The sequence below is a fragment of the Cetorhinus maximus genome, chromosome 32 (genome assembly GCF_964194155.1).
Source record: "Cetorhinus maximus chromosome 32, sCetMax3.hap1.1, whole genome shotgun sequence".
Lineage (NCBI taxonomy): Eukaryota > Metazoa > Chordata > Chondrichthyes > Lamniformes > Cetorhinidae > Cetorhinus > Cetorhinus maximus.
In genome coordinates this window covers 4832966-4900875 of record NC_135910.1, presented here as the reverse complement: position 1 = coordinate 4900875, position 67910 = coordinate 4832966, and the positions used below count along the sequence as shown (strand labels likewise).

General features: G+C 48.0%; 1 protein-coding gene across 1 annotated transcript; it reads left to right on the top strand.

Moving 5' to 3' along the window:
• The first annotated feature begins 30898 nt into the window (after window positions 1–30898).
• Window positions 30899–51906, top strand: LOC144671287 (homeodomain-interacting protein kinase 4-like). The gene is made up of 2 exons (XM_078533097.1): window positions 30899–31415; window positions 50606–51906. Exons 1-2 carry the CDS (start codon window positions 30899–30901, stop codon window positions 51904–51906), a joined length of 1818 nt encoding a protein of 605 aa, XP_078389223.1.
• Window positions 51907–67910: the final 16004 nt, after the last annotated feature.

Genomic DNA, 67910 nt, shown 5'->3' with positions numbered 1-67910 from the left:
TAGTGTTTTTTGTTCTTTCTGAAGTCTGCCTGCAAATTCTTTCCCCCCCCCCACCTCTTTCCCACTACTTGACGCACTAAACAATCAGCAGCTTTTAAAAAATTCATTCACAGGATGTGGGTGTCGCTGGCTGGGCCCAGCATTTATTGCCCATCCCTAGTTGCCCTTGGGAAGGTGGTGGTGAGCTGCCTTCTTGAACCGCTGCAGTCCATGTGGTGTAGGTACACCCACAGTGCTGTTAGGGAGGGAGTTCCAGGATTTTGACCCAGCGACAGTGAAGGAACGGCCGATATATTTCCAAGTCAGGATGGTGAGTGGCTAGGAGGGGGACTTCCAGGTGGTGGTGTTCCCATGTATCTGCTGCCCTTGTCCTTCTAGGTGGTAGTGGCCGTGGGTTTGGAAGGTGCTGTCGAAGGAGCCTTGGTGAATTCCCATAGTGCATCTTGTAGACAGTACACACACTGCTGCTACTGTGCGTCGGTGGTGGAGGGAGTGAATGTTTGTGGATGGGGTGCCAATCAAGCGGGGCTGCTTTGTCCTGGATGGTGTTGAGCTTCTTGAGTGTTGTTGGAGCTGCACTCACCCAGGCAAGCGGAGAGTATTCCATCACACTCCTGACTTGTGTCTTGTAGATGGTGGACAGGCTTTGGGGAGTCAGGAGGTGAGTTACTCATCACAGGATTCCCAGCCTCTGACCTGCTCTTGTAGCCAGAGTATTTATATGGCTAGTCCAGTTCAGTTTCTGGCTAATGGTAACCCCCAGGATGTTGATAGATGGTAATGCCATTGAACATCAAGGGGCGTTGGTTAGATTCTGAAACAAAAACAAAAAATGCTGGAAAAACTCAGCAGCTCTGACAGCATCTGTGGAGAGAAAGAATTAATGTTTTGAGTCCGTGTGACTCTTCTTCAGAGCTAAAGAGAAATAAAAATGTGGTGAAATTTATACTGTTTAAGGGGGGTGGGGTAGGTGAAGCTGGATAGAAGGTCAGTGATAGGTGGAGACAAAGGAGAGATTGCCAAAGATTTCATAAACAGAAGGTCAAAGGGGTGTTGATGGTGGTGGTACTGGCTAAAGGAGGTGCTGATGATGACATTGAGGATAGAAAGCAGAATGTGGTAATAGCAGGACAAGGGTAAGCACTCTGGAAAGAACAACATGAACAAGTGAGAGATGGCCCTAGTGGGGGCAGGGGACGCTGGTGAGGAAAAAGATCAAAAATAGGCTATAAGGTCGAGGGTAAAACAATGAATAAAAATGAAAAGAAATAAAAACAAAATAATAATAAAAATAAGTGGAAAAAAATAAAAATGAATATTGAAAAAAGGGGATTAAAAAAGGGGGTGGGGATGGAGGAGAGAGTTCATGGTCTAAAGTTGTTGAACTCAATATTCAGTCCGGAAGGCTGTAAAGTGCCTAGTCGGAAGATGAGGTGCTGTTCCTCCAGTTTGCGTTGAGCTTCACTGGAACAATGCAGCAGGCCAAGGACGGACATGTGGGCATGAGAGCAGGGTGGAGTGTTGAAATGGCAAGCGACAGGGAGGTCTGGGTAATGCTTGCGGACAGACCGAAGGTGTTCCGCAAAGCGGTCACCCAGTCTGCGTTTGGTCTCTCCAATGTAGAGGAGACCGCATTGGGAGCAGCGAATGCAGTAGACTAAATTGAGGGAAGTGCAAGTGAAATGCTGCTTCACCTGAAAGGAGTGTTTGGGCCCTTGGACGGTGAGGAGGGAGGAGGTAAAGGGGCAGGTGCCGTGGGAGGGGGTTGAGGTGTTGGGGGTGATGGAGGAGTGGAGCAGGATGTCCTGGAGGGAATGGTCCCTACAGAATGCTGACATGGGGTGAGGGGAAGTTGTGTTTGGTGGTGGCATCATGCTGGAGTTGGGGGAAATGGTGGAGGATGATCCTTTGAATGCGGAGGCTGGTGGGTTAAAAAGTGAGGACAAGGGGGACCCTATCATGGTTATGGGAGGGAAAGGAAGATGTGAGTGCAGAGATTTCCGTGAATATGACTATGTCAGGCTGTTGCTTGACTAGTCTGTGAGGCAGCTCTTCCAATTTTGGCACTAGCCCCCCAGATGTTAGTTTGCCTTTGTCGTTTCTGGTGCCTAGGTCGATGCCGGGTGGTCCATCTGGTTCCATTCCTTTTAGCAGATTGACACAGCTGAGTGGCTTGCTGGGCCATTTCAGAGGGCAGCATTACTTTGGATTTGGAGTCACATGTTGGCCAGTCCAGGGAAGGACAGCAGATTTCCCTCCCCAATTAGTGAACCAGATGTGTTTTTATGACAATCGACAATGGTTTTCTTGAATTCAAAGTTCACCATCTGCCGTGGTGGGATTTGAGCCTGGGACCCAGAGCATCACACTGGGTCTCTAGTCCACTAGACAATTTGACTAAGCCATCGCCCTCCCCCCCCCACCGACTTCTGCTCTTCTGCTCCTGTTTAGAAACCCTATCTCCAAGAACTATGAGATTTTTTAAAAGATTGGAAGGACATTGAATCATTTGGGCACTCTCCTGAGTTATTTTTTAAAAGGTTACAAGTTCACTTTGGTCTGTGAGCAAGCTGTTTTTTCCAAGAAATCACATGACTTCAGCTAAATGACCGGCAAGACACCTGGGGAGATAAGGGTTATTTTGCTACCTTGAGTTAAAATTTAAAAAAGCTGCTGTTGCCAGGCTATGGGCTCCTGCTGTTTGGCTGGAAAACACCTGGCCTGGGAGAATTTCTGTCTGAAAATGTTTTTTGGCTCGGGAGTAAACTGTGAAAGAAGATTGCCTGTCTGTCTCTCTCCCTCTCCCTCTCCCTGTATTGCCTGCAGCCCAGAATGTGTGTTTACCTTCAGCCAGAAAATTCTCAAATCAGAATAACTTGTCTGTATTTGAAAGCCTGTGAAGCTGTGACAACCGAGAGTTAACAAAGACAGTATTCACCGAAGATCCTTTGGAAAGGACTTCCAAACATCTGCTATGACTGGTGCTCCATCTTTGGATGCAGGAACACCAAATTGATGGTGTCAATACCTCTTTGAACTTTATCCTTTTTCATGAAGTGTTCCCTTACACCAATCTCTACAGAGACCTTATTTGTCTTGTCCTTTGTTTTTTTTTGTGTGTCTACCTGTGTGTGTGTGTGTGTATTTATGTGTGTGCATGTGTGCTTGTGTGTGTGCTTGTGTGTGTGCGCATGTGTGCGTGTGCGCGCATGTATGCGTGTGTGCGCATGTATGTATGTATGTGTGCGTATGTGTGTGTGCACATGTGTGTGCGCATGTGTGTGTGCGCATGTGTGTGCGCATGTGTGCGTGTGTGTGTGCGTGTGTGTGTGCGCATGTGTGTGCGCATGTGTGTGTGCGTGTGTGTGTGCGCATGTGTGTGCGCATGTGTGCGTGTGTTTGTGCGTGTGTGTGCGTGCATATGTGTGTTGGGCTTTTAAAAGGGGTAAATCGTTACACTTCTGAATTACAAATTGTATGTTAACCAGTTTTATAACTTGTTTTAAAAAAAGTTTTGTTTCATAATAAATCAATTATCCTGAATTTATTGGAAAAAAGCCTGGTTAAAGCCTCTTTTATCCTGGGTCTAGCAGTAGTGAAGGTAACCAATTGGCCATTTTGGTGAGCCAATTAAACATTTACACTCACGGTGCGACCTATGGAGTAGTGGGGCTGGAGAAACTGCACATTCCTCCCATCCCAGCCGTAACACTCCTTAACTCACTCCAAATAGATCTGTCTTTGAACACTCAAACTCATCCTCCATTTGCAAACTGTAACAGTACTGATCAGTACTGCCACCCACCTTGTCCTCCATCCTATTTTGCCTTTACTCTTCCTGAATACATTGTAACAAGGAATACTAACTTCCATTTGTGCCCACGTTTGAGTCAGGTGTCTGTTATCTTTTCCTTTCACTCACGGGATGTGGGTATTGCCACAGAAGCCAGTATTTGTTGCCCATCCCTAATTGCCCTTGAGAAGGTGGTGGGTGAGCTGCCTTCTTGAACCGCTGCAGTCCATGTGGTGTAGGTACACCCACAGTGCTGTTCAGGAGGGAGTTCCAGGAATTTGACCCAGCGACAGTGAAGGAACGGCCGATATATTTCCAAGTCAGGCTGGTGAGTGGCTTGGAGGGGAACTTCCAGGTGGTGGTGTTTCCATGAGTCTGCTGCCCTTGTCTCTCTAGATGGTAGAGGTTACAGGTTTGGAAGGTGCTGCTGGAGGAGCTTTGGTGAGTTTTTGCAGTGCATCTTGTAGATGGTACACACACTGCTGCTACTGTGCATGGGTGTAGGAGGGAGTGAATGTTGAAGGTGGTGGATGGGGTGTCGATCAAGTGGACTGCTTTGTCCTTTGTCCTGTTTTACCCTGGATGGTGTCAAGCTTCTTGAATGTCATTGGAGCTGCACTCACCCAAGCAAGTGGAGAGTATTCCATCCCAGGTTATCTGGTCATTATCACATCGCTGTTTGCAGGAGCATGCTGTGTGCAAATTGGTTGCCTCATTTCAGTGACCACATTTCAAAAGTGCATCATTAGTTGTGAAGCACTTTGGGACATCTTGAGGTCATGAAAGGCGCTATATAAGTTCAAGCTCTTTATCACATTCCTGGCTTGTGCCTAGCAGATGGTGGAAAGACTTCAGGGTGTCAGAAGGTGATTTACTCACTGTTTGATAACCATATGTGGCAATTTGTGGCTGCAGCTCTCCAACTTTATTTGCTACACTCTGTATCTTTATGCACATGCAGCCCAAACCTGCATGAATCTGATTTACATTGTTCCATGCCCAAACTCTCCTCTTCCTCTTTATTCTAATGCTTCTTGTCTCTCCCTGTCCGCCGTGCACATTGTGTCCCCCTCTCTGATGCTTCATTCTGGTTCTACTCCCTCTGCCAAATTCGTTTAAACTCTTTACCCACAGCTGTAGTAAGTTTCCCAATGTGCACCTTGTCCTCAGTTCTGTTCAGGTGCGGCCCATCCCCCTTGAACAGGGCGCTCCCGTCTCCGAGCTGGTCTCAAAGTCCCAGGAATCTGAAGCCCTCCCTCCACCACCATTTCTCCAGCCACGTTTTAACCAAATTTACCTTGTCATTCTTTTACTTACAAGCAGGTGGCACTGGGGGTGAGCCAGAGATTCCCACCATTGAGGACATGCTTTTTAGTCTCCTCCCCAGCTCCTGAAACTCTATCTGTAGGACCTCCACCGTGTCCAGAACATCAGGGGAATTACCCATCCAAGGACTCCCAGAAAAGGTGTTAGATATAGAGCAAAGCTCCCTCTACACTGTCCCCATCAAACACTCCCAAGACAGGTACAGCACGGGGTTAGATACAGAGTAAATCTCCCTCTACACTGTCCCCATCAAACACTCCCCAGGACAGGTACAGCATGGGGTTAGATACAGAGTAAACTCCCTCTACACTGCCCCCATCACACACTCCCAGGACAGGTATAGCACGGGGTTAGATACAGAGTAAAGCTCCCTCTACAATGTTCCCATCAACACTCCCAGGACAGGGACAGCACGGGGTTAGATACAGAGTAAACTCCCTCTACGCTGTCCCCATCAAACACTCCTAGGGCAGGTACAGCATGGGGTTAGATACAGAGCAAAGCTCCCTCTACACTGTCCCCATCAAACACTCCCAGGACAGGTACAGCACAGGGTTAGATACAGAGTAAAGCTCCCTCTACACTGTCCCCATCAAAATCTCCCAGGTCAGGTACAGCAAGGGGTTAGACACAGAGTAAAGCTCCCTCTACACCATCCCCATCAAACAATCCCAGGACAGGTACAGCATGGGGTTAGATACAGAGTAAATCTCCCTCTACACTGTCCCCATCAAACACTCCCAGGACAGGTACAGCACGGGATTAGATACAGAGTAAAGCTCCCTCTACACTGTCCCCATCAAACACTCCCAGGACAGGTACAGCACGGGGTTAGATACAGAGTAAAGCTCCCTCTACACTGTCCCCATCAAACACTCCCAGGACAGGTACAGCACGGGGTTAGATACAGAGTAAAGCTCCTGATTTAGTCTGAAAGTATCCTAATTGTGTTCCCTGATTTGAGATTGGGTGATTTTTGCCATCTTTACGTCACACACAATGTCCTGGTGACCAGTGGATGTTAGTGATGGAACAGGGCAGTGCCAGGGTGGGGCAGTGGTTCACCTGCTCCTGACATTCGGGGGTGCGGGTTGTTGCCGGAGTTGCTCGGTAGCAGCAGGTAAGAAGTAGGTCAGGGAAAAGACTCAGTAACATAAGGCGGGTGAAGGTCAACCCTTCCTGGACTCCATCTCCTCATTTGTTTTTCTGCTGCCTCGGGACGGTTGTGACACTTGTGTTTCTGTGTGAAGATTTTTGACTTCATCACCATCGTGGCTTCAATGGATTTACCATTGGGAATATCCCCCATCAAAGTGGTTTGCCCTCTTACAAAACTCAGAAACAGGAGACTTTCTAGGCGAGTAGAAATAGTTCAGGAAACGTCAATGTTGGCTTGTCCCAATATTTTTCTTCTGGAAGTTTCCTGGCTGTTTCCCTGACCTGGATATTGTGCCATTGGCAGCTGCACACGGGGCTGTGGCCAAGAGAGCTAGCTAGCAAACAGCACGTTTGTGTCCCTGAATCCTCTGTTTGTCCCCAGCAGCAAAGGCCGTGGAGAAAACGTAAGGTGAGATTTCTGAGTGCCAGTATTTAAATATAGTCATTAACCTGTTTATTTAAGGCAGGGTTGAAGGAAAAGGAGGAATTTGGGACCAACATCAATCAAACAGGAGTGGACTTGTTGAAATAAATGGCGTCTTCCTGTGGCTACAATTTCCTGTGTTTACCAATTCATTGTCTTTGTTTTGCAATTGGACATGCATGTATTGAAAAGACTGTTTTCACACACACTGCACTCGCCAACTCCCAGTCAATGCAGGCTTAAGAATATAGAAGCAGAAGCAGGCCATTCTGCCCCTTCATCCTGTTCCGTCACTCGTTTAGATCATCTGTATCTTAACTCCATTTACTCTCCTCAATTAGATCAACCCTTAAGCATCTATACCCAATGGAACACAATCTGCAACTTGTCCTCATCATTTAAACCCTTTTAGCCCCTGGATTATTCAAGTGAATCTGTGCTCCACCAGCCCCCCCAACCCCAAGTCCCAACATCTTGAGGGAACTGACTCATTATCTGAAAAGCACAGAGATACATACGGGAGTGGCACGAGGTGAATTGCTCCTCTGGGGGGGCCAGCACAGACATGATGGGCTGAACGGCCTCCTTCTGTGCTGTAACCATTCTGTTACTGAGGTGCAGTGCCCAGAGGGGAACACAGTTCTCCAGATTGACTCCAACCCATGGCATAACCGTCGTATAACTTTCAGCCCTTTTAATTCTAGCCCCCTAGAGATATAGACCGATACTCCACTGACCTTCATTATGTTTTCCATCTTCCCACAGGCTTTTAGTGATTTTGGTGCATGGACCCTGTCAGGCAGTTTAATCTCACTTGGTATCAATTGAATAAAGAGTTTTGCCAATGAATTTGATATAGTTCCATTAACCGACTAAACCATAAATGGCACTACTAGTTACAAGCAATACACTAAAACATTAATATTACATATATGGGTATAAACCTCAATCTCTGTACCCAGAATGCGAGTGTGATCAAACTTCCTCCGACCAATGGCACCAGCATCACGGATCAATCTGAAAGATGATTGGAGGGCTCACTTCTCCTTAATTTGGCTTTTACTCTATTTCTTGCACAGTTAACCCACCCCATTTGCAGCCAACTACGTTCTAGATGCTTGTCAGATAGACTGGATCCGGAGGTTTAATGATCTCACCCACAGGGATGTTTTAACAATCTCACAAGATGTTTAACTTACTGAGCAGACCCCGAACAGGAACCTCAGAATGTCCACAGTGTCTGCTCTGCCCTTAAATCGACCGTAATCAGCATCTGCAGGGAGACCCTTGGTTTCTCCACCAGGAAGCATCTAGACTGGTTCAACGGGAACGGCCAGGAGATCCAGGAGCTGCTAAATTGCAAGCGCAAGATGTTCCTGAACTGGAAGCACCACCAAAATTTGAGGGAAAGAAAGCAGGTCTACGGACAAGTGAAAGCCCAGGTCCAACAAAAAAAAACCTGGGACCGAAAGGAGAGATGGTGGATGGAAAGAGCACAGGAAATACAGCAACTTACCAACAGCCATGACATGTGTGGATTCTTCAGGGCAGTCAAGACTACTTACAGCCCAAGCACTCAAGGGCCTACCCCACTGGGAGCCAGCCCCCTGAAATCTGCTTTCAGGACCTCATCCCCTTCGCTACCTAAATCGTTGGCACCAACGTGGACCCTGACCTCTGGCTGTTCACCCCTAGAAGAATATCCTGAAGCCACTCCATGACATCCTTGACCCTGGCACCAGGAAGGCAACATACGTTCCTGGAGTCACATCTACGACACAGAAATGCCTGTCTGCTCCCCTAACTAACGAATCCCCTATTACTACTGCTCTTCCCCTTCCCTGCTGTATAGCAGAGACACCTATGTTGCCACACACCTGGCTCTGTCTGCACTCCTCCGAGGGACTAACACCCTCACCAGTATCAGAAACAGAAACCTGATTGGTGAGTGGAACCCCAGGGGACTCCTATGCTACCTGCCTAGTTCTCTTGGACTGCCTGGCAGCCACCCATTCCCTTTCTGCCTCCAAGCTCCTAGGCTGTGGTGTGACCACCTCTCTGAACGTGCTATCCACATAGCTCTCAGCCTTGCAAATGCACCACAGTGACTCCAGCCGCCAGTCAAGCTCTGAAACCCAGAGCTCAAGGTTCTGCAGCTGGTGACACTTCCTGCACATGTGGTCATCTAGGACACCGGTGGCATCCATGACTTCCTACATATTACAGGACACGCATTCCACACAACCAAGCTGTCCTGCCATGGCTTCAATTTAATTCCTTTATGTTAACTTTATTTTACTTTGGTTTCCTTAAGCTACTTTATTTACCTGGCCTTGACTTAACTTTACTTCCCTATTGCTCGTGTTTCTTCTTTTAAGAAGAATGTGTTTTTTCTAATTTTCAGCTACTTGAAGATCCTCCCTTTTAGCAGTTTCTCACCAACTAATAAACTTGTGTTCCTCCTGTGATGTCACTCTGGGATGTTTTCAAAACTCAGTCCTCTCATGCAGCTTTTCAGCTCCTGGTCTCCTGCAGGCTATGAAAGGTAGAGAAAGAAAAAGAAAAGAGAACCTCCCTCCCTCCCCGAACTCCCCAAACTCCTCAAACTCCCTTCTCATCAAACTCACAGCAATTACACTCTGTAACAGTGCACAGTGTGACAGGACACTTAATCTCTCTTATTTATACTACTGAGATTCACATGAATGGCATTTACAGAACCAGATTAGGCCAGTTCCTTAATTTGCAGGTCTTAGCTGCTCTCCGACAGAGGGCTGGATTTGCTTGATAAGCTGTGCCCAAGCCACTAAGAAACTTAAAACTTAAAAAGAAAACGGTAAAGTTAAGGAAAATGCTGAATTGCAGACAGGAAGTACTAGATTTTATAAAAGGTTAACCCATAAAAGTTAAAAATTCACTCCATTCTCACCAATTCCACTCTGTAACAGTGCATAGAAACATGGCCAGAGGGTTTTAGTTATATCATGAATGTAAACAGCACTAGCAGGTCTCATAGGACTGTCCGAGATCCAAGATAGATGGTACACCAGCCACACTTATCACAACCATATTGATGAGGAGGTTACTTCCAACAGCTAAAACATTTGGACAGGCTACTGGGCTATTCCATACCTCGTCCGCAGACTCAACCTGGAGCTCTCCTGCTAGTTTTGCCGTCACCTCTCAATCCCCAGCCCCCTCAGCCAACTGAGAGCTTCTTTGACTCACTGGGGTTACACTCTCCCACCCTTTCAATGTCAGCAACTAACTCCCATCACAAGTGACCTCCCTACGCCAGCCCCAATCTGAACCCAGACCTGTGGATCGTTGTTGTGAATGGTTTCACTCAGCTGAGGTGAGTGTTGTTACTATTCCACTGAGATTAACTTCATTTCTTAAATGGTGAGATATTACTCACATGATTGAAGCAAAATTGACCCTTGACAGTTGGATGACCAGGGGAGTAAGGCGAGGACTTCAGATCTTATCTGTGTACCCTGTTATTATTTTTTTTAAGAGAGCTGTCACCTTTGGCACCCTCAGTTCTTCCGCATGATGGGTTGGTTTTCATTTCAGGGTTAGGAACCCCAACGTCAGGACAACTACGGGGTTCCAATCCTGCACTGTGAGGGAAACCAGTCACCTGATGCGACTTTTGTGCCAATAGCCAATTAATGGCTAGAGGGCATGCTCACCAACCAATTAATGGGCTCCTGACACTGGAGGCCAATAGGAGGCTTTCCAGCACTGAGTGAGCTGCAGCCTGACACTGCAGGTAAGAGGGAGACACGATGCCTCAAGTTGGCTGCCACCTCTCAGCACTTTGCCAATTTAAAAAAATCAGTGCAGTATTGTGGAGGGGGAAACCCTCTGCAGGGAGGGCTGCAGCCACAGTCAGTTGTGGTGATCATTCACCATGGGGTCAGTGGCAGGGGGGCGCGGGGGTGGGGTGGCTGGTGGTGGGAGTTACAGTGTTTAATTCTGTCTAGAATGTTAATCAAATCCAAGCTGGTTGGTGAATCCAAAACCAAGGCATAGAGGTTTTCGTTATTGAGAGAGTTTATTAACTTATTCAGTCTCACAGCTCTCCTCCCACTCACCCAGTGCCCCAGCTATCCCCTATTTATACGTACTCAAAGACAATTAATATCCATCACCTCTTTCTCTTAACCTTAACGATATAATTGACATTAACAAACCTTAATAATTAACATGACATAAACGTGGAGCACTGGTCCCCACCTCAAGCTCCTGTGTAGACTCTCCTTTCACCGGCCGTGTAGGGTGGGACCCGTAGGCCAATTAGAAAATTCCAATCAGCATGGGAGAGGCCCCTTAATTACCAGGATTGGTTACCCACCATTTGCAATGTGTATGGTGCTGGCAAACTGGCACACAGGCAGGAAATTCCAGACCCATCCTCATCGGCCTTTGAAATCCTACCTGATGTTTCTGTCTATAGAAGTTTGGCCAGTTAGAGTAGGCACATTAGTTATCTTCCTCCCAACATCCTTGAACATAAATCAGCAGGCCCCAGTGATTTGTTTATCCTAAACTTAACAAACTTTAGTCGTATTTCTCTTTGAATAATAACTTCCACTAATATTAGGGGTAGACGATGGTGCAGTGGTAATGCCATTGGACTGGTAATCCAGAGACGCCAGGCTAATGTGCCTGAGGGCATGGGTTCAAATCCCACCACAGCAGTGTGTGGAGTTTAAATTGAATTAATAAAATCTGGAATTTAAAGCTGGCCTTTATAATGATGACCATGAAACTATCATTGATTGTCGTAAAAGACTCATATGGTTCCCTTTAGGGAAGGAAATCTGCCATCCATTTCTGGCCTAGTCTACATGTGTCCCCAGACTCACAGACACTTAACTGCCCTCTGAAATGGCCTAGCAAGGCACACCGTTCATGGGCAATTAGCGGCGGGCAACAAATCACAGAATCACAGCGCAGAAGAGGCCCTTTGGCCCATCGAGTCATGAACAATGCACACCCCCAATGAAAGAATTTTTAAAAAATCTCAGCATCCATCTACGGATTGAAAACTCAGACAGAGCAAGTATTTGGCTTCCCTGTCATTCCATTGCTCCCTGTCAGCTCATAGTGACTGTCAAACAAATGGCTCAAGATGAAGTATCGGCAGACAATGAACCAAGGACTTGCCGTTGAGTTGAGCACACATACTATACCATTACTATAATAAAAACAGAAAGAGCTGGAAAAACACAGCAGGTCTCTGTGGAGAGAGAAACAGAGTTAACGTTTCGAGTTCAGTATGGCTCTTCTTCAGATCTGAAGAGAGGTAGGAATGTGATGGGTTTTATGCTGTTGAAAAGTGGGGAGGGGCAGATGGAGCAAAACAGAGGGCCAGGGATAGTTTAGAGGGCAGGGAGATTAAATGACAAAGATGTCATGGAACCAAAGGCAGATAGAGTGGAAATGGCAGGCGCAAAGGTACAAAGCATTGGTCTGGAGTAGGTGTTAATTGCAGAATAAAGATAAGGGCTGTCTGAAAACAGAACATGAGAACAAGATACAGACTGGCACTAGGGGGAAAAGTACAAAATGGAGGATAGAGTTCATGGCCTGAAGTTGTTGAACTCATTGAAGAGTCCAGAAGGCTGTAAAGTGCCTAATTAGGAACCGAGGTGCTGCTTCTTAAGCCTGCGTTGGGCTTCACTGGAATATTGCAGCAGGTCAAGGACAGAAATGTGAGCATGAGAGCAGGATGGTGAATTGAAATGGACAGTGACAGGAATGTCGGGGTGATGCTTGTGCACTGAATGGAGGTGTTCCGCAAAGCGGTCACCCAGTCTGCGTTTAGCCTCCCCAATGTAAAGGAGACACATTGTGAGCAGCGATTACAGTCGACTAAATTTAAAGAAGTCAATCGCTGCTTCACCTGGAAGGAGTGTTTGGGGCCTTGGACAGTGAGGAGGGAGCAGGTAATGGGGCAGGTGTTACACCTCCTGTCATTGCATGGCAAGGTGCTGTGAGAAGGGGATGAGGTGTTGGGGGTGATAAAGGTGTAGACTATGGTGGCATGGAGGGAACAGTCCCTTCAGAATGTTGCCAGGGGTTGGGAGGGCAAGGTGTGTTTGGTCTGGCATCATGCTGGAGGTGGCAGAAATGGTGGAGGATGGTCCTCTGAATGCAGAGGCTGATAGGTGGAAAGCGAGGACAAGGGAGCCCCTATCGTGGTTCTGGGAGGGAGGGGAAAGGGTGAGGGCAGAGGAGCGGGAGATGGGTCGGACATGGTTGAGGGCCCTGTCAACCACAGTGGAGGGGAATCCTCAATTGAGGAAAAAGGAAGACATGTCAGAAGCACTGTTGTGGAAGGTGGCATTATCGGAACAGAATGGACCAAGGTGGAGAAACTGGGAGAATGGAATGGAGTCCTTACAGGAAGCAGGGTGTAAAGAACTGTAGTCGAGGTAGCTGTGGGAGTCAGTGGACTTGTAATGAATATTACAAGACAGTTTATCACTAGAAATGGAGAAAGAGAGGTCAAAGAAGGGAAGTGGCAGAGATGGACCATTGAAGGAGAAGAAGGGTGGAAATTGGAAGCAAGATTGATGAATTTTTCCAGTTCTGGATGAGAGGAGGAAGCAGCACCAATGCAGTCATCCATGTGCTGGAAAAAGAGTTGTGGGAGGGAGCCTAAGTAGGACTGGAACAAGGAATGTTCCACATACCCTATTAAAAGACAGGCATAACTGGGGCCCATGTGGGTACCCATAGCCACACCTTTTATTTGGAGGAAGTGAGACAAGTTAAAGGAGAAATTGTTCAGTGAGAGAACAAGTTCAGCCAGGTGGAGGAGAATGGTGGTGGGTGGGGATTGTTCAGGCCTCTGTTCAAGGAAGAAGTGGAGAGTCCTCAGATCAGCCTGGTGGGGACTGGGGGTGTAGAGGGATTGGACGTCCATGGTGAAGAGGAGGCGATTAGGGCCAGGGAACTGGAAATTGTTGAGATGACGTAAGGTGTCAGAAGATTCACGAATGTAGGTAGGAAGAGACTGGACAAGGGGAGAAAATATAGAATCAAGTTAGAAAGAAATAAGTTCAGTGGGGCAGGATACTATATAGTTACTCCTACTCCCTCAACATTTCAACATGCCTTTTTGTAGCTTTCTGCAAGAGTAGCTTGGCTTTGGTTTTACTTTTGATCGAGTCTTCCCATTCACCAATGGAGTCTTTGAAGCCTTCCTGTATGGAGATTCTAGCACTGTGGTAATGTTACTGGGCTAATAATGCAGTGACCTGGTCCAATGCTCTGGAGGCTTATGTTCAAATGCTCAGCAGCAGTTGGGGCAATTAAAACTCAATTAATAAATCTAGGAATAAAATGCAAGCCTCATTAATAATGATCATTAAAATCCCATCAATTTCATTAAAAACCAAGCCTGAGGATTGGGAGCAGTTTAGAATTTAGCAAAGGAGAACCAAGAGATTGATTAAGAGGGAAAACTAGAGTATGAGAGTAAACTTGCTAGGAACATAAAAGTGGACTGTAAAAGCTTCTTTAAGTATGTAAAAAGAAAAAGATTGGTGAAGACAAATGTAGGTCCCTTACAGCCCAAAATGGGAAAATCTATATTAGTGAACAAGGAAATGGCAGAGCAATTAACCAACTACTTTAGTTCTGTCTTCACAGAGGAAGACACAAATAACTTCCCAGAAATACTAGGGAACCAAGGTTCTAGTGAGAAGGGGAATTGAAGAAAATTAGTATTACTGAAAAAATAGTGCTGGAGAAATTAATGGGACTGAAATCCGACAAATCCCTAGGGCCTGATAATCTACATCCCAGGGTACTGAAGAAGGTGGCCCTGGAAATAGTGGATGTGTTGGTTGTCATCTTCCAAAAATCTGTACACTCTGGAACAATCCTGCAGATTGGAGGGTGGAAAATGTAACCTCACTATTTAAAAAAGGAGGGAGGGAGAAAACAGTGAATTACAGACCAGTTAGCCTAACATCAATAGTAGGGAAAATGCTAAAGTCTATTAGAAAGGTTGTGATAACAGGACACTTAGAAAATATCAACAGGATTAGACAATGTCAACATGGATTTATGAAAGGAAAATCATGTTTGACAAACCTACTGGAGTTTTTTGAGGATGTAACTAGCAGAATAGATAAGGGAGAACCAGTGGATGTGGTGTATTTAGATTTTCAGAAAGCTTTTGATAAAGTTCCACATAAGAGGTTAGTGTGTAAAATTAAAGCACATGGGATTGGGGGAATATATTGGCATGGATTGAGAATTGGTTAGCAGACAGGAAACAGAGAGTAGGAATAAATGGGTCTTTTTCAGAGTGGCAGGCGGTGATTAGTGGGATACCGCAGGGATCAGTGCTTGGGTCCCAGCTATTCACAATATACATCAATGATTTGGATGAGAGAACCAAATATAATATATGCCAGTTTGCTGACAATATAAAATTTGATGGGAATGTGAGTGGTGAGGAGAGTGTTAAGAGGCTTCAAGGCGATTTAGACAGGTTGAGTGAGTGGGCAAATACATGGCAGATGCAATATAACGTGGATAAGTGTGAAGTTATCCACTTTGGTAGGAAAAACAGAATGGCAGAGTGTTATTTGAATGGTGATAGGTTGGGAAATGTTGATGTACAAAGGGACCTGGGTGTCCTTGTACACCAATCACTGAAAGCAAGCAAGCAGGTGCAGCAAACAGTTAAGAAGGTAAATGGTATGTTCACCATCATTGCGAGAGGATTTGATTACAGGAGCAAGGATGTCTTACTGCAGCTGTACAGGGCCTTGGTGAGACCACATCTGGAGTATTGTGTGCAGTTTTGGTCTCCTTATCTAAGAAAGGATATACTTGCCATAGAGGAAGTGCAGAGAAGGTTCACCAGACTGATTCCTGGGTTGGCAGGATTGTCATATGAGGAGAGATTGGGTCGACTAGGCCCTGTATTCACTGGAGTTTAGAAGAATGAGAGGGGATCTTATTGAAGCGTATAAAATTCTGACAGGGTTGGACAGACTGGATGCAGGGATGATGTTTCCTCTGACTGGTGTTCTAGAACAAGGGGTCACAGTCTCAGGATATGGGACAAACCATTTAGGACTGAGATGAGGAGAAACTTCTTCACTCCGAGGGTGGTGAACCTGTGGAATTCTCTACCACAGAGGCTGTGGAGAGAAAGTCACTGAATATATTTAAGAAGGAAATAGATAAATTTCTGGGCTCTAAAGGAATCAAGGGGTGAGAGAGCGGGAGTGTGGCGTTGAGGTAGAGGATCAGCCATGATCATATTGAATGGCGGAGCAGGCTCGAAGGGCCGAATGGCCTACTCCTGCTCCTATATTCTATGGTTCTATGTTTAAAGGAAGTCTGCCATCCTTATTTGATCTGGTCTATGTGTTATTCCTAGCCCATGGCAATGTGGCTGAATAACTGTTGAAAATACTCAGCAGGTCTGGCAGCATCTGTGGAGAGAGAAGCAGAGTTAATGCCTTGAGTCAATTGTGACTCTTCTTCACAACTAAAAGAAAGTAGAGATGTGATGAGTTTTATGCCGTTAAAAGGGGGTAGGGTGAGGATGAAACAAAGGGGATGACTGGGATAGGGTAGAGGGTGGGAGAGACAAAGATGTCATGGAACAAAAGGCAAAGGGAGTGGGAATGGTTCATAAAGAAACAAAGCATTGGCCCAGAGGGCGTGTGAATGGCAGAATGCTGCACAGCTCTGTCCGAACGCAAAAACACAAAAACAAGAGTCAGACAGACAGATGGAAAAAAAAACCAGAATCAAGAAGGATCAGAGGCCACAACCTGAAGTTGTTGAACTCAATGTTGAGTCCAGAAGGCTGTAAAGTGCCTAATCGGAAGATGAGGTGCTGTTCCTCCTGCTTGCGTTCAGCTTCACTGGAACATTGCAGCAGGCCAACAACAGAAGCGTGAAAAAGATAGTGAGTTAAAATTGCAAGCAGCTGGAAGGTCAGAAACGTGCTTGCACACTGAGCAGAATAGTTTCACTGAGTGGTCACCTAGTCTGTGTCTGGTCTCCCCAGTGCAGAGGAAACCGCATTGTGAGCAGCGAATACAGTAGACTAAACTGAAAGATGGGCAAGTAAATTGCTGCTTCACCTGGAAGAATGCATTGTTGGTACACCTACATCACACGGACTGCAGCACTTCAGGCAGGTAGGTCACCACCCACTTCTCAAGGGTAATTAGGGATGGATAATAAATGTTGGCCTTGCCAGTGACATACCACATCTATCCTTCTCCTTCTCCTTTTATTTTCTCACCAACATGCTGGCTCTCTGCAGCATTACCTGAAAGCACAACTCCACTTGTACGCATGTATATACAAGGGGTGAGGGTGGTGTAGTGGAAATGTCACTGGACTAGTAATCCTGAGGCCCAGGCTCTGGGGACATGGGTTTAAATCCCACCATAGTGGAACCTTGCTTCAATTAATAAATCTGGAATTAGAAAGCCAGTCTCAATAATGGTGGCCATGAAACTATTCTTGATTGTTGTAAAAACCCATCTGGTTCACTTATGCACTTTAGGGAAGGAAATCGGCCATCTTTAACTGCTCTGGCCTACATGTGACTCCAGACCCACTGCAATGTGGTTGACTCTTAACTACCCTCTGAAATGGCCTAACAAGCCACTCAGTTCAAGGACAACCAGGGATGGGCAACAAATGCTGGCCTTGCCAGTGACACCCACATCCCATGAAAGAATAAGGGAAAAACCCTGATGACACCGAGTCCTCCCTCATCGCCACCTCTCTCGACCCCTCTGCTATCTAGGATTTGTCCCTCTGCTTGTCCACGTCCAGTCCAGCTCACGATGCGGTCTCCTCTACATTGGGGAGGCCAAACACAGACTGGGTGGACCACTTTGCAGAACGCCTATGTTCAGTCCGCACCCTGAGCTTCCTGTCACTTACTGGGGAACCAGCAGATGTAGTATATCTGGATTTCCAAAAGGCATTCGATAAGGTGCCACACACAAGGTTAATACACAAGATAAGGACTCATGGAGCTGGTGTAATATTTTAGCACGGGTAGAGGATTGATTAACAGATAGAAAGGAGAGAATGGGCATAAACCAGGCTCTTTCAAGCTGAAGTAGTGAATCGTAGAGAGAAGCAAGGATCAGTGCTGGGGCCTCAGCTATTTACAACCTATATTAATGACTTAGATGAAGAAACCAAGTGAAATGTATCCAAATTTGCTGATGATAACAAACTAGGCAGGGAGGTAAGCTGTGGGGAGGATACAGAGAGGCTGCAAAGAGATACAGGCAGGTTAGCTGAGTGGGCAACAAGATGGAAGATGAACTATAATGTAGGGAAGTGTGTGAAGTCTTTCACTTTGGTTGTAAGAATAAAAAAGCAGGCTATTTTTTAAAAGATGTGAAACTTGTAAGTGTTGATGCTCAAAGAGATTTGGGTGTCCTTGTACAAGGAACACAGAAAGTTAGCATGCATTTGCAACAAGCAGTTAGGAAGTCAAATGGCATCTTGGCCTTTATTGCAAGGGGCTTGGAGTACAAGAATAAGGAAATCTTGCTGCAGTTGGTTGTACAGGGTTGTGGTGAGACCACATCTGGAATACCGTGCACAGTTTTGGTCTCCACATTTAAGAAATGATATACTTGCTTTGGTGACAGTACATTGAAGGTTCACCAAATTGATCCCTGGGATGAAGGGGTTGTCCTATGATGAGAGGCTGAGTAAATTGGGTCCATATTCTCTGGAGCTCAGGAAAATGAGGGGCAGTCTCATTGAAACCTCCAAAATTCTGAAGGGGCTTGATAGGGTGGACACGGGGAGATTGTTTCCCCCTGGCTGGGGAATCTAGAACATGGGGACACATGTCCCAGGATAAGGGGCTGATGATTTGGGACTGAGATGAGGAGAAATTACTTCACTCAAATGGTTGTGAATCTTTGGTATTCTCTACCTCAGAGGGTTGTGGGTGCTCCATCGTTGAATACATTTAAGGCTGGGATAGACAGGTTTTTGTTCTCTCAGGGAATTAAGGATATGGGGAGGGGGGCAGGAAAATGGAGTTGAAGCCCAAGATCAGTCTGATCGTATCGAATTGTGGAGCAGGCTCGATGGGTCATAGGGTCTACCCCCTGTTCCTATTTCTTATGTTCTTGCTTGACATTTCAACTCTCCACCTTGCTCCGACTCTGACCTCTCTGTCCTTGTCCATATTGGTGTTCCAACAAAGCTCAATGCAAGCTCGAGGAACAGCCCCTCACCTTTCGAATCAGCACTCTATACAGCCGTCAGGACTCACACTCAGTTCAACAATTTTAGATCATGTCCATTTTGACTTGTGTGTTTTTCTTCCTGATCCTTGTTTTTAATCTCATTTCATTTTTTCTTCTTTTGCTTTGCTATTGGACGGCTGCTATCCGGCCATTCACACCCCCTCTAGACCCAACTTTTCTTTCTTTACTTTACCCATGACGACCTCCTTTCACCTTTGAACCATGAAACCTTGCGCCATTTAATTTCTCCTGCCCTCCATCCCATCCCTTTAGTTCTTCCTCCCCTCCCCCCCACCCCTTTCCCTCGCTCAAAACATATTCATTTTCCTCAGTTCTGATGAAAGGTCATGGGCCTAAAATTTTGCCCTTGGCGGGTGGGGGGGGTGCGGGCGGGGGGCAGTTAAGGCCTGCCCAGCGGGGGTGGGGGGAGGAGAGAAGAGCGAGCGGGGCGAGTGTGAACTTTGCGCATGAGTGAGCGCCTCAAGATGGAGCGTTGTTAAAAAAAGAAACTGAAAATGTAATGAAACGTGTCCCCTCATAGTGGCTCCGACACATGAGCAGGGACATGTTATTAATTCAGTTGTTAGATTTTTATGTTACTTTTATTTGCTTTTGGAAACCTCATCCCACCAGTAGTTGAGGTTTCCAAAAAAAAAATGCAACCATTAGGCTAGATAGGGCAGTGAAAAATTTAAGTTAATTAATTACTTACTGGCCTTAACAGGCCTTTTAATTGTCGGTGGGCGCGCTGACCGAGCTATTGCATGACTGCGCGGTGACATCGGCACGCTTGTCCGACATCAACGGGCATCATTTCACGCCGCAGCGGGTTGGGCACGCGCCCGCCCGCCAAGCAAAGATTTCTGCCCATTAACTCTCCACGGCTGCTGCCTGACATCCTGAGCATTTCCACCACTTTCTGACTTTCTTTCAGATTTCCGGCATTTCCTTTTGTATAGAGCGCTGGATGAGCGGAAACACCCTCTGGCTAAATACTGGCACGACGGAAGTGATTGACCAGGGTGCTTGCCACATACTCCATTCCATAGTCATCGACTTCATCCCTCCCCCCGAATGGATGAGCCACTGTTAGTAGCCACTGTGTTCTATTTGACCCTGAACTGAGCTCCCAATTCCTTCTCCTCTACATCAACAGGACACCAAAGTTCCACTTCCATAAACTGCAGTGCATTCCAAAGATGGGCTGTATTTGTACCACTGTTGAGTGGCTTAGCTGGTGATTCCTAAAGAGACGGCTGGAGGCCATGCTAAAATAGCTCAAAACCTTATATTCTTCTTTTTTATTCTTTCATGGGATGTGGGTATCATTTATTGCCCATCCCTAACTGACCTTCAGAAGGTGGTGGTGAGCTGCCTCCTTGAACCGCTGCAGTCCATGTGCTGTAGGTACACCCACTGTGCTGTTAGGGAGGGAGTTCCAGGATCCATCCCAGTGACAGTGAAGGAAAGTTAGGAGGGGACTTGGAGGGGAACTTGCAAGTGGTGGTATTCCCAAATATGGATATTGTCCAGGTCTTGCTGCATTTGGACATTGACTGCTTCAGTATCTGAGGACTCACGAATGGTGCTGAACATTGTGCAGTCACCAGCGAACATCCCCACTTCTGACCTTATGATGGAAGGAAGGTCATTGATGAAGCAGCTGAAGATGGTTGGGCCTAGGACACTGTCCTGAGGAACTCCTGCAGTGATGTCCTGGAGCTGAGATGACTGACCTCTGACAACCCCAACCATCTTCCTTTGTGCTAGGCATGATTCCAACCAGCGGAGAGTTTTCCATCTGATTCCCATTGATTCCAGATTTGCTAGGACCCCTTGATGCCACACTCGGTCAAATGCAGCCTTGATGTCCAGGGCAGTCACTCTCAAATCACCTCGGGAGTTCAGCTCTTTTGTCCATGTTTTAACCAAGGCTGTAATGAGGTCAGGAGCTGAGTGGCCCAGGCAGAACCACTTTTCAGTGTCAGTTTGTGTGGAGATCATTTGATGAAGTTGCCAAGTTGTCTGAACTGTGTCGACAGAAGGAAAAGAAAATTCAGAAGCCAGTCTCTCAGTGAGACACAATGAATTCTTTTGAGTTTCGGGATCTTTAAGCCAAGAGCTCAGGCCAGATTTAAAATGAAGTCATTGTTGAAGAGCTCCCACCCTGCCTATTCTTGGAGTGTTTATCACTGCTGAGATCAAACAGGAAAGACCCTGACAATACCAGCACATCTATAATTAGCTTCAGTCGCTGATGTTTAATCACAATACGATTTGGTTGAGAAAACATCTTGACCAGAGATTATGGAGCACACACTGATAGGGATCAGGACCTCACTCCCCATGCAGAGTGGAAACCTTCCCCTCGAACATCTGTGCCTCATTATCTCTTATCTCTCATCCCTTACCTCGGAGTGCTGACTGTAGCTGTGATACAGGGTCCAGGAACACTGGACCGATTCAGTCCCTCATTCAGTTGGCCATTCTCCATGTGTGAGTCTGGACAGAGAATCCCTTCAGACAATTCCACCGCAGCAACATCACGCCCAAGCCCCAGCCTGCTTTCACTCAATGCTGACGTTCACGCACTGTGAGTAAAGGGTCGGTGGATAGCGACCGGCTCTCTTCTGACCGATTTTTGTCTTTCCCTTAGTAGCTCCGGGGCACTGAGGCTGGTTATCTGTCCCCCGACACACACCGTGCACCCCCACCTGAGACCAACCATTTCAGCGCAGCATGGGAACTGATCCTCACACTTTCTGCTCTGCATGGTTTGGCTGCTCTCTAATGGAACTCTGCCGCACCTATCCTCTCTGCTCTGTTACCCAATCTGGAATTTCACTACCCTGAGGAACTCCCGCAGTGATGTCCCGAGACTGAGGTGATTGACCTCCAGAAACCACAACCATCTTCCTTTGTGCTAGGTATGACTCCAACCAGCGGAGAGTTTTCCCCCTGTTTCCCATTGACTCCAATTTTGCCAAGGCTCCTTGGTGCCACACTCAGTCAAATGCGGCCTTGATGTCAAGGGCAGTCACTCTCACCTCACCCCTGGTGTCCAGCTCTTTTCTCCATCTTTAACCAAGGCTGTAATGAGATCAGGACCTGGGTGGCCCTGGCAGAACCACATCACCTCAACCCTCGATTGGATCTGTTGGGGTCCTACAACACGATAAGAAACCCAACACTGTATGTTCAAAAAATTGATCCTTACAGTTAGTTCTCTTTTTAAAAATGGACTTTTCTGCTGACAAAGAAGAGATGGGCTCTAGAAGCCACCTGACCACAGGGTTGGCCCTTTGTCTGGGAGCTATCCCCAGGAGTTTCAAGAACAAAAGAATTCTTTTCTCAACTTCTGGAATTTCATACTCCATTGCACAACGCCCCCCCCGTAATTAACGAAAGCAGAGGAAGTGCAGGCGGACTGGTTACCCCATCCTGATCTATCACAAAAGATGGAGACCATAACTCATTATTCTGGGAGAGATGCTATTAACCACCTCGTCTCTCTCCGGAGGAGAAACAATGGAATTCTGGCCAGAAGCACAGAAACTGATTGTTAAGTTGCAATTTACCATTAATTGGCCATGCCAAATGACCCAATGCCTCTGCCATTTGGAACAATTTTAACATTGCAGCTTTGGGCCTCACAGTTAGACTGCTGTTTTAACATTGAACTGGTGAGCCAAGACACAGGAACCTCTAAGGTCAACAACACCTTGCTCATCTAACCTGGCTCTGCTGGAAGATTTCATACCATTGCCAACAGAACTAATTCAATCTCTGCACACCTATTTCATTTTGAGGGATCACTAGCAACTGAAAAGTCATTACTATAACTCTCCAGCTGAACTTGAACGAATACGTGAAAGATTTCCTCATTGGACTCTGAAACTCATGTGAACTAATATTCATTTTCGATGGTCTTTATACTGTAAAAGTCCTTCCTTCCATCCCACCCCTTATATTGTTTGTGTGTGTGCGGAGTGGGAAGTGGTAAACACTGCCTCTTCCGGGTTTGGAATGTGTAAAATAAACTAACCTTCTGAGTTAATCCTAACTTGAGTTTGCTGTGGATTATTAGTAAAATTGGACTATTCTTTTAACAGCTAATTCACAGACAGGTGGTAAGAGGAAATTTGAGTGCAGTTTGAATCTCTCTCTTCTGTCCATAACGGAATTGGGAGCGCATTTCCGGGAAAGACCCACTTGGCCAAAAATTGATCAAACAAGGGTGCAGTAACTGTAGCTCTGATAAACGTAGGACTGTAGCTTTAAGGATAATCCTGTGTTGTCAGGTCACATGATCTGTGTAAACCAATGGGTTAGCTGTGCAGGGAACCTCGAGGAGAGAGTTCTTCTTTAGTTAGAGTTAGGTGCACACGTGTAGTTGCTGCTGCTTGAAAATAAAGTTCAATGTTTCCACCCAGAAAAGTTGCCTGGAAAATCAACCCTATAACAAAGGGAACCTGACAAAACATTTGACCAGAGTGCAAATCATAAGACATGGGTCAAACCTGATATAAAAAGAACCAATTGGAAGCCAAGAGGGAAAACCTCTCTCTACCCAGTAGCAGCCCCCATCTCCCTACCCCAGGACCACTCTCCGAGGCCCTTAAGGACGCTAGATTCATTCCCACATTTGAAGAGAGTGATGTGGAGTTCCTCTTTCGCCACTTTTGAGAAAGTAGCAGGACAGCTAAAATGGCCACCAGAATTCTGGACGTTTTTAAATTCAAGTGTAGCTGTCGTGGGGAGCCCAAGAGGCTGACTCCATGCTGACTGCTGATGTGTCCACTAATTAAGAACAGACCAGGAACACTCCACCACCTATCCTAGGAAAAACAAATTCAAAACTCCTCCTGCTTACAGACAGGTGGTAAGAGGAGATCAGTGCAGTTTGACTCTCTCTCCTCTCCGCCACTAATGTGACCTCAAGTCAACCAGGTTCCAACACTTGGGAATTCCCTAAACCTCTCAGCCTCTTCTTATCCCTCTGCTCCTTTAAGGGTCTCCTTAAAAATCACTTGTTTGACCAAGCTTTAAGTCCTCCTCCTCCTAAACGCTTATTGTTTGGCCTGTTTCTTCCTTGCATTTCCACAAAGTGTTCTGGGAGATCGCTCTACATAACCGGAGTTATACAGGTGCAAGCAGCCATTGGTTTATAACTTGTGATGCAACCTGAAACTGAGAATTTCCCTGATAGAAAACCCCAGCCAAACAGGTGAAGCTGTGCAAATCATTCAATTTCATATACTGTATTCACTGCCCCCAGTGCAGTGTCCTCTACATTGTGGAGACCAAACACAGACTGGGTGACTGCTTTGTGGAACACCTCCCTTCAGTCCACCCCGACCTCCCAATGGCCTGCCATTTTAATTCTCCACCTCGGTTTCATACTGACATTTCTGTCCTTGGCCTGCTGCAATGTACCAGTGAAACTCAAAGCAAGCTTGAGGAACAGCAACTCATCTTCTGATTAGGCACTTTGCAGCGTTCTGAATAATGTTGGTATCAACAACTTCATACAACCACACTGTCCTCCATTTGGTTGTGGTTGTCAGAGGTCAATCATCTCAGTCCCAGGACATCACTGCAGGAGTTCCTCAGGGTGGTGTCACTGACCCAACCACCTTCAGCTGCTTCATCAATGACCTTCCTTCCATCATAAGGTCAGAAGTGGGGATGTTCGCTGATGATTGCACAATGTTCAGCACCATTCACGACTCCTCAGATACTGAAGCAGTCCATGTCCAAATGCAGCAAGACCTGGACAATATCCAGGCTTGGGGTGCCAAGTGGCAAGTAGCATGTGTGCCACACAAGTGCCAGGCAATGACCATCTCTATGAGAATCTAACCATCATCACCCTTGACATTCAATGGCATTACCATCACTGAATCCCCCACTGTCAACATATTGGGGAGATATTGAACTGCTATCCTTGTCCTTCTAGATGGTTGTAGTCGTGGGTTTGGAAGATGCTGTTGAAGATGCCTTGGTGAATTCCTGCAGTGCATTGTGTAGATGGTGCACATGCCGTACTATTTACTGGGGAGGCAGGTGAGGTATGATTAGAAATGATATTGCTGCGTTTTAAATAAAAAAAGAGAAACATTTAATAAACTAACCAAACTCAAAGAAGATCAAATTCTTGGTCTAAATGGATTACATCTGCGTATTTTAAAGAAACTTAGGCAAGCGATAGCAGAGGCACTATTCTGGAAATTAAATAATCCATTAGAAAAACGTGCAATACAGGAAGACTGGAAGATAGCAAACATTATACCAAGATTAAAGAAGGGAGATAGAAAATGTTCAGGGAACGAGAGAGCAGTCAGTTTAACATAGGTTGTGGGACAGAGAATGGAATCCCCATGAAAGGAGAAAATAGAAAAACACCTAGAAACCAAAAATAGAATAATGAATAATCAATGTGGACTTCGAAAGGAAAAGTCTTGTTTGAATAACCTCGTTGAATTATTTGATGAGTTAACAGGGAGAGAGACAGCAGACGAAGGTAATTCCATAGATGTAATATAGCTAGATTTCCAACGGCCTTCAACAAGCTGATGTACGATAGATTAATGAAGAAGGTCAGAGCATGTGGAGTCAGGAGACATCAGCAGAATGGATAACTAGCTGGCTGATAGGCAGAAGGCAGGGGATTGAGGGGAGGTGGGTGGGTCACGGTGAGGTGGAAAGTGACACCCTATAAGAATCAGTGCTGGGCATTGTTTGATTAAGGACTGAGAACACATATGAAGGGAGTCGGCTATCTGGACATGTCATGGTGTTCTGTACTGCCGTCCAGGGGTGGCGGGGACCCCCAGTGGAGTGCTTTCTACTTGGGGGTCCTCCCCTTTACCATTGTGGATTTGGTGTGGAGGGTGTTGCACACAGCTGTCCTGTGCAATAGAAAGTTAAGAGTGGAAGAAAGTTAGAGGTCATATGGTATGCATTTATTAAAGCTTTTTTTTTATAGTTAAGCATCTGTAAGAGATTGTTGCTTGGAAGGTGTTTAATTGTGGGTCTGACCAAGTAGGGAGTGTTTTGGGAAAATGTTTTGTAAGACTAACTTTAATTGTGAAAATGTAATCAAGTTTCCTTTTATTCTTGTTAATAAAACTTTTATTTTTAATTTTTAAAATCCCAAAAGTGTTACTGGACTTCTTGCTGCTGAGATCAGTACATCTTCTTCTCATTTCCCGAACACTAAAAAAAGTTATGGCCCATAAGCCAAGTTTCCCTCTGGAATTTGGTTTGCGCAGCAATTAACACCGACTGGGGTCAGAACAACATGGACAAATGCAGGTTAACTAAGGGGAGCCAGCATGGATTTCTTAAGGGGAAATTATGTTTAACTAACTTGCTGGAGTTTTTTGAAGAGGTAACAGAGAGGGTTGATGAGGGCAATGCAGTTGATGTGATGTACATGGATTTCCAAAAAGTGTTTAATACAATGCCGCACAACAGACTTGTGAGCAAAGATACAGCTCGTGGAATAAAAAGGACATTAGCAACATGGATATGGAGTTGGCTGAGTGACAGGAAACAGAGAGCAGTGGTTCATGGTTGTTTTTCAGGCTGGAGGAAGGTTTGTAGTAGACTTCTCCAGGGGTCAGTGTTGGGACCCTTGCTTTTCCAGATATATATTAATAACCTAGACCAGGGCACAATTTCAAAGTTTGCGGATGATACAAAACTTGGAAACATTGTGAACTGTGAGGCGGACGGTGCAGAACCTCAAAAAGACATAGACAAGTTGGCGAAATGGGCAGACAGGTGGTGGATGAAGTTCAATGCAAATGAATGTGAAATGATTCATTTTGGTAGGAAGAACATAGAGAGGCAATATAAAATAAAGGGTACAAATCTAAAGTGGGTGCTGGAGCAGAGGAATCTGGGTGTATATGTATATAAGTCATTGAAGGCGACAAGGAAGATTGAGAGTGTGGTTCAACCCAGCTGTCTACTTCCCTTCTGTGGTTATGTTCATGCCCAGATGTCCCTGGAGAGGGAGCACATGATGTCCTTCCACGGCCAGTGTGCACTTCAGGGGGTGGAGTGCATTATCTCCCCCCAAAATATTATCTCCTCCCAAAATGTTATTTTAATGTAATTTGTTAAGTTTCCATTAAAGGTTTGTTTCTATCAGAGTGCCCCTTTAAGAAGCTGTCAACTTGTTAATGAATTAATTTGTTTAATTGGTATACTCAAAAGAGTATGAAGACAGTCAGTTGGAACACTGCGTTAGTGGTTAGGAGGCAGAGATCTGTAATGCTACATCCTGTGAATAAACCTATTAATGAGGAAAAGACCTGTGTCCTGTTTCATACTTCACCATCTGACTTAGATCCATTTAATAGTTAGACGAGGAAGGATGGTGGGAGGAAGGTTGAATGGGAGATAAATGTTGTCACGGACAGGGTGGACAGAATGGCCCATTTCTGTCTGGTATTTTCTATGTAAACTATGCAACACTCAAGATTGCTTACTTTCTGAGCAAGAGAGGCTGATTCACAGTCATTAACAATTTTTGCACAGTTGAAAGGGTAGTTACGTACTTAAATTACAAAACATAATTTGCTGTGGTGAATTTAATGGGCAATTCATTTGCATATACGATAACCTCGTGGAGAACATGGAGAGGTTAAAGACAAGATGCCATTTTCATGAAACTGATGGCAAATGGTGCAACTTGTCTGAAAATTCGTGGTGATTGACAATTTATGCGAACAGAAGAACATATGAATTAGGGGCAGGAGTAGGCCACTCGGCCCCTCGAACCTGCTCCACCATTCAATAAGATCATGGTTGATCTGACTGTAACCTCAACCCCACATTCCCGCCTAACCCTGGTAACCTTTCACCCCCCTTGTTAATCAAGAATCTATCTACCTCTGTCTTAAAAATATTCAAAGATTCTGCTTCCACCGCCTTTTGAGGCAGAGAGTTCCAAAGACTCACAACCCTCTGAGAGAAAAAATTTCTCCCCATTTCTGCCTTAATTGGGTGACCCCTTATTTATAAGCAGTGACCCTTAGTTCTAGATTTTTCCACAAGAGGAAACATCCTCTCCACTTCCAATCTGTTAAGACCCCTCAGGATCTTAAAGGTTTTGATCAATTCACCTCTTATTCCTCTAAACTCCAGTGGATACATACCTAGCTTGTCTAATCTTTCCTCATTAGACAACCTGCCCATTCCAGGTATTAGTCTTACCATTTAGATAATATGCTTCTTTTTTATTCTTCCTGCCAAAATGGACAATTTCACATTTCTTCCACATTATACACCATTTGCCAGGTTTTTCCCACTCACCTAACCTATCTATATCCCTTTGTAGTGTCATTATGCCCTCTTTACTATTTCCTTTCCTACCCATCTTTGTGCCATCAGCAAATTTAGCAACCATACCTTTGGTCCCATCATCCAAATTATTTATATAAATTGTAAAAAGATGAGGCCCCAGCACTGACCCTGTGGCACATCACTTGTTACATCTTCCCAACCAGAAAAAGACACATTTATGCCCACTTTTTCCTGTTAGCTAGCCAGTTTTCTATCCATGCCAATATGTTACCCCCCTGCACCATGAGCTTTTATTGTCTGCAATAACCTTTGATGTGGCACCTTATCAAATATCTTCTGGAAATCTAAGTACAGTACATCCACCGGTTCCCCTTTATCTACAGCACATGTGACTCCTTCAAAGAACTTCAATAACTTGATTAAACATAATTTCCCTTTCACCAAACCATGTTGACTTTGCCTGATTGCTTTGAATTTTACTAAGTGCTCTGCAATACATCTTTAATTAGTAACGGGTTGAAAGGTTATGGGGAGAGGACAGGAAATTGGAGTTGAGACCGAAATGAGATCAGCCATGATCGTATCGAATGGTGGGGCAGGCTCGAGGGGGTGAATTGCCTACTCCTGCTCCTAGTTCTTATGTCCTTATGTTCTTTAATAATAGCTTCTAACATTTTCCCTGTGACAGATGTTAAGGTAACTGGCCTGTAGTTTCCTGCTTTCTGTCTCCCTCCGTGTTTGAATAAAGGAGTTACATTCACTATTTTCCAATCCAATGGAATCTTCCCCAAATCTAGGGAACTTTGGAAAATTAAAATCAACGCATTAACTATCTCACTAGCCACATCTTTTAAAACCCTAGGATGAAATCCATCAGGACCCGGGGACTTGTCAGTCTGTAGCTCCAACAATTTGCTCAGTACCACTTCCCCGGTGATTGCAATTTTCCTGAGTTCCTCCCTCCCTACCAATTCCAGATTTACAGTAATTTCAGGGATGTTTTGAATGCTACACGCATTCAGATACAAAGCCTTTAGTTTTGTCGTTTTATTATTTTTGTAACCTCTAGCATTATCTACTGATTTACTCTTGGATTATACTCTCTGTCCCTTCCTGTCTGCCTGTTTATCATTTCCCACCTTTCTTTCTTGCCTTGTCTCTACTCTTTGGTTTAACAGACCTTCCCAAATTTGATCCCTGGCCCCCAATATTCAGTTTAAAACCCTCTCTGCTTCCCTAATTATGCAGCTTGCTAGAACACTGGTCCCAGCACAGTTCAGGTGTACCCAAAGGTACAGCCACCCTTTTCCTCAGCTCTAGTGCCAGTGCCCCATGAATCGGAACCCACCTCTCCCACACCAGTCTTCGAGCGACACATCTATCTCTCTAATTTTGTTTACCCTATGCCAATTTGCATGTGGCTCAGGTAATAAACCTGACATTATTACCGTTAAGGTTCTGCTTTTTAATTTAGTGCCAAGCTCCTCATACTCTCTATGCAGAACCTCTTTCCTAGTCTGACCTATGTTATTGGTACTTACATGGACCACAACTGCTGCAAGTATCTCTCTAGCCCTGAGCAGGTATCCTGAACCCCGGCAGGCAACACAGCCACCTGGACTTGTGCTGTGGACTGCAGAGAATAGTGTTTATCCTGCTGACTATACTGTCTCCTATCACTACCACATTCCTCTTCACTCCCCCCACTTGGATGGCATCTGTCACCATGGTGCCACGGTCACTTCACTCATCCACCTTGCCATCCTCCTCCTCATCCACACAAGCACCTCGTACCTTATGGACAAAATCAGGGCCTGAGGCTCCTCCATCACTACATTCTGGTTTCCCCTTACCTGCCTGACTCGCAGCCACAACCTCCTGTCTCTGACCAGTGACCAACTCTAACGTTCTGCCTAACCTAAGGGGAGTGGCTGCCTCCTGGAACCAAGTGTCCAGGTAACTCTCTCCCTCCCTGATGCATGGCAATGTCCCGCAACTCAGACTCCAGCTCAGCCACTTGGAGCTGAAGCTGCCTAAGCTGCAGACAATTCCTGGCGCATCTCTCCCTCGCCACAAGTTGCTGGCTGATTTAGGCATTAACAATAAACACATATCATTCAGAGGCTATTAGTTTTTTTCAGCAAAACATGGCCCAATAAGTGGCTCAATATTCTTACCTTAGTGTAAAGAAGACATTCCCACGACCCTCTTATAACGCTTCTCAAGAGCAGGAGGGATGATCCAGTGCAGGAATGCGCTGTTTGCCCAGTTAAAGACCTTTGATCGTGCTAACTGGTATCGAGTATGAATGAAATTCGTGAGTGACTGTTTCGCAAGAGAGCTATTCTCTACGGATACTTTGTGAGGTGGGGAGAGAGCTCCGGGCTAGAGATGATGTTGGAGGTGGCATCATTTCCTTTTTGGTCTGTAGCTGTGTAGATGTTCCTCGAGCTCTGGGATCTTCAGATGGCAGCCCCTAGAACCTGGCTTGGTAACAAAGGCCCCATTATTACACCTGAAGCTTCTATTGTTGGATACCAGCCAGCCGATCTTCAACTCAGGCAGAGGGTGAAGGCCAGAGGACCCCTGAAAATGTCTGTCATCCATTCTGAAACAGACATCTACGACATTATTCAGATCCTGGGCAAAGGGACATTTGGCGAGGTGGCAAAATGCTGGAAGAGGAGCACTGGCCATTTCGTTGCCATCAAGATTCTCAAAAGTGACTCTTACCGAGCTCGAATCATCAAAAATGAATTAAAAATGTTGAGAGTGCTGGGATCAGTGGATCCTGATCAATACCACTTCATCCGGTTCTTTGAGTGCTTCCATGATGACATCAAGTCATACCTCGTCTTTGAGCTCATGGAGCAGAACATATTTGAGTTTCAGAAGGAGAATAACTTTGCCCTCCTCCCAGCAAGGCACATTCGGACGATTACCACCCAGGTCCTGAGGGCACTCCAGAAACTAAAGGACCTGTCAATCATCCACGCTGACCTCAAACCAGAGAATATCATGATCATTGATCAGAAGCGATTCCCTTTCCGTGTGAAAGTGATCGATTTCGGATCTGCAAGCATATTTCACGAGGTGCGGTACGTTAAAGGTAGGAGTGCGTGCTAGCTCCCTATTACACTGACCTTAGACCGGGCTTGAGTGAGCTCTGAACATGGTGGCGATTAAGCCTACAGGGCCAACCTGGGACGTGCCAACTGTGCACAGGGCCGGGGAAGAATTTCCAAATGTCTTACAACAACGGCAACATTTATACAGCATCTCTTAACGTAATAAAGCATTCCAAGGCCCCTCCACAGGACCATTAGCAGACAAAATTCGACACCGAGCCCTGTAAGGAGATATTAGGACAGGAGGTCCAAGAGGTAGGTTTTAGGGAGCCTCTTAAAGGGAGAGAGGTAGAGAGGCGGTGAGGTTTAGGGAGGGAATCCCAGAGCATAGGACCCAGGCAGCTGAATGGATGGCTGCCAATGGTGGAGGGATTAAAATCGGGAATGTACAAGAGGCAAGAATTGGAGGTGCAAAGAGATTTCGGAGGGTTGTGGGGCTGGAGGAGTGAAATAGCTCCAGAAATAGGGAGTGGCGAGGCCGTGGAGGGGTTTGAAAACAACAACGAGAAATTTAAAATTTCAAAGCTGAGCATGTTCACTGTTAGTTATTGCATCTCCTACCCTCTGCCTTCCTGTAATCTCAATCTCCTCTTCTCCAATCCACAGACTTTTAACATTGAACATTAGCATCACCTAGTCACTCCAGATTGTTCTACCTCATCTTTTCTCTTGAGACGAGACTATCTTGCATTTTGCACCTTAGATAATCAGAGGTTTAATAGAATGGTTTGTTTAAATGATGAAGAGTTTAGATTGAGTGAAGAGCGAGAAGCTATTCTCACTGGTTGGAGAGTTAGAGATTATGCAAGTTAAATTTGTCATTGAGAGAGAGTGGGAGAAATTTCTTCCCACAAAAGGCTATTGGAGTACGGAATGTTTTATCCTAGGAAGTGGTTGGGAAGGACTATTGGGAAAGACCATCAGAGTCTCTTTTGGCAGCACCTTCCAAACCCATGACTACTACAATCTAAAAGGACGAGGGCGGCAGATAGATGGGAACACCACTGTCTGCAAGTTCCCCTCCAAACCACTCACCATCCTGACTTGGAAATATATCGCCGTTCCTTCACTGTCGCTGGGTCAAAATCCTGGAACTCCCTCCCTAACAGCACTGTGGGTGTACCTACACCACAGGGACTGCAGCGGTTCAAGAAGGCAGCTCATCACCACCTTCTCAAGGGCAACTAGGGATGGGCAATAAATGCTGGGCCACATCCCGTGAATGAATTTTCTAAAAAAGAAATAGACAGGGCCTTGGGGAAAACATGGGTAGTGTAATTCGTTTTGGATTGATTCAGGGCTTTGGGGGACAGATTGGGGCAGCAGAATTAGTTTGTGCCACATGCTGGGGCCAGGATGGGGGTATTAGTTTGGGAATGATACTGAGAGCTGAGGGGAAAGAGAAAGGTTTTGGATTGTTCTCACAAAGACCCAGCCCAGGCACAATCGGCGAGTGATCTCCTTCCGTGCTGTAACACTCTGTGGTTCCAGAAAACGTATTGATGATAGAATGGGCATGTTTGACCTGGGAGTCTATGGATTTGAAAGAGGGGCTGCGAAATTGGACTCCATAATGCCACTGGTGACGGTGCTATGGAAAGCCCAGTGTGAGGGAACACTGTGGGCATATTGCTTCTAACCACTCCCTGGCACAGCCCCACACAGTGCCCCATACTCGGATGGGCACTAGCGCGGGCAGGCAGCACATACGCCAGGAGTTTTTGGTGTTAGCAGATCTTGATGCCGTGCCACCATTCTGATTAATTTGATGTACATTCAAAAAGTTCGACCGCTCAGATCCAGTGAACGCCTGGATTAACCCCTCACAGCTGGACATGTGTTCAATTGCACGAGTGATTCCCCCCTCACAAACACTATTTAAAGGGACAGGCATCCAGTTTGCAGGAGAGCTGCCTTCGACTTACTTCTGCTATTGGAAAGCCTGTGGAATGGCTGGAGTGTTTTTATAACGCGGTGTTTAGTGGTGAATTGCTGGATTTAGTAGAGAGTGTCACTGTATCCTTCCGGAGAAGGCAGGCGATTCGGTCAGCTGTCCAGACAAAGGGTGTCAGTCCTGGGGGCTGTAGTTCCCCGCAGGGACTCTGGGTCTCCAACATGACAGACAAATGGAGCAGAGGTTGCAGAGGGCGGAATCTCTGCACAGAGGGAGGAAGGAGAGGGATCTCCACAGGAGGTCCTGCCCACCACCGGTTTCCAGGGAACACTTGCCCTAGTGCTGCTCCAGCTCATCCACAAACAACTCCTGAGGCACCTGCGATTCACCAAGGGGGTGGATCACTGAACCGTATCAGCTCCTTCCACAGGACCTGCAGCTTCACAGGGTGGTGCTGGGGTGGGGGAAGGGGGGGAACTACATTACTGATAGCCGCCAAGGTCACTGTCACCTTAAACTTCTAAACAACTGGGTCATTCCAGGCGGGAGCAGGGAGTTCTGCAACTATATCCCGACACCCCCATCCATCGCTGTAGGGGTGATGGAGGCCCTGTGGGTGAGGAGAACCGATTTCATCGCCTGCTCTCTAACCGGAGAGAAATGGGAGGATTGGGCACAGGATTCCCAGGGTAGCCGGATTCCTGAAGGTGCTGGGAGGCATCGACTGCACACACATCGCTCTGCGTGTCCCACGTGTCAAAGGGGAGTGGTACTGCTCACTACCATTCTATTAATGTGCAGCTGGTGTGCAACTGTGCCCACACCATCGTGTCAAGGAATGCCCAATATTCCTGGTAGAAGGCATTGCACCTTCATCCTGAGGCATTCAGCCATTCCTGGCATCTTCAAGCCATGGAGAACCAGAGGCTGGTTGCTTGGAGACAAGGGGTAGTGCCTGTACATATGGCTGGCGATCCCTGTCACCTCTACAAGGCCAGGGGGCCTACAATGAGGGCCATGCTACTGCCCGATATGTTGTGGAAGAGCCCATTAGTGTTCAAAAGCAATGGCTCCACTGCCTGGACCACTCTTGGTGGTGGGGTGGGGGGTGTGGTGGTTGGGAAAGGGGTCCCTACAATACGCACCAGAACATGCCTCCAAGTTCATAGCGGCCTCCTCGTGATTATGAGGCTCCAACTACTACCAACAGGCTTATGTGAGGACACCTCTGGATGAGGCCGTGAGGAGCCATGTGGACATTTCACTTCAGACGGGCTGTGCCTGAGGACCTACTCAGGCTCCTTTGGAGATCATCCCAGGGCCCCATCCTTCCCTCACCTCCACATCCACCTGCAATGTCCTGTCACCACATCCTCCTGGCCAAAACCAGACAATAAAAGCCACCCACAAAAATATTTGCATAACATTTTTATCCACATGTACACACAGGAATTAAGTATTCATTCTTGTGCGTCCCCTTAGCGCCTGTCTCTGTCCTGGTGTATCTTACACAGTGCTACCCCAGTCACTGCAGCCTGGTGGGCGGAAGGCAGCTGAAGTTCACTGGGGGAGGCTGCAGAAGGACCTCCAGCAGCTCTGGGCCCTCGAGGACCCGGATTCGGGCTGCACCATCTCGGCTGGGGTGGCAGCAGGTCTAGGCCGACTGTGGGGCATCCGCAAGGGCATTGGCGGAGTGACAGGGCGGACGCTGTCACCCTGAGAGAGGACAGCGGGTCTGTGCTCTGGGGAGTCACTGGCACTCCCGTGGGCTGGCACCTCAGCAATCCCAGCAGTCTGGGGGCACCCTGCATGTCCCTTTGAGCACTGGGATCCACAGTCTGAGCCTGCGTGGCAGCCAGCGTGGGCCTCATGACCATAGTCTGAGCCTCCACTGCTGCTCTCAGGTGTTGGGTACCTCCCACAGTGGCCACCAGACTCTGGATCATGGCTGGGTCCACATTGTTATACGTTGCTTTTGATTGGCTAAGGAATGGGTTCAGAGACGTAGAACCTGAAAATAACTGTCTACTGTAGAACATAACACTTTACCGATAGGTAGGTCTTCAGTCTTCAGACATGAGCCTTCTTCATCTGGACCATTACTCATCCAACTCCTCTTTACATCATCATGTGGACGGTACTGTTCCTCCAGTCCCACATTAACCCTTTCAGCTCTGAACATCCTAATCCTACAGAAGCTGATACATGTACAGGCCACCAGATTCTGAGCCTCGGCTGGCTCCACACGGCTACCTTTCAGCTGCCCACCACTCCCACATTGGAAAGGGTGGGGCTCCAAGCTCTGTGCCATGCCCTGTGCCACATTGGAGCCGGACTCCTCCACACTCCTGGTCAGAGAGAGGAAGCTGCCTGGCAGGCCGGTCAGTGCATCAGATATCTCAGTGTGCGCCCTCAGCAGGATTCTCCTGTAGGATGTCCCTCCAAAATCCTCAGTAGGATCCTTTGGTGAGTTGACACATGAACTACCCCTTTCCCTCCGTCCTAGCGGGCACACACTCGCACGGGGACTCACCAGGGGCAGATCCTGACTCTATACGACCCTCCAAAGTTCACATAGTGCCGGTATCTGAGAGGGTGGATGCGAGTGTCAGGTCAAGCAGCAGTGTTTCCACATCATCACTGTGCCGTTGCTCTCTCTCCCTCCTCCTCCCTGGCCCGCTGTGGCCGGGCAGGTGGCAGTACTTGGGGTTCTGAAGCTGGAGGGGGAGGTTGGCGTGAGGGAAGAGGTGGGGTCCGGGGGTTGGTGGGGGAGGCGGGCAGTGGTCTGTGGAAAACCAGAGGTCTATGGTCACACCATTAGGCCAGGCAGCAGGATGAGGGTGAGATGAGGGTTAAGGGGCAGAGGTAGGAACACATAAACATCTGGAATAGTCTCAATGATGATAGATACAGCCAGCCCATGATGCAGGGAATTGCCTCCTCTGGTAGCACTGTGGAGTCCAGCTGTGCTTATCCCCTCCCACAGGTTCTGATCTGCTCCCTGCAAGAGGGAGGGGAGAATGTCAGTGATTGTGTTGCAATGTGCTCAGTGATGTCCCTGCCACACTTGCACGTAGGTAGAGGCTGCGAGAGAGAGGGTGGGGAGGCTGGCGTCAGTGGAAGGCATGTGAGTGCGAGGTGGGGTATCTGAATGTTGGGCCTGGGTCCTGAGTGCCAGGGAATGCCAGTGGGTAAGTGATGGGGGGGTGGTGGTGCGTTGAGCAGGGTTAGAGGATAGCGGAGCAGCGGGTAGGTATGCTGTGACCTTGAGCACTCGCGCGAGGTCATTGGACTTCTTACAACACTGCTGCCAGGTCCCCAGATCCAGACGCTGGGAGTTAAGCTCTTTCACTGCCTGGTCCCCGCTCCCATTCCCTTCAGAGGCCATTCCTTCAGTTCGAATTTGACTATTGAATCGAAATGGATTGGAAACTATATAATTTTGTTTCTAATGTGTTTAAAGCAGCATTCACCCTCTGAAAAGCAACGTAATCCATGGAAAGGTCCCCACAGGAACAATGGTCAGAATTTTATTCTTGGTCAACTGGTCCCCTGCTCACTGCTGGGGGCTGGAGTGCTACCAGCCCTCTGATTAGCTGGCAGCTCTTGAGGGTGGGACATCCTGGAAGCCATGTCTCTAGACAACGAAATGCCTGAGCAATGTGAAATCCGGTCATGTTTTCCAGGGCCAACGGAGGCGGGCTTGACTCCAACTTTCCGGCCAGAGGGCGGGGACACCACCTCCGGGTTAACTCCCAGCCCACGGCCTCTCCCCTCCCGTCGGCCTCCATCACCGCAAGTTGTAAACTCAGAGGCCTCCCTGGCCGCCCATGTGTTTTAGCTTCCACTCGTAGCCAGTTGCAATCCCGGCAGTCAGCGGCAGCTTCTCCTAACGCGTGCAGCTCTGCTTTAAGATGGACAGCCTGCCTTTGAGAGCGGAAGCCTGGCTTAAAAAAAGCGAGCTAACCTAGCGGGCTGCTGGGCACCTGTCAGGCCTTCAGCCAGGCAGAGGCGCGGGGTCACACTCGGCCGAAGGCTACAGTTAGGAAGCGCCTGCCTCAATGGGACTGGGCACAACCGGCTCGCAAATCACCGCTCCCCAGCCCAGAATGGGAGCTGTCCAACTTTTAGCCCAGGTGCCTGTCAATCCCATGATCCAGGGGAAGGTGCAGCAATTTCAAATCATTATCACTTTCTGGGCTGAGGGTGTGAACCCCCCCCCCGTTAACGTTTTGACCGCCCGTCCGCTACAGCTAGATTATTTTGAACCACAGGGGGAATTGGCTTTGTCATTCAGGAACCTCCATGGGCCGTGTGTAAACAGGGAATAATCCTTATCCCCCCAGCGACTGGGGAACTGAATGTCCGATCGGATAACGCTGGGACACTGACAGAGACCGGCTGCAGTGGAAGGTCCGGTGGGTCAGTTGTTCCAGTCCCTCTCTCTCTCTCACCCAACCAAACTTGCCCCTTGGCTGCTGGGGGTGGGGACGCAGCTTAGAATCTTAGGGCAGTCAGGGAATACCCTCAATCACCGCCCCAGATTAATTCGCACTCAAACCCTTGTGGATTAGGGCGCCCATTGCCAATTTCCCACCCTCACCACATGCACCGCACCCCCACCGAGGGTAATCGCCCACTTTGTGCCCTTTCAACTCTAAGGGCTGAATTTTATGTCTCCTGGTGGGTTTGTAGGTGGGGAGAGTGACCGGAACATTCCTCGGATGGGCTTCCCACCCAGTCCCCATCCTCCTGACCTCTGTACAATTTTACGATTGGACAGGCGAGGCCTAGGTAGGCCCACCCGCCCTAGCCCCAGCTGAGGCCCTTAAGTGGCCAATTACTGACCGCTTACCAGCTGTTTCCCACCCAGCCTCAGTTTACAGGCAGGCGGGAGGAGTCCAGGGGTTAGTGAGGGGGGAAGCCCGAAAATGAACTGTGCTCAGGCCTTGAGCAGGAAGGGTTGTGGGCGGGGGTGGTTTGGGGGGACATCCATCAACAGCCCCCTTTTTAACATCAGGCGCCCCCCCCTCTAAAGGTCTCACTCCTGTGGGGGCTCCCTCGCTCACACCCCACACCTCGGCCTCTCTACCAGCAGCCCCACCCCACCTCTGCCTGCTCCCCTGGGCCTAACCACCCCCCCACACCGCCCACCACCCCCCCCTCCCCTCCCCCAACCCCACCCTGAGGAAAACCGCCTCCGCCCCCAACCTTTCCCTGGCCTTGGCCTCCTGGGATTGAGGCTATGGCGAGTTGCTTGCAGTCCCAGCCCTGCCCACTGCAGCCTCCGGCGCTGCAGCGCGGGGTGGGGGAGGGGCGAGAGAGCTACCAGCCGATCGGATTGGCCAGCAGCTCTCTGAGGCGGGACTTCCTCCTGAGTGAGGGGCGGAATTCCCGCCTCCGGCCAATGAAGGCTTGTTGGGGTGCGAGATCGCGGCGGCGCAGGAACCATCGGCGGGGACGGGTGCCCCGGTGACCTTTTTGGATGGAGGGAAGGTAAATCCCGCCCATCCTAAAAATCCTGGCCTAAGTAATTTCGCACCCTGCCCCTCCCCAATTTTTGGTACCCACCATCGGCGAATAAACACCACATGCAATATAAATAATCAGGGAGGGAAAGTTTATTAAATTACTTAAAGTTTCTGTAACTATTATATTGTGCGTAGTGTCTTTCCTGGCACTTCAACTGTGATGCTCCTCACCTCACCCAGTCTAACCTTTCCTCCTTCAACTTGCAACCTTTTTAAAGCCCAAACTGTGGTGGCCCCCCCCTAATCATTAGGGACACAAACTTCAGGCGATTGGCAAAATAACCAGAGGCAAAATACGAGGAATAAAAGTGTCAGCAGCGAGTTGTTGTGATCTGCTTCTAAATGTCACAGTTGAGTCGCATTGCGTGGGGAGGATTGTGGACATTTATTGCTAAGAGAGTGCCCTGGATCTTAAAATAGGACTCGATTACACAGTCCAAATTTCTATGCCCCTTACGCAGAGGGTCAAAGTGGGCAGTGGACAGAATGATTGGAGAGGGAAAGCGCTTGTAAATCGAAGACGCCAGTTAGTGGCCTTATCGTATGTTTTCCTTTGCTAATTATTTTGCACTTGTACCAGCGAGAGTTTGATGCTTGACGTGGGACATTTAACGTTTGCCTGGGACGGTTTGACCTGGGGACAGTTTGATGTTTAACCTGGAACAGTTTGACACTCGAGCATTTGACCCTTGTCGGTCAGTGAGGAAAACACATCGCGGAACAGGTTTGCTTTCAGTACCTTGGGGCAGCTCTGGGACGTTGAGTTGCCTGTGCATTGGGAAAGGAAAATGCGGAGGATTCTAGGAATCTGACATTAACAGACCCAGATTAAAGCTCTGGAGTTCGAATCCCACCCTGGCAGAGGGTGAAATTTGAATTCAATAAAAAGCTGCAATTAAAAGTCTGATAATGACCATGAAACCATTGCCGATTGATGTTAAAAAAAAACCCCATCTGGTTCACTAATGCCCTTTAGGGAAGGAAATCTGCCATCCTCACCTGGTCTGGCCTACACTTGACTCCAGACCCACAGCCATGTGGTTGACTCTAAAATTACCTCCGGACAAGGGCAATTAGGGACGGGCAATAAGTTTTGCCCTCGCCAGTGACGCCCACATCCCATGAAGGGATAAGAATGAAATGCTGGGAAGACTCAGCAGGTCAGGCAGCATCTGTGGGAGAGAGGAACAGGGTTAATGTTTCAGGTGGATGACCTTCCATCAGGACACCGGTGCTTAATGCATTGCTGGGGGCTGCTTAGCTGTTTCTCAGGGTCTTGGGTGGTGGGTGCAGTATGGGGGTCATTCAAATTTTGAAATTTGTGTTCAGCAATCAGTTGCTTTATTGAAAGAGGCACGAGGGGAAAGGAGCAGCTGGAGAAATGTTTCAAGTGGGGGATGGGGGATGGGGGAGGGGTGGGGTGGGTGGGTGGTGTGGGGGTGGGGGTTGGGAGCTGGTGGGGAGTGGGGCAGTGGGGGGGGTGGTGTGTGGGTGGGAGTTGGGGGCTGGTGTGGAATGAGGGGATGGGGGTTGGTAGGGAGAGGGGCGATGGGGGTGGGGTGTAGGGAGTGGGGGCGGTGGGGGTGGGGTTGGGGGTTGGTAGGGAGTGGAGGCGGTGGGGGTGGGGGTGGGGTTGGGGGTTGGCAGGGAGTGGGGGCAGTGGGGGTGGGGGTGAGGTTGGGGTGTAGGGAGTGGGGCGTTGGGGGTGGGGGTGGGGTTGGGGGTTGGTAGGGAGTGGGGCGGTGGGGATGGGGTGGGGTTGGGGGTTGGTAGGGATTGGGGGCGGTGGGGGTGGGGTTGGGGGTTGGTAGGGAGTGGGGCGGTGGGGATGGGGGTGGGGTTGGGGGTTGGTAGGGAGTGGTGGCAGTGGGGGTGGGGGTGGGGTTGGGGGCTGGAAGGGAGTGGGGCGGTGGGGGTGGGGTTGGGGTTTGGTAGGGAGTTGGGGGGGTGGGGGTGGGAGTGGGGTTGGGGGTTGGTAGGGTGTTGGGGGAGTGGGGGTGGGAGTGGGGGTTGGTAGGGAGTGGGGCGGTGGGTATGGGGGTGGGGTTGGGGGTTGGTAGGGAGTGGGGCGGTGGGGGTGGGGGTGGGTTTGGGGGCTGGAAGGGAGTGGGGGCGGTGGGGTGGGGGTGGGTTTGGGGGCTGGAAGGGAGTGGGGCGGTGGGGGTGGGGTTGGGGTTTGGTAGGGAGTTGGGGGGGGTGGGGGTGGGAGTGGGGTTGGGGGTTGGTAGGGTGTTGGGGGAGTGGGGGTGGGAGTGGGCGTTGGTAGGGAATGGGGCGGTGGGGGTGGGGGTGGGTTTGGAGGCTGGAAGGGAGTGGGGGCGGTGGGGGTGGGGGTGGGTGTTGGTAGGGAGTGGGGACGGTGGGGGTGGAGTTGGGGGTTGGTAGGGAGTGGGGGCGGTGGGGGTGGGGTTGGGGGTTGGTAGGGAGTGGGGGCGGTGGGGGTGGGGGTGGGGTTGGGTGTTGGTAGGGATTGGGGGCGGTGGGGGTGGGGGTGGGGTTTGGTAGGGAGTTGGGGTGGGGGTGGGGTTGGGGGTTGGTAGGGACTGTGGGCGGTGGGGGCGGGAGTGAGGTCGGGGGTTGGTAGGGAGTGGAGGTGGGGTTGGGGGTTGGTAGGGAGTGGGGCGTTGGGGGTGGGGGTGGGGTGTAGGGAGTGGGGGCGGTGGGGATGGGGGTGGGGGTGGGGTTGGGGTGGATGGGTGGTGTGGGGGTGGGGGGTGGGGGTTGATAGGGAGTGGGGGCGGTGGGGATGGGGGTGGGGGTGGGGCGTAGGGAGTGGGGGCAGTGGAGGTGGGGGTGGGGTTGGGGTGGGTGGGTGGTGTGGGGGTGGGGGGTGGGGGTTGGTAGGGAGTGGAGGCGGTGGGGGTGGGGTGGGGGTGGGGTTGGGGGTTGTTAGGGAGTGGGGGAGGTGGGGGTCAGGTGTAGGGAGTGGGGGCGGTGGGGGTGAGGGTGGGGGTGGGGGTGGGGTTGGGGGTTGTTAGGGAGTGGGGGTGGTGGGGGTGGGGTGTAGGGAGTGGGGCGGTGGGGGTGGGGTTGGGGGCGGTGGGGGTGGGGGTGGGGGTTGGTAGGGAGTGGGGCGGTGGGGGTGGGGTTGGGGGCAGTGGGGGTGGGGGTGAATTCGGGGGTTGGTAAGGAGTGGGGCGGTGGGGGTGAGGATGGGGTTGGGGTTGGGAATGGGGTGTAGGGAGGGTGGTGCAGTTGCCCATCCCACTGTCCACTGATTTCAAAATTCTTCCCTTTGTTTCCAAGCCCCTTCATGGTCTCACACACCCAGTGCTCACTCCATCTCTTACCCCACCTAAATTCTACAGCCCACCTACACCCCCAGGCCTCATTGTGGACCCTCGTTCTTCTGAATCTGGTTCACTGGAAGCCTCTGGTCCCTCTCTCGGAACACCAGACCCTGAAATCTGAAATTCCCTCACAATCCCCTCCTCCTCATTAATTCTGACACTCACTTTCAAAATCCTCCTTAAACCCAAATCGCAAGTAGACCCTCCCCTCCAACTTTACTACCTCGGAGGCCTGAGCTCACCGCTTTAGAACTGACAAGAGGTAGACCCGAGTGGTTTCCAAATGGCGAGAAGCTCAGAACTGGGGAGGAGCGGAGAGATTTGTGAATCTAACTGAAATTAATGGAGAGGGACAAAAAATAACTAAAATGTTTAATGGAAGGACAACTTTTATCTCAAAGAAGCTGGAATCTAAAGGGGTAAAAGTTATATAACAACCGTATAACGATCTGGTTAGACCCCATCTGGAGTCCAGCTTTCAGTTCTTGGTTCCACACCTTGGGCAGGTACAGTGCAGATTCACCAGACTGATACCAAGGCTAAAAGTGTTAATTTATGAGAAAAGGGTGGATAGATTAGGCTTGTAATCTCGCGAGTAAAGAAGATTAAGGGAGAATCTAACTGAGGTGTTTTAACAGTCGCTTGGCTGTACAGAAGTTGAACATTGCTGAAAATAGAGGCAAGTTGTGGAAGTTTTTCACCTTGCATTCATCAGGACAAACACAAGAATGCCAAATTTCAAACAGCACAACAATTTATACTGTAGGAGAAAAGGATGCTGATTGGTTGGCAAGCCGACTTTGATTGGCTGTGGCATTGCTGTGGAGAAAGCAACAGGGAACTATAGGCTCCCCGGTAATTCAAAAAAGGCACAAGGCTTGAAACTGTTCCTTTTGTTTGCTAAGAATGAGTCCTCTGTGGTACGAATGTATTTCACTTCTAGCAAGCGTAAGTGAGCCACATTCTGAGCTGGACGGATTATATTAAATTGGTTGTTAGTGTAGCTATTAGCGCACTCAGGATTGTCCAGCAAGTGCTGTCGAATCACAGCTAACGGTCGATATTCTGTTTTGGGGTTTACAAGCACGGGCTGGTTATACTCTGCTTATTATGAACAACCAGAGGGTTCTGCGATTGGGCAGAATTTGCCAGAAGCAGCTTACATTCAAGGCATATGTTCTAGCCTTGCGCCTCTTTGAATTACGCGGGAGCTTGGGGAGCCTATAGCTCCCTGTCACTTTCCCCACGACACCATCTCAGCCAGAGTCGACTGGCCAACCAATCAGCAACCTTTTCCCCTGTGGTGTAAACTGTTGTGATCGTTTGAAATTTGGCATTCTTGCATTTGTCCTGATGACTGCGAGACGGAAAGCTTCAGCAATATGTCTCCCTTTTCAGCAATGTTGAAGTGTTTAAGATAATTAAAGGGTTCATGCGGTAGTATAGAGAGCATCTCTCCAGTAGGAGAATCCAGAACAAGGAGGCTTAACTTTAAACTTCGAGCTAGTCTCTTCAGGGGTGGTGTTAGTCTTCTTCACACAAAGGACAACGGAAATCTGTTGAGACTGGGGGCGTTTGACAATTTGAGATCCGATATTGAAAAATGTTTGCTAGGCAGAGGCATTAAGGGACATGAAACCAAGGCGGGTAATCGGATTTAAGGTACAAATCAGACATAATCTAATTAAATAATTTAATTGATCTGGCTCAAGGGGTTGAATATCCTACTTCTGGCCTTATGTTGCTCATGTACCTCCACTTGGGTCTGACCCATTGAAGTCTTAGAGGACATTTACGATGTTAAAGGTGCTATATAAATGTGGGTTGTTTTTGTCCTTGTAAGAGCCAAGGAGGATGCTGCAGTACAGGCCACATGTCACCAGCTGAAGCCACTGGATCTGGCAATTATTTGTTGCCTGGTTTGGAATCATCAAGAATGTCGGCTGCCCCATCTGCTGGTTGGACCCTAGTTCTGCAGCTAATGTTCAAGTGTTTTTTTTGTGGAATTCTGATTGTGGAATTCATGATCATTCAGCTGATGGTACAGCGGACATAACAAAACAGTCCTCCTGCCATCTGCACAGACCCACCTGTACAATTCCTCCTGTACAATTCCAACTGTGAAATTCCTGCCACCTGTACAATTCTTCCTGCATAATTTCACCTGTTCAATTCCTCCTGTACAACTTGACCTGTACAATTCCAACCATGAAATTCCTCCTGTACAATTTGACCTGTACAATTCCAACCATGAAATTCCTCCTGTACAATTTGACCTGTACAATTCCAACCGTGAAATTCCTCCTGTACAATTTGACCTGTACAATTCCAACCATGAAATTCCTCCTGTACAACTTGACCTGTACAATTCCAACCATGAAATTCCTCCTGTACAATTTGACCTGTACAATTCCAACCATGAAATTCCTCCTGTACAATTTGACCTGTACAATTCCAACTGTGAAATTCCTCCTGTACAATTTGACCTGTACAATTCCAACCGTGAAATTCCTCCTGTACAATTTGACCTGTACAATTCTAACCGGAAATTCCTCCTGTACAATTTGACCTGTACAATTCCAACTGTGAAATTCCTCCTGTACAATTTGACCTGTACAATTCCATCTATGCGGTGCCACTTACACTACACAATTGCACTTAATGCACAGGACAACTGAGGTGAAAATAATGAGAATTTGAACACATGCTTTCATCACTTGTTCACTTTTGCATGTTGCACAGAAGCCGCTTGTCAGTTTCTGTGATGCCCTCATTTCTGGTGGCGATTTGGACATGAATAATATGCTGGAACGTGGTGAAGCTGAGCATCGCCCCAGCATAACCACCTCACCACCCCCCCCCTACCAAGTCTTACCCCCTCTGCGGAAGAAAAAATGTGGGGGTCCTTTTGTGTAAATTCCTTCCGAAGCCAGATGGTGAAATAGGGAACCAGACACCAATCGCTATACTGAATACTAGGTTTATTTACAATATGCAGCATTATATATGTCTGCTTCCTCCCTAACTGACCCCCAGTATCTTTTCAATAAACAACAATCAAATAAGCCAATTGGCTGAAGAACAACCTGGTAAAGGGACAATGTAACAAAAATCAAAAACTTTAAAGGGAACTTATTAAATTAAATTAAAATGTCATTTCCAGGGCTGATGATGACTGCAGCCCCTGTGGTGCCCACTGGCCACAGAAGGCCTCAGGCTTACCAGTGGCACTGCGTGCTCCTTCTCCAGGGACGCCTGGACATGAATGTAGCCTTGGAAGAGGGGCAGGCAGTCAGGCTGAGCGACCCCCTCAATCACCTGCTGCCTGGTCCTGTTAAAGGCCACCTCGGCCAGGCCCGAACCCCACCCATCTCCACTCCACACTGGGTGGCCAAAGATTAGGAGCTCGGGGCTGAAGTGCAGCCAGGGCCTGAGGAGCAGCCCCTCCAAATAATGAACCAAGGGCTCTAACCCCACACAGGCCTATGGTACACCTGGAGCACAGGCCCCTCGTGGCCACAGAACATACAGGCGGCCTGGGAGTCCATCTTAACCTTTGACTGTACGGGGGCTGCTGCCTGCAAAGCTTCCCACGCCAAATCACCAATGGTAAAGGGGGGGGAGGGGGGAACTCCCACACAGAGAGCCTCCCAGTGGGGCCCACCCCCAACAGCAGGAGGGAACGTCACAGTGTCCAGAGCGTCGATGAGGGCGAGGAAGTGAAGGGTGGGCAGCAGAAGCCAGATGAGGAGACCCCTCCTTGCAGGGGTGGGATGGCACCGGGGGGGATTTCCACCAATCGGCTCAAGTTGTTGGGGCTGAGCCTCTCTTCACAGTGAAACAAGTGAGCTCATTCGCAACTCCTTCCGGGAGCACAGGAACAAAAATCAAAGACTTTAACAGGAACCTATCCAACTGAATTAAGATAACGCTCCCAGGCCTGATGATCCATCCCAGCCCCTGCCCGTGTTTACCGGCTGCGGAAGTCCCCTAGCGTACTGGCGGACACCGCATTCTCCCTCGCCAGCGACACCCTGGCACAGGTGTAACCACGGAAGAGAGGCAGGGTGACCCCCCCTCGACTGCCCGCCTCTTGGACACCTGTTAATGGCCACCTTGGCCAGGCGGCAGGAGCAGGCCAACAAGGAGGCCCTGGACCCTGCCCCACCCTCCACCAACCGCACCCCCAAAACCAGATGACCAAAGGTCAGCAGCATGTGGCTGACGCGCAGGCAAAACTTGAGGGGGTGTCCCCTCCAAATAATCGATAAAGGGGCTGGGCTGCAGCCTCGGGCACCCTTTGTAAATGTGGAACACGGGCATCTCAAGTGGCCCGGGGGCCCATTGACCACCTTAGTGGCTTGTTTCACGGGCCTGCTGCATGCAACCCCCTCCACACCAAATCCCAAATGGTAAAGGAGGTGCTCCCGCATCGAGTCTCTCTTTATAGTCTTTTGGAAACCACACAGACTAATTAACCAATTGACAGATGAACAGGCTTTAAAGGGGCACTTTAACACCACACATCTTTCAGAGGAAACTCGAATAAATCAAATCCTTCCCAAGGCTGATGTCGCACTCCAGCTCCTGCCCTGCCCACCGGTTGTGGAAGGCCTCAAGCCTGCCAGTGGACACTGCGTGCTCCCTCTCCCGGGGCCCCCACTCCGGGCACGAGCGTAGCCACGGAAATGGGGCAGAATGACCCCCTCGACCGCGCGCTGCCTGGGTCTGCTAGTGGCCCGGCTTGGCTAACAAGGAGGTCCTTCTCCCTGACTGCTCCTTCCCCCCCTCCCCCCCTTCCACACCAGATGGCCAAAATCGGGGGCGTGGGGTTGAAGTGCAAGCAAAACGTGAGGAGCAGGCCCTTCAGACAATGAAAGAGGGGCTGCATCCGCTGACAATCTACGGGAACATGGACTACGGGCCCCACTAGGCCGCAGAATGGGTAAGTGGCCTGGGAGCTGTGAACCACCTTAGCCGTTTATTGCACGGGGCTGCCACGTGTGTCTCTCTTTATACGCTCTTTTAAAATGACCCATAAACCAATAAAATAAACAAATTAACAAATTAACCACCCTTAAAGGGGCATTGTTAAAAAAAAGCTTTGAAAGGGAACTTAGCAACTCAAATTAAAATGATGTTCCTGGGGGCTGATGTTGCACTGCAGCTCCCCCGGTGACCTCCAGTTGTAGAAGGCCTCAAGCCTTCCAGTGGACACCACGTGCTCCCCTCTCCAGGGACGCCCCGGGTATGACACGAATACTGCTGGAGATTAAGGGCAGACAGCCGGGCCTAACAACCCCCTCCACAGCCTGTTGCCTGGAGCTAAATTAAAATAATGGCCGCTTTGGCCAGGGCCAGAAGCAGGCCCAGGAGGAGGCCCTCCTCCCCGCACATCCCCCTCCGCAGCGGGGTCACCCAAGATCATGAGCGTGAGGCTAAAGTGCATCCAGGATTTGAGGAGCAACCCCTTTAGATAATCGAACAGGGGCTGCAGCCTCTGACAATCCATCTAAACACGGAGCACGGACTCCCTTAGGCTGCAGTATAGACAACCGGCCTGGGAGCCCCTGAACGGCCTTCGTTGTTTGCTGCTGCGAGAGTCTCTCTTTATTCTTCTTTTGGGTAGGCAACTTAAAACAAATGAACAAATCACATTAAAGTAATAGCTTCTTGAAAGGGCACTGTAAAGGAAACAAAATTCCAAAGGAATCTTAGCTAACTAAATCAGAATGTCATTTTTCCGGGTGAGGAAGCATCAGCCCCCCGTGGTGCCCACTGGTCATGGAAGGCCTCAATCATGCCAGTAGAGATCGCATGCTCCCTCTCCAAGAACACCCAGCCACGAACGTAGCTGCGGAAGAGGGCTAGACAGTCTGGGCCGGACTATCTGCTCGACGGCCGTCTGTCTGGGCCTATTTAAGGCTAACTCGGCCTGGCCCAGGAGCAGGTTTCCGAGGAGATCCTTCCCCTCTCCCAGCACCCTGCTGCACCAAAGAGCAGGAGTGTGGGGCTGAAACGCAAGCGAAAATTGAGGAGCAGCCCCTTCAAAAAAATGAATGGGGGGCTGCTACCTCGGGCAATCTATATACACATGGAGAATGGACTCCCCTTGGCTGCAGAAAACGCATGTGGGCCTGGGAGCCCGTGAACCACTTTAACCAATGGTTGCACGGCAACTGCTGCTGGAGTCTCTCTTTATATGTGCTCAAGATACTTAATGAATCAATGCCCTCCACCTATGTATCCTTAACCTCAACGTACAATTGACATGCCATTAACACCCTTGTTCTGACAAGTCCTACATTGTAGCGTTTGTGAGGATCGAAGTCTGGTCCAGTGTGGATCTCTGGGATGGAGTCACTCAGGTCTCTAACCTGTTAGACACTCAAATTATGAGCCCAGATTCCATGGACTAGTGTTGTATTTTCTTAAATATAGAAGATTAAGGAGTGATAATATTGAGGTGTTTAAGATGATTAAAGGGTTACCAATGTAGATAGAGAGAAACTATATTCTATGGCGGGGAGAGTCCAGAACAATGAGGAAGAACCTTAAAATTAGAGCCAGGCAGTACGGGGGTGATGTTAAGAAGCATTTCTTCACACAAAGCAGAGTGGATATCTGGAACTTTCCTCCCCCAAAAAGCTGTTGAGGCTGAGGGGTCAACTGGAGCTTTCAAAGCTGTGATTGAAGGAGTTTTAAAAGCTATGGAACCAAGGCAGGTAAATGGAGTTGAGGTATAGCTCAACCATGATCCAAGTGAGCGACAGTACAGGCTTGAAGGGCTGAATGGCCTCCTCCTGTTCCTATGTCAGGGCTACAGCCTGAGCAAACAATCACATTAATTCTCTCCCTCTGACTCCTTTGTCTTCAATCTTCTTCTTCCTTATCTCCTTTCCAGGGTTATCCAGCAGAAGACAAGCCTTTGTCCAAATGTTGGTCAATAATTAGCATTTAAGAAACATAAGAAATAGGAACAGGAGTAGGCCATTCGGCCCCTTGAGCCTGCTCTGCCATTCAGTAAGATCATGGCTGATCTTCTTGTGTTTCGATTTCCACATTCCCGTCTAACCCCGATAACCTTTGATTCCCTTGCCTAACAAGAACTTATCTACCTCTGCCTTCAAAATATTCAATGACCCCGCCTCCATCACCTTCTGAGGCAGAGAGTTCCAAAGCCGCACAATCCTGAGAGAAAAAAATCCTCATCATCTCAGTCCTAAGGGGAGAATTTTCTCCCCGTCGGGAGGGGGTTGGGCGGGAACGGGCATGGGGCGGGCGCGCAGCCGATCGCCGCCCGCGATTGGCTGCACGTCGCCATTCTATGTGGGCGGGCCAATTAAGGCCCGCCCAGCGTGACGCGCACCCGGAAGCGCTGAGCGCTCCCTGTGCGGGTGGGGGGGGGGAAGAGGCTGAGTTGGGGCCTGTGCGTTCTTTCGCGCACGCACAGAGCTTCCTCAGGGAGATAACTTTTGATTTTCAAAAATGTTAATAAAGGGAAAAAGAAAGGTAAAGACACGTCCCCTCATGAGACAGTGTCACACGAGCTGGGACATGTCTAGGAATTCTATTAAAAGTTTTTATTAATGTTTTAAAACCTCATCCCGCCCGCGGATGAGGTCTCATGAAAAATGCGAAGGCCGCCTGGGCTCTTCACCTGCCCCCCCGCCAACCTTAAGGTTGGATGGGCAGCTCCGTTAATTATTTCAATTGGAAGTTAAATGGCCTTAACAGGCCTTTGACAGTTCGGCGGGTGTACAGCTGACTCTGGTGTGCATCTGCCGATCTCAAGATCTGAATGACGCGTGATGACGTTGGGATGCATGTCCGACATCATTTTATGCGTCGGTGAGTTGGGACTCGCTCCTGCACGACAATCCGAAGATTCTGCCCCTAATTTTAAAACAGTGCCCCCTAGCCCTGGACTCACCCACGAGAGGGAACATCCTTTCCACGTCCACCTTGTCAAGGCCGTTGGGGACCTTGTATATTTGGGTTCCTCCCTATCCCTGTAGACTTCCCCAGCCCTCCAATCCTCCGTGACCTGTGTTTCTCCAATTCCAGCCTTGGACACATCTTTTATCAGTGTTCCACCATTAGCGGCCATGTCTGCGGGTGCCTAGGGCAGACGCTCTGGGATTTTATCCCAAACGTCTCTGCCTCTCTTTCCTCCTTTAAGACACTCCTTAAAACCTACCTTTCTGACCAAGCTTTGGTCACCTGTCCTAATAGCTCCCGAATTATTTCAGTTAGTTAATTAGTTTGACAACACATCGCGCAGCCCCTGGGGTCATTTCAGGTGCTCTGTAAATGCAAGTTGTTGTTGTGTCTGGTAGAAATGTTTGGCCCTGTAGAAACCATTGGAAAAACCCCCAGTTCTGATCCACAACTCCTTTTGGTTTAACTTCTGTGAACTAACACGATCCCTTTCTCCTTCCCCCCCACCCCCCCAGAACCGTACATCCAGTCCCGGTTTTACCGTTCGCCCGAGATTCTCCTTGGTCTTCCCTTCTGTGAGAAAGTGGACATGTGGTCCCTGGGCTGCGTGATGGCTGAACTACACCTGGGCTGGCCCCTCTACCCCGGCAACAGTGAGTACGACCAGATCCGCTACATCGTCGAGACGCAAGGGCTGCCCAAGGACCACCTCCTGAACGCAGCTACCAAGGCCAACCACTTCTTCAGGAGGAACCCCCGGCATCATTCGGCCCACCAGTGGCAGCTCAAGTGCGCCTCCGATTACCAGGCCGAGACCATGGTTCAGCCTCTAGAGAGGAGGAAGTATGTCCTGAAGTCTTTGGAGCAACTGGAGACTATTAACATCACCAAGACGGTCTTCCCAGACGATGAGGTCATTGCTGAATTCCACGATCGCAAAAATATGGTGGAGCTCATCAAAAGGATGCTTACCTTGGACTCTCATGAGCGTATCACGCCCAGCGCAGCCCTGAAGCATCCCTTTGTCACCATACAGCAGCTCAAAATGACTCACGAACACACAAAGTATTACGACTTATCCATCCAAGGGCTCAACGCTGCACTGAACTGCGACAGGAGGGTCCTGGCTGACCGACATTACTACAGCATGGCCGACGAGGCCTACTACCCGAATTCTGATTACTACGAGTGTCGGCAGGCCCACCACATCCCCAGCATCAGCTCGATGCAGAGGGCCATTGACAAGATGGACAGCCTGACCATTGAGGAGCCGGGGGCCCTGAGCATGTGGCCTGAGGGGGCAGGGAATGCGGGATACCAGCCTTCGACCTCAAAGGCTGGCAGCTCCACATGCCTGCCCCATTCATACCACCAGGGGGCTTGCTGTAGGGCCAGTCACCCTGCTCACCGGCACAGGAAAGAACCAGTCATGGGCTACTTCGCCAACCGGTGTGGAATGAAGCAGCGAAAGGCCCCTCACCATTCCCAGTCAGATCCTAATTTCGGGAACGTGATCCTGCTCGGGCAGGAACCTTCCACGGAGGTCATTAACTGGGAGGAGGAAGAAGCAGAGGCCATTTTTTCCACACCCTCGTCCTCGGCGCAAGAAACAAAGAGGCCCGAGGAGCTTCTGGCCACCAAAGAACCTTCAGGTCCCGAGGTAAACCTGGTGAAAGCGCTTGGCAACCGCGAGGGGTTGCCAGGGCGTTCAGGTGGCATCCAGCTCTACAAGCGGTTAATCAAGTGCTTTATTGGCAAAGGTGCAGTGGGTAAACACGACAAAGCTGAGCAGGTGTTTGGGTTTTGGGAAACATGAACCTGGGGCTAAATCTTTCAAAAGTCTTTTTTTGCTCCTTCACTGGTTTGGTCAATATGACAGGAGTGGATAGTGAACACAGTGACATAGAGGAATAGCACAATGGAACAGAACACATTGACTTTAGTGCAGGACTTAGACCAGAGGTGGTAATGGGCCCACTGGCCCTAATACAGGACTGGTACTGGAGTGGGTAATGGGCACAATGGCCCTAATACAGGACTGGTACTGGAGTGGGTAATGGGCACAATGGCCCTAATACAGGACTGGTACTGGAGTGGGTAATGGGAACACTATCCCTAATACAGGACTGGTACTGGAGTGGGTAATGGGTACAATGGCCCTAATACAGGACTGGTACTGGAGTGGGTAATGGGCACACTGGCCCTAATACAGGACTGGTACTGGAGTGGGTAATCAACACACTGGCACTAATACAGGACTGGTACTGGAGTGGGTAATCAACACACTGGCACTAATACAGGACTGGTACTGGAGTGGGTAATGGGCACACTGGTCCTAATACAGGACTGGTACTGGAGTGGGTAATCAACACACTGGCATTAATACAGGACTGGTACTGGATTGGGTAATGGGCACACTGGCCCTAATACAGGACTGGTACTGGAGTGGGTAATGGGCACACTGGCCCTAATACAGGACTGGTACTGGATTGGGTAATGGGCACACTGGCCCTAATACAGGACTGGTACTGGATTGGGTATTGGGCACACTGGCCCTAATACAGGACTGGTACTGGAGTGGGTAATGGGCACACTGGCCCTAATACAGGACTGGTACTGGATTGGGTAATGGGCACACTGGCCCTAATACAGGACTGGTACTGGAATGGGTAATGGGCACACTGGCATTAATACAGGACTGGTACTGGATTGGGTAATGGGCACACTGGCTCTAATACAGGACTGGTACTGGAGTGGGTAATGGGCACACTGGCTCTAATACAGGACTGGTACTGGAGTGGGTAATGGGCACACTGGCTCTAATACAGGACTGGTACTGGAGTGGGTAATGGGCACACTGGCATTAATACAGGACTGGTATCAGAGTGGGTAATGGGCCCACTGGCATTAATACAGGACTGGTACTGGATTGGGTAATGGACACACTGGCCTTAAATGTATTCAATGATGGAGCATCCACAACCCTCTGGGGTAGAGAATTTCAAAGATTCACAACCCTTTGAGTGAAGAAATTTCCTCTCATCTCAGTCCTAAACGATCGACTCCTTATCCTGAAACTATGCCGTCGTGTTTTAGATTCTCTCACCAGAGGAAACAATCTCTCAGCGTCCACCCAATCAAACCGCTTCAGAATTTTGTAGGTTTCAATGAGATCGCCTCTCATTCTTCTAAACTCCAGAGAGTATAAGCCCAATTTACTCAGCCTCTCATCATAGGACAATCCCCTCATCCCAGGGACCAATTTAGTGAACCTTTGATGTACCATTTCCAATGCAAGTATACCCTTTCTTAAGTGTGAAGACCAAAAATGTACACAGTATTCCAGATGCGGTCTCAACAGAACCTGTACAATTGTAGCAAGACTGCTTTATTCTTGCTTGCTGTATGTGCATGTTAACTTTCTGTGTTTCTTGTACAAGCACACCCTACTCTTTGAACATCAACATTTACAAGTTTCACACCTTTTAAAAAATATTCTGCTTTTCTAATAACCTCACACTTCCCTATATTGTCTTCCATCCTGTTGCCCACTCACTTAACCTGTCTATACCTCTTTGCAGCCTCAGTGTCCTCCCCACAGCTTACCTTCCCACCTAGCTTGGCATCATTCAGTAAATGTTGACACATTACTCCCTGTCTCTTCATCTAAGTCATTAATGTAGATTGTAAATAGCTGAGGCCCCAGCACTGATCCATGTGGCACTCCACTATTCACTGCCTGCCAATTTGAAAAAAAACCCCATTTATGTCCACTCTCTGCTCCTATCCATAACAAGACCTCTATCCATGCTAAAATTTTAACCCCAACTCCATTAAATCTTTGTGTGACACCTTATTGAATGCCTTTTGGAAATCCAGGTATACTACATCTACTGGTTCCCCTTTATCTACTCTACTAGTTACATCCTCAAGAAACTTTAATAAATTTGTCAGACTGGATCTCCCTTTAGTAAAACACGTTGACTTGTTCTAATCACACTACGCTTTTTTAAATGCATTGTTAAAACTGCCTTAGTAATAGATTCCAGTATTTTCCCAACAACTGATGTCAGGCTAACTGGCCAGTTGTCAGTTGTTCACTGTTTTCTCTCTCCCTCCTTTCTTGAAAAGTGGTGTAACATTTGCCCATTTCAAATATAATGGGACTGTTCCTGAATCTAAGGAATTTTGGAAATTCATAGCCAGCACATCCACTATTTCTGCAGCTCTCTCTATTAGAACCCTAGGGTGTAGGCCATCAGGTCCTGGGGGCTTTGCTGGATTTTAGTCCCTTAAGTTTCACCAATGCTTTTTCTCTACTGATATCAATTTCCTTAATTTCCTCACTCATTTTAGCCTCCTAGGTCATCGTCTATTTCTGTTATGAAATATGTGTCTTGTGCTGTGAAGACAGACACAAAATATTTGTTCAATGCCCTTGCCATTTCCTCATTCCCCATGATAATTTCTCCTGTCCCTGCTTCTTAAGGGCCAATGTTTACTTTAGCTACTCCCTTCCTATTTATAAAAGTTCTTACAATCTGATTTTACATTTCTGGCTAGTTTAGTCTCGTTCTGTTTTTTCCCTTTTTATCAACTTTTCGGTGGCTCTCTGCTGGTTTCTAAAACATTCCTAATCCTCAGATTTGATACTGTTTTTTTCAACATGTAAGCCTCTACTTTTAATCTAATATTATCGTTAACTTCCTGAGTGAGCCACGGATGGGCCTTTCTTCTTGAGTTTTTGTTTCTCAATGGGAATGTATTTATGTTGAAGGTTGAATAGTTTTTAAATGTTTCCCACTGTTCATTTACCACCCCCCCCCAACCCTGTAATCTATTTACAATTAACTTTCGCCGGTTCTCCCTCATACCTATGTAATTGGTTTTGTTTAAGTTTAAGATATTTGTTTGTGATTGGAGTATTGTTACTTTCAAATTTAACAAGCAATTTAATGATATTATGGTCACTATTTCCAAGTGGATCATTTACTACGACATTACTTATTAACCCTGTTTCATTATGCAATGCTAGATGTAAGATAGCTTGACCCCTAGTCGGTTCCACAATGTATTGCTTCAAGAAACTGTCACAAAAATGTTCGACAAACTCATCTTCTAGACCACTCATTTCAGTTTAATTGCCCCAGTCTATATGAAGATTAAAGCCCCCACAGTTATTACATTTCCTTTGTTACAAACTCCAATAATTTATTGTTTAATGCTCTGTCCAACGGTATAACTACTGTTAGGGGGCCTATAAACTACTCCCACCAGTGTTTCTGACTCTTGTTGTTCCTAATTTCCACCCATACTTCATGACCTTCTGAGACAAGATCCTTTCTCACTAATGCCCTTATGCCATCTTTTACTATTAGGGCTATCCCTCCTCCTTTTCCATGCTGTCTGTCTTTCTAAAAATGTTTTTTTTAAAATTCATTTATGGGCTGTGGGTGTCGTTGGCTAGGTCATCATTTATGGCCCATCCCAAGTTGCCCTTGAGAAGGTGGTGGTGAGCTGCCTTCTTGAACCGCTGCAGTCCATGTGGTGTAGGTACACCCACAGTGCTGTTAGGGATGGAGTTACAGGAATTTGACCCAGCAACAGTGAAAGAACGGCGATATATTTCCAAGTCAGGATGATGAGTGGCTTGGAGGGGAACTTGCAGGTGGTGGTGTTCCCATCTTTCTGCTGCCCTTGTCCTTCTAAATGGTAGCGGTTGTGGGTTTGGAAGGCGCTGTCTAAGGAGTCTTGGTGAGTACCTGCTGTGTGTCTTGTAGATGGTACACACACTGCTGCTACTGTTCGCTGGTGATGGAGGGAGTGAATGTTTGTGGATGTGGTGCCAATCAAGTGGGCTGCTTTGTCCTGGATGGTATTAAGCTTCTTGAGTGTTGTTGGAGCTACACTCATCCAGGCAAGTGGGGAGTATTCCATCACACTCCTGACTTGTGCCTTGTAGATGGTGGACAGGCTTTGGGGAGTCAGGAGGTGAGTTACTCGCTGCAGGATTCCCAGCCTCTGACCTGCTCTTGTAGCCACAGTATTTATATGGCTGGTCTAGTTCAGTTTCTGGTCAATGGTAACCCCCCAGGATGTTGATAGTGGGGGATTCAGTGATGGTAATGCCATTGAACGTCAAGGGGTGATGGTTAGATTCTGTCTTGTTGGAGATGGTTATTGCCTGGCACTTGTGTGGCATGAATGTTATTTGCCACCTGTCAGTCCAAGCCTGGAAATTATGCAGGTCTTGCTGCATTTGGACATGGTCTGCTTCAGTATCTGAGGAGTCACGAATGGTGCTGAACATTGTGCAATCATCAGCGAACATCCCCACTTCTGACCTTATGATGAAAGGAAGGACATTGGTGAAGCAGCTGAAGGTGGTTGGGCTGAGAACACTATCCCAAGGAACCCCTGCAGTGATGTCCTGGAACTGATATGATTGACCTCCAACAACCACAACCAACTTCCTTTGTGCTAGGTATGACTCCAACCAGTGGAGAGTTTCCCCCCGATTCCCAGTGACTCCAGTTTTGCTGGGGCTCCTTGATGCCACACTTGGTCAAATGCTGCCTTGATGTCAAGGGCAGTCACTCTCACCTCACCTCGGGAGTTCAGCTCTTTTGTGCATGTTTGAACCAAGGCTGTAATGAGGTCAGAAGCTGAGTGACCCTGGCGGAGCCCAAACTGGGTGTCAGTGAGCAGGTTATTGCTAAGCAAGTGCCGCTTGATAGCACTGTTGACCCCTTCCATCACTTTACTGATGATGGAGAGTAGACTGATGGGGCGGTAATTGGCCGGGTTGGATTTGTCCTGCTTTTTGTGTACAGGACATACATGGGCAATTTTCCACATTGCCAGGTAGATGCCAGTGTTGTAGCTGTACTGGAACAGCTTGGCTAGGGGTGAGGCAAGCCCTGGAGCAAGTCTTCAGCACTATTGCTGGAATATTGTCAGGGTCCATAGTCTTTGCAGCATCCAGTGCCTTCAGCCGTTTCTTGATGTCATGTGGAGTGAATCGAATTGGCTGAAGACTGGCATCTGTGATGCTGGGGGTATCTGGAGAAGACAGGGATACATCATCCACTCAGCACTTCTGGCTGAAGATTGTAGCAAATGCTTCAGTCTTATCTTTTGCACTGATGTGCTGGGCTCCTGCATCATTGAGGATGGGGATATTTGTGGAGCCTCCCCCTCCAGTGAGTTGTTTAATTGTCCACCACCATTCACAACTGGATGTGGCAGGACTGCAGAGCTTAGATCTGATCTGTTGGTTGTGGAATAGCTTGGCTCTGTCTATCACTTGCTGCTAATGCTGTTTGGCGTGCAAGTAATCCTATATTGTAACTTCACAAGGTTGACATCTCATTTTTACATGTGCCTGGTGCTGCTTCTGGCATGCCCTCTTGCATTCTCCACTGAACCAGGGTTGATCCCCTGTCTTGATGGTAATGGTAGAGTGGGGGATATGCCAGGCCATGAGGTTACAGACTGTGTTTGAGTACAATTCTGCTGCTGCTGATGGCCCACAGCGCCTCATCGATGCTCAGTTTTGAGGTCCTAGATCTGTTTAAAATCTATCCCATTTAGCACGATGGTAGTGCCAAACAACACAATGGAGGGTATCCTCAATGTGAAGATGGGACTTTGTCTCCACAAGGACTGTGCGGTGGTCACTCCTACCGATACTGTCATGGACAGATGCATCTGCAGCAGGCAGGCTGGTGAGGACGAGGGCAAGTATGTTTTTCCCGCACCACCTGCTGCAGACCCAGCCTAGCAGCTTTGTCCTTCAGGACTCGGCCAGCTCGGTCTATGGTGGCGCTACTGAGTTACTCTTGGTGATGGAGATTGAAGTCTCCAACCCAGAATACATTCTGTGCCCTTGCCACCCTCACTGCTTCCTCCAAGTGATGTTCAACATGGAGGAGCACTGATTCATCAGCTTAGGGGGTGGGGGACGGTACATTGGTAATCAGCAGGAGGTTTCCTTGCCCATGTTTGACCTGATGCTTCATTTACCTCTCTTTGTGCCACTAGTTCTCCTATCTTATTGCAGCTGCTTCCCACCTTCGATGCATATCCTACATCCCTTTACTCACCACGTTTCAGTTTCGGAATCTCCAATTGCCCCGGCATCCATTGTCTTTTGGGAGAGTGCTTTCAACATTTCCCCTGTCCCTGTGTGAAAAATATGTTCTGGTTTATTTTCACATGCATACTGCTGGCCTAATGAAGCATTTTGATGTGTGTGATGTCACAATTATAATTTTACAATCTAATGCAAATCATGTTATATGAAACAAGAAACAAAGGTAAAAATTAACAAACTGAATTCAGTCAAGTTTAGGAGCGCTAAGACAATTTTTTTCAATCTGAATTATAGTTGCTAGTTGGATTAGTGTCACAAAAGGTGTGTTCATATGACTGCTTACACCATAAGACCATAAGACATAGGAGCAGAAGTTAGGCCATTCGGCCCATCGAGTCTTCTCCGCCATTCAATCATGGCTGATAAGTTTCTCAACCCCATTCTCCCGCCTTCTCCCCGTAACCATTGATCCCCTTACCAATCAAGAACCTATCTATCTCGGTCTTAAATACACCCAATGACCTGGCCTCCGTTTGGGTCATCCTTTCAACCGTTTAAGCTCAAAAGAATAGAAGTCAGGCTTCTGTAACTCTTTAAGCCCTGGTATTATTCGGGTGAATTTGCACTGTTCCCTCTCCACAGCCAAAAAAATGTTTCCGACATTTGGTGCCTGGAACTGAACACAGTGCTCCAGGTGCCCTGTACAAATGAGACATCAGTTCCTCCCCTTTGTATTCCGCTTCTTTGCGATAAAAGCATTGACCTTTCTGATGATATGTTGACCCTGTGATTTGGGTACACAGACACCCAAATCCCCTTTGTCTCCCCCACAGCTTTTAGTATTTTCCCATTAGGAAAACATTCCAAATCATTTTTCTTGGATCCGAAATGAATGACCCTCATGTTGGAGAAGAAGAGAGATGTTTTCCTCTCTGAGGGTTGGAAGTCCCTTCTCCGAAGGCGGTGGGGGCGGAGTTGTTTAATATTTTTAAGACAGAGGTAGATAGATTCTTGCTGGGCAAGGGGATCAAAGGTTATCAGCAGGGGGGAGGGGTGGGGAGGTAAATGGGAATGTGGAATTCAAAACACAAACAGATCAGTCACGATCTTATTGAATGGCGGAGCAGGCTCGAGGGGCCGAATGGCCTACTCCTGCTCCTATTTCATATGTTTGTACGTCCGTACTTCTGCAGATTAAACTCCATTTGCCACAGTTTTGCCCAATCCTTTCGCTGACCAGCGTCTCTGTCTCTGTAACTTCAGAGCATCCTCCCTGATAACCAGTGTGGATTTGGAAAAGGCAAAGCTACGACTGATTTGGTCTTCACAGCCACTCAACCTTCGGAAAAATCAGAGTGTCATAGAATGGTGACAGCACAGAAAAAGGCCATTCAGCCTGTTATGTCCATGCTAGCTCTCAGCCCATCCCACTCCCCAGCCTTTCTCCCCCGTCCCCCTGTAAATGTTTCCACTTCAGTTATTCTCCAAATCTCTTTTGGAAGCCACGATTGAATCTGGCTCCACTACACTCTCAGGCAGTGCATTCCAGATCCTAACCACTCACTGCTTTAAATAAAGTGTCAGAAATTAGACTTGGACCTTCACTGTGTCTTGGTTGTTGGAAGGATATGGAGGCATTGGAGAGGGTGCAGAGGAGGTTTACCAGGATGCTGCCAGGTCTGGAGGTTATTAGCTATGAGGAGAGGTTGGAGAAACTCAGATTGTTCTCACTAGAGTGACGGAGATTGAGGGGCGACTTGATATAAGTTTACAAAATTATGAGTGGCATGGACAGAGTAGATAGTCAGAAGCTTTTTCCCGGGGTGGAAGAGTCAATTACTAGGGGACATAGATTTAAGGTGAGAGGAGAAAACCATAGCGGAGATGTGCGGAGCAAGTTTTTTACGCAGAGGATAGTGAGTGTCTGGAATTCGCTGCCAGAGGAGGTGGTGGAAGCAGGTACGATAGTGGTGTTTAAGAGGCAGCTTGACAAATACATGAATAGGATGGGAATAGAGGGATACGGACCCCAGAAGTGCAAAATGTTTTAGTTGACGGGCAATATGATCGGCGCAGGCTTGGAGGGCCGAAGGGCCTGTTCCTGTGCTGTACTTTTCTTTGTTCTTTGTTCTCACAATATCCTTCGATAAAGTCAGCGGACAGGACACCCGCCAAAGTCCTAGCAAATCGATGCTGCAACTCCTTCCAAGGCCAATATATCTACCCTTCCTCAGGTGGAGAGTTCAGAACAACTCACTGTAACCCCTGGTGTGGTCCTACCACAGCTTTGCATAGCTGAAACATGGCTTCAACCCCCTTGTATTCTAGTTCTCCAGATATAAAATCCAGCGTTCCCTTAGCCTTCTTGTTTATTTTCTGTACCTGTCCCTAACTTTTTTATGGACCTTCACTGTTTCCAGCATTTAGACAGAACTCTGTTATATCCTCTTTTAAGGCCAAAGTGAATGACCTCACATTTGCCTATATTGAAATCCATTTGCCACAGTTTTGCATATTGACCTAATTTACTAATATCTCTTTGTAATTTTATGCTTTCGTTTGCACCATTTGCAATGCTGCCTATCTTTGTGTCATCGACAAATTTGGGTAAGTATCTTTCTATCCCATAATCTAAGGCCAGGATTTTCCCGTCGGTGATTTGGGGGCGAGGCCCGCTCGCCAATGGGAAAATGACATGGGATGACGTTGGGAGGAACCCCCGACATCATCCCGGTCCCTTTAAATATTCAGGAAGGCGGGCGGACAGTGAAGTCAGCTGTCCACCCGCCGACCTGTCAATGGCCAATTGAGGACATCGACAGGGTAATTAAAGTAATTAAAGGCCCTGCCCGTCCAACCTTAAGGCTGGTGGACAGGCCAGGAGCCCCAGCGGGATCCTGATAAAACAGGAAAACCTCATCCACGGGTGGGATGAGGTTTCATGTTCCTTTTTAAAAACTTTAATAAATGTAATGTGATATTTATTAACATGTCCCAGCTCGTGTGACATTGTCACATGAGGGGGACATGTTAATAATATTTTTATTTTTCTATTTTTTACGTTTTGTGCACTGTCACTAATCTCCCTGAGACAGGACTTAGCCTCAGGGAGCAGAGCGCACATTGACAGCTGGGGATTCCCTCCCCCCCCCATAGTGTTTCCTATCGGGCAGGCCGCTGGGCAGGGCTTTAATTGGCCCGCCCACTCAAAATGGCGGCAGGCCCCGTTTCGGCAGCGGGGGTCGGCTGTCTGCCCGCCTGCCGAGCCGGTGGGGCCCGCCCGCCCACCAAGGGCAAAATTCTGCCCTAAGTAACTAAAGTGTAAAGTGAATGGTTGTGACCCCGACTTGTGTCCTTTGTTACGACCAAGTGTGGAGGAGTGAACTGGCTCTCCTTTATTCAGCCCCCTTAGTTGCCTGCAACAAAGGTTTTTTTAAAATTTCTTTTCCCCATAGATGCCCTTTGAATGTTTATTGGGTATCTGGCTGGTCAGCAGCTCCCATCGCCTTGACAGAATTCCAGTTGATTAAAGTCGAGCACTTTGTATTTTTAATTCCTTCTTTTCATGAGTCCTTTTTTGTAGTGGATCCTGACACCCCCAGGTGTGGAATTCCATGAGCAACATGTCAGCAGTGCAAACCATATAGTAACTTTCCAGAAAAGGTCAACTTACAATTCCACACATCAGGTGATTTGTGGCAGCCATTTTTTGGTCAGGTGATTTGTGGCAGCCATTTTTGGCCAGTGTCTTTAAACAGTTCACTATATCTTTAGTTAGCTGGTGAAGGTTTGGGTAGATCTCACTCATTCACAATTTCTCATTGTTGTGACATCTTGTAGGACACCACTAGTCACATCTGTCAATAAGAGTGTCTGCCCACTATCTCTACTCTCAGTCTCCTTTCACTCACTCAATTTCCTAACCAGGCCAACAATTTACCTTCAATTCCATCAGCTTCAACTTTAACTAACAGTCTCTTATGAGGAACATCACATCAGTATTTATAGTAGAGGGAGAGATCAGTCTCTTATGAGGAACTTTATCAAATGCCTTCTGGAAGCCCATATAAATAACATCCATAGACATTCTCTTAACCATTACTTGAATCAGCTCTTCAAAAAAATTCAATCAGATTTATCAGGCATGATTTATCCTTTACAAACCCTTGCTGGCTCTCTCTAATCAGCTGAAAACCTTCAATGTGTTCAGTCACCCTATTCTTGATTATTGACTCTAGTCATTTCCCAACAATAGACATTAAGCTAACTGGCCTATAGTTCCCTGTTTTCTCTCCCTCAGCTTAAGTAGTGGAGTAACACGTATAATTTTCTAATCTAAAGGAAGGTTTTCCTAATCAAGAGAACTGTGGAATTGGCAGTTCGGGCATCTACAATGTTCTCACCCACTTCCTTTAAAATCCTGGGAAGGAAACCATCTGGTCCTGGGGATTTGTCATTCTGTGGTGCCATTATTTTCTTCATTACTGTTATTTTGTCTGTTAAGTTTGCTGAGTTCCTGTTCCTGATGTAATATTAGTTTCCTTGGGATGTCTGGCATGCTAATCTCTCCCTCTACTATAAATACTGACGTGAAGTAATTATTTAGCAGGTCCACCATCTCCTTATGTTCATTGACATATCACTGTTATCAGTTTTCCAGGGACCCACATTGCTCCTGAACGCCCTCTTTTTCCTAATAGAGTTGTAAAATAATGTTTTGTGTTAATTTTGATATATCATGCAAATTTATTGTCATGCTCCTTTTTGTAACTCTTACAGTTTTGTTACTTTTGCTGTTCTTTGTATATTTCTTACTTGCCAGGATCTGTGCTCCTTTTTGCAGTTTTAAAATCCCTTTTCTTCCAGTTACAGACTGTCTCTTTAGTCAGAGTTTTTTTTTTAAGCAACTAGAGCTTTTGTTCGTCAGGGGTATAAATTGGTTTGTATTAGTTTTTTTTTAAGTCCTCCAGCTGGCCTTCTGTAGTTTATTCATTAACAGACGTCCCCAGTTTGTTGTGTCTCATCGTACTGAAGACAGCCTTACCTAAATCTAGAATTTTAGTAGCTTCTTCACATTCCCCCTTCTCAAAAGCCACATTGAATTTGGCCATATTGTGATCACAGTTAGATAAATATGGGTGCACTATTAGACTGTTAACAAACCTGGCTCATTTAACATTAGTGAATCTAATCTGAGTGTTTCCTTGTCAGTTCTAGGACAGATTGTTGCAGAAAACTATCCCAGACATACTCAAGAAATTTTCTGACATATGATGTTAAAAATGCCCATTAAAAGTTTAACCTCTGCAATTATACAATCTACCACTTTACAGCTGTTACTGGGGAGGGGGAGCTTTATATGACTCCCACTATGGTCATAACCCCTTTTTAACTAATAGCCAGTACAGACCTCGCTTGCAAAACCCAAAACGAAACCCTACTGAATCTGCTGTTAGATGGGATTCCGCAACTGGGCAGCACTCGCTGAACAATCCTGAGTGCGCTAATAGCTACACTAACAACCACTTTCAGATAAACAGTTGAGCTCAAAATGTGGCTCACTTATGGGAGCCAGACATGACATACAATCATACGCAGGGGCCCGTTCTCTGCAAACAAAAGGAATATGTTCAAGCCTTGAACCTTTTTATGAATCATTGGGAGCTTAAAGTTCCCCATTACTTTCTCTATGGCAACACCTTGGCCAATCAGAATTGACTTGCTATTTCTCCTGCAGTATAAATTGTTGCAATTGTCTGAAATTTGGCATTTTTTTTATTCTTTCATGTGATGTGGGCATTGCCGGCTGGGCCAGCATTTATTGCCCATCCCTAATTGCCCTCGAGAAGGTGGTGGTGAGCTGCCTTCTTGAACAGCTGCAGTCCATGTGGTGTAGGTACACCCACAGCGCTGTTAGAGAGGGAGTTCCTGTGTTTGTCCTGATGAGTGCAAGGTGAAAGGTTTCGACAACATATCTCTTTTCAGCAATATTCCTTTTCTATTTCTTAAGTCCAGCTATAACATCTCCACAGCCTACTTACCTCTCGTTATGTCCTCTCTGGCCAGTAGAATGATTTCATCCTCAATCACTAAGGTTACTCCTTCTGCCCTACAATTTTCCTGTAGACCTTATAACCTGCTTTATTCAGTTTCCAGTCCTGACCATCTTGCAGCTATGTCTGAATAATAGCTACTGTGTTATATCCCCCTCCCCTCATCAAGTTGTGTTTGCACCTGTAATCCATTCAGCTGGTTCCTTGTATCCCAAGCGTTTTTATATTGACTCTCCTGTGAAACCACACACCCTAGCCTACCCTTTTGTTCTAATGTTTTACTCACATGTTTCTTATTTCCCTCTCCTGGTTTAATCACATCACACCTTTTAATTTCCCCTTTACCCCATCAACACTGAGGTCCATAGATTTCTAACTATTAAAACATCGAGGGATACGGGGTTAGTGCAGGAAAATGGTGTTGAAGATCATCAGCCATGAGCTCACTGAATGGCAGAGCAGGCTCGAGGGGCTGAATGGCCTACTCCTGCTCCTATTTCTTATGTTCTTATGTTCACCGGTATTGTCTAAAACCTACTCTACTCTCTCATCTCTCATTTATTCTTGACCTATTATTTATCCTACTTTTCCCACCTGAACCCTCTCTTCCCCAATTTACTAGTTTAAAGTCCTCGTGACTGCCCTACTTATCCTTTCTGCTCAGACCCTGGTCACAGCCCAGTTCAGGTTGAGCCCATCTAACATTGCAGTTTCCTCCTGTCCCAATACTGGTGCCAGTGCCCCATGAAGTGGACCCTCTCATACACCATTCCTTCAGTCATATGTTCACCTCTCTAATCTGCTTATTGCAATGCCCATTTGCATGCAGATTGGGTAATAACCTTGAGGTTCTGTCCTTCAATTTAGCTCCTACTTCTTGGACCATGTATCAAACTGGACCTCTTGCCTACTTTTCCTTATGTTGTTTGTCCCAATATGGATCATAATGATGGGATCCTCCTGCTCCCCCTCAAGCCAGGCAGGCAGTATGCCATGTGGGACTCTAGATCCTGCTTACAAAACATGCAATCTGTTCCCCCTAATTATTGAATTCCCTACAACTACCACATTAAACACCCCCTTCCCATCCTTATTTTACCGTAGGACAGCCTCATACTCCATAGTGTCATGGTCCACATACTGGTTATCCTTCCAACAGAATTTATCCATAGATCCAAGCCGAAACCAAGACACAGAGCTTTACTTTATCAAGAGAGTTCATGGACTTGTTCAGTCTCACAGCTCTCGTCCCACTCAACCCAGTGTCCCAGCTATCCCCTATTTATACATGCTTGAAGACACTTAATAACCATCACCTGTTTCTCTTAACCGTAAAAATTTAATTGACATTAACAAACCTTAACAAGATATTAACAAGATATTAACAATCCTCACAAATAACAGGTACATAGTATCTGTTGAATAGGATCAAGTTCTGTGGATATTCCTTCTCTATCTCACCTGGGCTCCCCTTATACTGCACACTATTGGCCACAACAACCCCATTCTGAAGCTGCAGCACTCTTAAGAGGTGCGACTGAAGTGTGGACTAAACTACTCCCCCTCACTGCTGTGGTGGAGCACCTCCAACATGCACTCCAGCTCAATGAATCTGAGCTTAAGACATTCGCCTGGAAGACATCTACTGTAGCTATCTTCACTCAGGACAGTCCCACGGTTCACAAACCCTCACATCCTGCAGTCCAGACTTGGGTGGAATCATCATAGATTTGCACTGAGTGCGGTAGTGGGCGGGTAAAATGACACTTTACCGATAGTGAGTTTTCATGTCATAGCATCCCAAATCCGCCACATTATTTACGAACTCTCGGGAAACATGCCGTTTCCATGGTGGGCAGGCTCTCAGTAGCCCTCCCGCCATCACTCCACTGCTGCATCACGCTGGGCGCCATATTTAAAGTCCAGCTGCAAGCGCACATCCCAGCGCTTCCAGACCACCACCGCTGCACGGAAGACATGGTCCTGAAACTTAAGACTGCAGCCATCAAGATCAGTGATGTGTCCCTCGAGCACCTTCTGGATGCCTTGGAGGCCCACTGAAATGTCCTCTACCGCTGCTCTGGCTGCAGGATGGGCAGCAACAGCACTAACCTGGCTTGGGAGGCGGTGGCAGCGGTGGTCAGTGCCAACGCCCTTCAAAAGAGGACAGTCATCCAGTGCCACAAGAAGCTGGATGATCCCCTCCATTCTGCCAGGGTAAGTCACTCTTCTTATCACTCTCAACTCACACACTCACAAACCCATCGCACATCCACAGTGATTTCACTCATTGCCAGTTCAAGGGACATCACTCTCTGACATTCACCATCATTGTCCTCACCCCAACCATGGGACCACTCACCACCCACACAGGCCAGGCATACTTATCATCTGGTCTGGCAGGCATCCTGCTTACACTCTCTCCATCTCTATTCATGCAGGACAAGCTGCCACACAACAACCGGGAGAGGTTGCAGACCGGTGGAGGAATGACTGAAATCAAGGTCCTCACAGACTGAAAACAGAGCCACCCAGCTGGCCGGGGAGGATCTGGACCGGTCATGTGCTGACGGTGAGGTCAATGCTGCTTTACCAAGTGAGGATCCAGCAGTGCAACATCCATCAGACAACCATACCGTGAGTGATGTGTCCTGTTTCACAGGCCGCTGCCATGCACTAATTACCTCCCCTTGCTTTCACAGGCACATCTGGGAAACAGATGACGGGGATCATAACCCAGGGCCTCCAATCAAGCCCCAAAGAAACGTCTGAAGAGGAATCTGAAGGCACCCTCCCTGAAGTCCCATCACAGCGCTCACCCACACCCTCCAGCAACATAGAGACACACACCTCAGTGGGACCTAGCTTTAGAGTAGCTCCGGGATCACAATCTGGTGAGCACATCGCACTGTCTGATCCACAGCAGGTGGAGGCAGGGACTTCCCAGGTCCCCGGCACTCGGAGGAGCTGCTGGAGGCCAGAACGTTGCTGAGTCCGAGTCAGATGTTGAGCCTCTGGACTCGGTCGTGTCACAGTTGCTGGAGCTGCAAAGACAAGCTCAGGAACATCAGGAAGGGATGTCCACTGCACTCCTCAGATTGTAAGGCACGACGGAGGAGTCCGTCCGCCTTCAGTCTGAGGTGATAGCGCCGGCATGGCAACGCACCGAGGTCAACACTGGCAGGATGGCGGCCGCCATGGAGACCTTGGTCCAGACGTCGCTCCTGCACTGCTGTGTGGGCTGAACTCCATCGCTGATGCCATAGTTGGCCTCCAGCAGTGTGTACGCGAGAGGAGTGCGGGGCAGTTCGATCTCACTCCAGCTACCCCTGCTCCTCAAGGAGTCAGCCAGGGGCCCTCAGGCACCCATAGGGAGGAGGATCAGCAGGTGCACACCCCACCCGCCCGGGGCCATCCATCCAGGTGACTCTGGGAGTGTCCGGTCCATCCGACTCCCCTCTACCTGTGACCCCGCAGCTCCAGCTCCACAGGCCGAGGAGGGTGTAGCTGGCCCACAGCAGGTCCCCAAAAGCAGGCCGGGGCCCTCCAGGCCTCAGCTCTCCAGAGGACGCCCACCAAAGTCATCACAGACAGGGTGTAACAGTCAGCAGGCTGCCTCCACCTCCGCTGTGGATGTCCCGGGATCACTAAGACGTAGCGGCAGGGTTAGGC

What these genes read in the sequence shown, in the direction of transcription:
- LOC144671287 (XM_078533097.1), top strand. Translation starts at nt 30,899, where the DNA reads ATGTCTGTCATCCATTCTGAAACAGACATCTACGACATTATTCAGATC. An exon ending in CGAGGTGCGGTACGTTAAAG is followed by an intron (nt 31,416 to 50,605) that starts GTAGGAGTGCGT and finishes CCACCCCCCCAG; the next exon opens with AACCGTACATCCAGTCCCGG.